Source organism: Phacochoerus africanus, chromosome 10 (assembly GCF_016906955.1).
Source record: "Phacochoerus africanus isolate WHEZ1 chromosome 10, ROS_Pafr_v1, whole genome shotgun sequence".
In the NCBI taxonomy this organism is placed as follows: Eukaryota; Metazoa; Chordata; class Mammalia; order Artiodactyla; family Suidae; genus Phacochoerus; species Phacochoerus africanus.
This window is the reverse complement of record NC_062553.1, coordinates 42,080,536-42,152,624: the sequence shown is the minus strand read 5'-3', so window position 1 is coordinate 42,152,624 and position 72,089 is coordinate 42,080,536. Positions and strand designations below refer to the sequence as shown.

The 72,089-nt window shown below is 41.8% G+C and overlaps 1 protein-coding gene and 1 pseudogene across 1 annotated transcript; both read left to right on the top strand.

Annotated features, from left to right (window-relative positions):
* The window catches only part of LOC125137391 (zinc finger and BTB domain-containing protein 22-like), a 16,091-nt pseudogene extending 8,237 nt beyond the window's left edge, over positions 1–7,854 (top strand).
* Positions 7,855–22,446: 14,592 nt separating this feature from the next.
* On the top strand, positions 22,447–49,248 carry LOC125137662 (zinc finger protein 665-like). The gene is made up of 5 exons (XM_047798579.1): positions 22,447–22,663; positions 26,888–26,947; positions 27,461–27,587; positions 28,104–28,199; positions 46,039–49,248. Exons 2-5 carry the CDS (start codon positions 26,933–26,935, stop codon positions 48,939–48,941), a joined length of 3,141 nt encoding a protein of 1,046 aa, XP_047654535.1. The 5' UTR covers positions 22,447–22,663; positions 26,888–26,932; the 3' UTR covers positions 48,942–49,248.
* The last annotated feature ends 22,841 nt before the right edge of the window (positions 49,249–72,089 follow it).

Here is a 72,089-nt window from a genome sequence, read left to right as displayed (position 1 = left end):
GCAGACATTTTGCATATCAGAAAGGAGGGGCACAATATATTTTAAATGATGAAAGGAGGGGAAATCCTACCACCAAGCGTAAGCTACCCCAAAAGGCCTCATCCTGATTTGATGGGGAAATCAAATTCTTTACGGAGAAACCAAATTTTAAAAAAATCAACAAATAAACCTAGCTTTAGAACTAAAAGAACTCCTCTAAGTGGAAATGCTAAAAGCAATCCCCTACGTGGAAATGGCCACAGGTAGAAACAGAAAATTTGTGAAGGAGACAATTAGAAAATGCTCTCTGTGGCAAGAAGGCAAACAGACAATAAAGGTAGGGAAACTTACACAAATATGATATCAAAGCTGGTATTTATAATTTAAAAATAATCATATCTGTATATAGACTACCATATTGCAACTTCATGATAACCACAAAGCAAAATTCTGTCATAGTTATATACCAAAAAAAAAGTAAAAGAAAAAGGAATCCAAATTAAAGCAAAAGATAGATATCAAATCGAAGGAGATGAGACCAAAAGGGGAAAGGAAGGGAAATCAGTACAAGATGGCAGAGGAGTGGGGTGGATATTACCTTCTTCCAAAAATATATAATAAAAAATCCATGTGTAGACCAATTCTCCCCGTACATCTACTGAACACTGCAAGAAGAAATCAGCCTTCCTTAAGGACAAGAAAATCTCCACATATCTGGAGTAAGAGCAATAGAAATGAAATGAAGAAGGAGAAGCAGCGATCCCAATTAAAAGAACAGGAGACCTCCCCTGAAGGAGCAAACAATGAAACTGTCTAATAGACACTGCCTTCAAAAGGAGGTAATGAACGTACCAAAGCAATTAAGACAGGCTATCAACAGAAATGTGGATTATTGCAAAAAGGACCTAGAAACTGTAAGGAGGAGCCAAGAAAAATTAGAAAACTCCTTTGCCATGATAAAAGCAGAGTTAAAGGCAATGAATAGCAGAATGAACAGTGTGACCTGGAACTCAAATAATGGAAATCACCCAAGCATGACAGCAGACAGACAGCCAAATGAACAGGAAAAAAATAGAAGAAGAAAAGAAAACAACATAAGCGACATATGGGATAATACAAAACATGTTGATCTCTGCATGGCAATGTTCCCAGAAATTGAGGAGAGTCAAAAGGGTGTTGAAAATGTACTTGAAGCCTAAAATCTTCCCAAATCTAAAGAAGGAAAGAGATATGCCAGTACATGGGGCACAGAGGGTCCCCAACAAGACAAACCCAAACAGACCTACACCAAAGCCATACACTTTTTTAAAACAGCAAAAGTGAAAGATAAACAAAGACTTCTAAAGGCAGCAAGAGAAAAGCAAAGCATTAGTTACAAGGGAACCCCCATAAGGCTTTTAGCTTATTTCTCTACAGAAAAGCTACAGGCCAGAAGGGAGTGGCAAAATATACTCAAGATACTAAAAGAAAAAAAAAGGGGGAGTCTGGAGGAGGATGGAGGATGAGTAGGACATGTGGCTCACTGATTCCTGGAAATACATTGAGAATATATCTACATGTGGAATGCTTCACACAGAACAGTTGCCAAACACTTGACAAAAGATCTCAGGATTAGGATAGGGCAAGAAACCCTTCATGAAACCATAAAGGACAAAAGAAAGAAGAAAAAGAGAGAGGGGAGAGAAGGGAGACAGGACAGTCACCCCTAGGAGGGAGTTGGAAAGAGGAAAAGCTCCTGCTCTGGGAGGCTCCAGCACCAGTGAGGAGGAGGCCTGGACAGAGGAGGAACTTTAGAGTACTGGAGGAGAACACAGCAATTGGTGTGAAGCAGTTAAAATGGAAACAATCCACAAACCATGTGCTATAGTGGCAACCAGATGCCAGTGCAAATGTCGGGAATACAACGCTGGCCTTAGAGTTTAGACACAAAGAGAGATGAGGGTTGGCTGCGCAGAAACAGCCTGAAGGAATTAGAGCATAGGGGACCATTTGAGGGTGGAAGCTGAGGCGACCCCCACAGGATTAGAGACTAGGCACCATTGTTTGGGGATGCTGGAGAGAAGGAGTGGCTGCCTAGCAACAGATGGGGAGCAGCAGCATCCTTAGAGCTACAGAGAACTCAGAGCAGGAGGAGTCACAGCAGGAGGTGGGGGAATGGAACAAGCTCTGCTGCTCCTGCCAGTGGCTCCCACTCTAGTGGAGCAAATTTCATACCCAAAGAGCCCCAAGAGGGCCACCTGTGCACCATCCCTGCATACGTGGTGCTGGGAAAACTGGACAGCCACATGGAAAAGCATGAAATTACATCACTTCCTAACACCATACACAAAAATAAACTCCAAATGGATGAAAGACCTAGATATAAGACCACACGCTTTAAAACTCTTAGAGGAAAACATAGGCCAAACACTCCAAAAAATACACCACAGCAACATCCTCTCAGATCCACCTCTTAGAGTCATGACAATAAAAACAAAAATAAACAAATGTGATTTAACTAAACTGAAAAGTTTCTGCACAGCAAAGGAAACCCTAAACAAAATGAAAAGACAACCCACAGAATGGGAGAAAATCTTTGCAAATGAATCAACTGACAAGGGATTGAGCTCCAACATTTATAAACACCTCCTACTGCTCAATACCAAAAAAAACAACACCCCCATCCAAAAATGGGCAGAAGACCTAAACAGACAATTCTCCAAAGAGGACATACAGATGGCCAAAAAAAAACACATGAAAACATGTTCAACATCACTCATTACAAGAGAAATGCAAATCAAAACCACTGTGAGGTACCACCTTACACCAGCCAGAATGGCCATCATCAAAATGTCTACAAACAGTAAGTGCTGGAGAGGGTGTGGAGTAAATGGAGCCCTACACACTGTAAGACACGAAAAGGCACACGTATTCCAATGTTCACTGCAGCACTATTTTCAATAGCCACGACATGGAAACAACCTAAATGTCCATCAACAGAGGGGTGGATCAAGAAGAAGTGGTACATATAACAATGGAAAATTACTCAGCCATTGAAAGGAAAGAAATACTGGCATTTGTAGCAACAGGGATGGGCCTAGAAATTATCATGCTAAGTGAAGTCAGTCAGACAGTGAGACAGCAACATCAAACACTATCACTTACATGTGGAATCTAAAAAAAGGACACATGAACATCTTTGCAGAACAGATACTGACTCACAGACTTTAAAAAATTTATGGCTTCCGGAGTTCCCGTCGTGGCGCAGTGGTTAACGAATCCGACTACGAACCATGAGGTTGCGGGTTCGGTTCCTGCCCTTGGTCAGTGGGTTAACGATCCGGCGTTGCCGTGAGCTGTGGTGTAGGTTGCAGACACGGCTCGGATCCCGCGTTGCTGTGGCTCTGGCGTAGGCCGGTGACTACAGCTCCAATTCAACCCCTAGCCTGGGAACCTCCATATGCCACGGGAGCGGCCCAAGAAATAGCAACAACAACAATAACAACAACAACAACAACAAAAAAAGACCAAAAAAAATTTATGGTTTCCAACTGAGACAGGTTGGGGGGTGGGGGGAGGCACTGAGGTTTTGGGATAGAAATGCTGTGAAATTTGGTTGTGATGAGTGTTGTACACCTATAAATGTAATAAAATTCATGAAGTAATTTTAAAAATTCTGAAAATTATAAAGTATTATCAAAACAAGTTAGATCAGAATACCATTGTCTCTCTCTGTCTCTTTTTTTTTTTTTTTTGGCCTTTTTAGGGTTGCACCCACTGCATATGGAGGTTCCCAGACTAGGGATCCAGTCGGATCTGTAGCCACCAGCCTACACCACAGCCACGGCAATGCCAGATCCTTAACCCACTGAGTGATGCCAGGGATCGAACCTGCATCCTCATGGATGCTAGTCAGGTTGGTTTATGACTGAGCCATGACAGGAACTCTGAGAATATGCTTGACTATGAAATTATGTGGAGATTTGGGACACTGACCTTTCACAGAGTTAAAAATCTGCATATAACTTTATACAGTCAGCCCTCTGTATCTGGGGCTCCACATCCACAGATTTGATCAATAATGGATTATCTAGTACTATGGTACTTATTTAGTGAAAAAAATCCATCTAAGTAGACTCGCCTCGTTCAAACCCATATTGTTCAAGGTCCATGTTTGTGTATTGGAAAACTTATATATCAAGATGGAAATGCTTCACATATTGACCTACAGATTGAACAAAATGCTATTCAAATTACAGCTGGCTCACTGCAGAAACTGAAGGGCTGGTATTAAAATTCATGTGGAAATTCAAAGGAACCCAAATAGCCAAAACAATCTCAAAGAACTATAAAACTGGGGCACTCACAACTCATGCATCCCGATGTAAAAACGTGCTATGAGATGGCAATAATCACTACGATTGTCATAGGACTGGTTCAAGGATTAGTAAATAGATCAATGATATAGAACTGAGAGTCCAGAAATAAATGTAAATGACTGTACCTTTGTGGTCAACAGATTTTTGACAGTACAGCCAAGGCAATTCAATGGGAGGAAGAATAGTGATGTCAACAAATGGTGCTAGAACAACTAGTGAGTTCATCCACATGCAAAATAAGCTGGACCCCTTCCTCCCACATATACAAAACTTCACTCAAAATGGACCATAGACATAAATATAAGTGACAAAACTATAAAATTCTTAGAAGGAAATATTAATATAAATAGTTGTGACCTTGCATTTGTCAATGTTGATTTTGTTTTTGTTTTTGTTTTTGTTTTTTGGTCAATGTTGTTTTAACATGACATCTAAACATAAGTGACCAAAGAAAAAATAGAAAAAGCAGACTTTAACAAAGCTAAAGAAGTTTTGTGATCAAAGAACTATATCAAGAAAGTGAAAGGACCACCAAGAGAATGGAAGAAACCAATTTGCAAATCATATATCTGAGGAGGACTATGCATTCAAAATATAAAGAATTTTTACAACTCAACAATAAAAAGACAAGTAAGTCAATTGGTGAGAAAAATGGCGAAAGGATTTGGATAGACATTTCCCCAACGAAGACACACAAATGGACAGAGTACATGAAAAGATGCTCAACATCATTAGTCATTAAGGAAATGTAAATCAAAATCACAGTGAGATACCACTTCACATTGACTCCAGATGGCTCTCATAACAGGCCCTGCTGAAGACAGACAGAAATTGGAACCCTTATATATTGCGCTTAGGAATGTAAATTGCTGCAAACACTGTGAAAACTAGGTTGGTGGTTCCTCAATAAGTTAAACATGGAATACCCATATAATCCTGAAATTTGGCTCTTGGGTATAAACACAAACACAACTGATAACATACGTTCAAACAGAAACTTGTGCATGAATACACAGAGCAGAATTATTCTTAATGACCAAATAGTGGAAAGAAATAGTGGCCTGGATAAGCAAAATGTAATTTTTCTCTACAATGGACTTTTATTCAGCAATTTAAAAACTCATCCTGGGGAGTCGGCCCAAGATGGTGGTGGGAGGGACCTGGGCTTCATCTATGCCCTCCCAGTGAGGGGCGGGGGGGGGCGGTAGGGGGACCGGTAGCCCAAGACCACCCCCGGTCGTTCTCCTTCCCTAGTTCTGTGGCTGGGGAGGTACCCTTCCCCTCCACGCCTTGGAGCCTTTGCCTCTGTCTCTGGGTGGGGCCACGCGTCCTCCGCCTCTATCACCACCCCCCACCCACCCCTGCCTCTGCCTGCAGCTGTGGTGGTACATGTGCCCTTCCCTGAGGTGACCAGTGCCCTCCTGGAGTGCCTCAATCAGCAGCGGCTGCAGGGACAGCTCTGTGATGTGTCCATCTGAGTGCGGGGAACGGAATTCAGTGCTCATCTTCTCGTCCTGGCTGCGTCTTCCCCTAATTTCCATGACCAGCTCTTACTCAAGGGCATATCTTACTTCAAGACTGTCCTGGCTTCAGCTTACACTGGCCGGCTCTGCATGGCCACTGCTGCCATTGTCCACTTCCTCACAGTGGGGTCTGTGCTCCAGATGTGGCACATCGTGGACAAGTGCACTGAACTCCTCTGAGAGGGTTGGGCCTCAGCCACCACCACCACCATCACCACTGCTGCAGCCACGTCAGTCACTGTCCATGCTGCTGGGGTCTCCCTGGGAGTGGGGGAAGAGTACCCCTGCTGCTATGGGCTCTGTGCGCTCCCATGCCTCCAGCCAGGCCAGCAAGAATCAGTCCCCCAGCAGCAGCAACTACTTCAGCCCCTGGGAGTCGACTGATTGCTCCTCTTCCTCCCAAGAGGCTTTTGCGCTTCTGCAGTGAGGAGTGGGGAGCGTCGGAGGTGGCGGCTACGTGTTCCCAGCCTCTGTGTTTGGCAGTGGAGGGGCTACCTCTGGGAAGCTGATGCTGGAGGCAGATGAGCGGTGTGATGATAGCGGGGATGGGGGATGGGGGCGATGGTCCCTGGGGCTGGGCTCCGGTGGCCCGCCTGTGCACCCCCCAGCATCGTGCCACAGAAACCCTGGGTGTACATGAAGCGGGGTGGAACCTGCCCACACCAGCACCCCTGGCTCCCCAAGACCCAGACCTGGAAGAGAGTGAGGAGAAGACTTGGTGTTGACCTGTGAGGATGATGAAAGTGAAGAGCTGGGGGGTGGCTCCCAGGATCCACCAGGGGGAGAACCTGAGGCACGCTTAGTACTAGTGTTGGCCCGGACCCTGTCTGAGCCGCCAGACAAGGGCGAGAAGCAGGTCAATTTCTGGGAGTCCTCCAATGACTTTGGCCCTTATGAGGATGGGGGTCCTGGGGCAGAGCTTGAGGATTCGGGGAGGCAACCCCTTCTTCTGACACTCCCATCCACCCCCCTAGGCCCCTGGTTCCACTGGACATGCAGGGCAACCAGATCCTAGTCTTCCCATCCTCTTCATTCACTTCCTCCTCCTCCTCCTCACAGGCTTCAGGCCAGCCGCCAGGGAACCAATCTGAACACGGGGCGGTGATGATGGGGGGGTGCGCCGTCAGGAGCCCTGGGCAGGCCAGGTGGCACTGGTGGGACCCCTGGAGGGACACATAGTAGGGATGGATAGAAGATCTTTCTGTGCCACTGCAGGAAGTCCTCTCCCACAAGAGGATGCATGATCAGCAAGTGAGCAGGCACCTCAACCTGCAGCCTTTTGACTGCTCCATGTGTAAGGAGAAGTTCAAGAGGAAGCATCACCTGATAGAGCACAGGAAGACTCACACAGGCCTCAATCCCTACAAGTGTGGCATCTGTGCCAAGAAGTTCATGTGGCAAGGCAGCTTCATGTGCCACCTGGGACACTGTGAGGCAGGGGCAGGGCCGGGGCCGGGACCCAGTTTGGGGGAAGGCTGGGACCTGGGGGCAGCCCTTTGGGCCAGCCTTGCAGCCCAAGAGAGAGTCCCCTGTCTGGGGCAGCAGCAAGGAGGGGAGTGGGGCCATGCCCGCCTCCAGCCTTCGGGTCTGGTCGCCTCCATCTGTCCACAAGGTGGAGATGGGCTTCATGGGGTCAGAGGAGAGAAGTGAAGAGGCAGGTTACTGGAGGTATGCTGGGAGCCGTCGGTGAAGGTCTGCCTGCTGACAAAGTCCAGGAGACTGAGGACCCCAGACTGCACAGCATGTCTGGGAAAGCCACGGTCCTACTTCTTCTTCTCTGCCTGCTTATGCTGTTAATAAAAACTGTGAGAGCTGGGAAATTGCTGTCAAATAAAGTTCCCTGAAAAACGACGCCTGGGAGGCTACACGTCGGGGCTTAGTGTTTACACACAAATTCCTACTACCCCCTTGTTCTATGATCATCATCCACTTCTGAGTTTCCTCCCTTTTTTCTATAGAGACCCTAATAGAATGCTTTCATATTTAGACTGTTACTGTTTAACCTGTGGAAAACCCTGGAGACAAAAGAGAGGCTTGAGGCACAGGTCTCTCCATGCTCCAGAAGGCAGCTCTTTTTTTGCTGGGGACTAGTTGCTGAATAGGATAGATATTGGGCCTTAGTTATAGGAAAACTTGTGCGGTTTGCACCACATAATTGTATACAGGTCAGGAATTTACCTACTTTCGGTCAATTGTATATTGCTATGCCAGGCCTGTTGGCCCAACCTCAAGGAGTGTCAGTGCTGTGGTTTCTAGTTCTTTGAGAATCAAAATAACCTTTGATATATATGATTAACCTTTACTAATAGAATATAGTTTGGCCTTAGGTTTTAGGCACATAATAATACTTTTAATTGTAAAGCTAATAAGTTCATGCTTTTGCTACCTACAAAATTAGATCATTAACATGAGTACATTTAATTCTAAAAAGTCAAGTGGAAAGTACCAAAAAGCATTGTTTGTGTTCACAAATGTACCTAGTCATGTACCAGGTCATAAGGTAACATTTGACGGAGTGGAAACTTAAAAAATATCACCAGATGTATGATGCATGACGTATGCCATAGGAAATAAAAAAATTGTATATAAGCTTGGTTGATTCAAACAATAAGCGAGCAGTTCTGCAGAAGCATCAGGTCTGTGTCCATTCTTTTGCCGATGCCGCTCATCCTTCAGGAAGCCCTGGTCCGCCTGAAGTGGGACTCTGGCAGGGGTAGCCTTCCAAGAAGAGGGAAGAGGGGCAGGGAGCCAGGGGCGCTGTGGCTCTTCAGTGATGTCCCAACACACCTTCTGCCTTCCTATCTCAATAGGCTTCTACATATTCTGGAGGGGGACTGTGTTGCACCATGGATCAACCCCATTCCACCCCGCAGCCCCTCCTCCCCAAAGTATCCCCAAACCCAGCCCTTCCTTCCCCTCAGGTGGGTACACTGAAGCCCCAGCCCCCAATAGAATAGGGTGCACATGGTGGGGGTGGGGAGGGAGGGGGGGCTAGTTGAGCATCCTGGAGTCACTGGGTCAAGGGTCAGGTGTTTGTAGTCTTACCTGAAGTTTTCATTTGTGTTGTTGTGGGGACCAGGACTTTGAACTCCACCCTTGTCCTGGAACATACCCTGTTCCTCAGAGGATGTGCCCCTTATTTCTATCCTAACCCCTCCTCCCCCACCTTGGGGTCCCCCAACTTGATTCTCACTGGGGAGGGGGGCAGTGAAGATAAGAGGGAGTAAGTTGTAGGAATACAAGGTTATTATGTTAAATCTTATTTTTTTAAATGATGATTGAACTATTCATCCTAATATGTGGATGGGTCTAGAAAAGATTAAGCTAAGTGAAAAACCAATCTCAAAAGGAATATTATTGTAAATCTATTCATAAGAAATGTGCAGATGGGCAAAACCATAGAGACAGAAAGTAGATTCATAGTTGTGTAGAACTAAAGAGTTAGGGAGACCTGAGGTTCATGGGTATAGCTCTTTTTCTTATGGAGTGAGGAAATTTTCTGAAATGGCTTATGACGGTGGCTGCACAACTACATGAATCTAGTCAAAGCCATTGAAATGTACCCCTTACATGGGTAAATTATTGGCAATATGAATTTTATCTCCAAAAGTTAAAAATATGCATGTCCTAGTGATTTGACTTCTAGAAATGTTTTGTAAGAAAGTAAGTGTACAAGTGTTCAGATGGAAGCATACATATTCAGCGTGCCACTGTTCAAAACAGCATAAAACTAACTAAATAAATATCCATCAATAGATTCAAATTGAACAAATTAAGATACCCATACAATGAAATACACTAAGTCATGCAAAATGATTACCTCGATATCTATGAATAAATACAACATAGTAGTAGGGAGGCAACTGTGGTGAGGCAGGTAATAAAAGCACTCAACATGAGTTTAAAGAAGATGTATTATGACATGTCTAGATATACATTTTTGTATATGTAAAAACATTGCTGCTAGAGAAGAAGTGGGGAATAAATGTGAAGTTGAAGGCTCTAACAAGACTTCGATAAAAACCAAAATGTGAAACCCAATGAGCTTCAAACTAACCTCTCAAAGTTACTTGGACCAGGGTAATGAGAGATTTCATATGCTGCTAGGACATACACACACAGGCACACACACACACACAGTGACATATGCTCAAAGTCCTAATTGAGTAGGAATTAAAAAAAAAAAAAACTTGGTGGAGGGAAGGAAAGAAAAAAATCCTAGCTCCTGAGCAGAGAAAGTAACTCTGCAGTGTAGGAGAAAACAACAAATGTGACAAACTCACCGATAGCCACAGTGAATTAGACAGGTTTGGAAAGACAGAAGTGCTTTATCCTGCACAGTTTTGTTACACTAAGAACTTCATGTTAATCCTAGGAGCAGGGCAATAGCTAAAAGGCATTAGAGCAGTATGAAGCTATAAAGAGAAGCAAGAGTGGATGGGAGGGAGTTGGTAGACAGCAGTTAGGCATGGCTGGGGCGAATTGAAGATGAAAAGGTCTGGAGCTGGGAAACTCAATTTACAAATGGACCGTGGCCAGGCCATATATTAAAATAGAATTCTGATCCCCCAGCTCTGCCACAACTAGTCTGGGAAGCCAACAACAACCTCTGCAACAATTGGTCTCACATGGTGAAGTTTTGGTCAATAAGTGTCAGCCGCCCTAATTTTGCCTCTCCTTCCCTTGATTCTAGTTCAAGGCCGTCCAGAAAGCCATGCTTGTTGCCAAACCAGTCACACAGGAAGCCTCACTTCCAGGCAACCCACCACCAACTTTCCCAGACCAATGACCCGCCATTACATTATACCTGCAGTTTCTCCCCCGCCACACACACAGAGTTTTCACAACCACAACCACACCCACCTTTGGTCCGCTGTCAAACACAGGTGATGGTGGCCAACTCCCTCGCTTCAGCAAGCTCTGAATAAATAGGCTTTGCTTGTCCTCATTCGGATGGTCTCCACTCCTCCTGCAAAGTATTACTAATCAATGTAAAGGGGTATCTGAGGCCAAAGGAATGGCTAAGCCAGAGCAGGAGCGAGTGGAGAGATATTCCACCATGTGTCTCCTGAGTAAGATAAAACCTGCCTAGGAGCCATGGTTTGAGCTGGAACTTAGAAGAAAATCACACATATGGTACCCTGGAATTTACAGTGGCGACTGAGCGGTCAATTTCAAACTCTCAAGGATTTTAATTATAAATTGGCACTATTCTGCAGAACTGTAGATACACTAACAAGATTTTGAATGGCTCTGGTGATAGTTGCTTATAATTTTGTTAAGATCAGGCATGTTAGAATTCTCACATTCGATATTATTGGTAGTGTGGAGAAAATTGTGGCATTCGGTACCCAACACCACTATTAAAAAAAAAAAAAAAGTATCCTGGAGTTCCCATCATGGCTCAGTGGTTAACGAATCCAACTAGGAACCATGAGGTTGTGGGTTGATCCCTGGTCTTGCTCAGTGGGTTAAGGATCCGGCTTTGCCCTGAGCTGTGGTGTAGTTTGCAGATGCCGCTGGGAACCTGCATAGCTGTGGCTCTGGCATAGACCAGTGGCTACAGCTCCAATTAGACCTCTAGCTTGGAACCTCCAAATGCCATGGGAGGCCCTCAAAGGCAAAAAGACAAAAAGACAAAAAAAAAAAGTATCCAGAGTGAAATGTATTGAAGAAGTGATTATGTTTTTGTGAAGTCACCTAAAAAACAACGAATATTCTCTTGCTATTATCTTTGAATAATATACTTTAAATACATTACAGCTACACAGTAATAAAGTTAGCCTGAAATCACTAGGTAAGTGAACACATAAGTATGTGGATACGTAACTGAGAACAAACAAAAGAATGTATGCTGCAAAGATATTTTAGATTCCAAACAGGATAGACAGAAGCTGCTTTCACTAAATATCCACAAAAAGAATTATTACACACACTGCAAGTAGAACTAAGTTTCCAAAGTGAAGAAAATTCAAATTAGGCTTAAGTCCATCATACACATATTTTTTGTAGGGAGATATACATTTACTATAATATATAAAACATAGCTATATTTTATTTCTTTGTATACTCATGATGTGATATATATTACCATTAAGGCAACATGGTCTTTATTTTTCCTTGCTTTTTTTTTAGGGTCCCATCTGAGGCATCTGGAAGTTCCCAGCCTTGGGGTCCAATTGGAGCTACAGCTGTCAGCCTACAGCACAGCACATGGCCATGCTGCATCCCCGACCCACTGAGAAAGGCCAGGATCTGCATCCTCATGGATCATAGTCAGATTTGGTTCTTTGTTTTAACCTATTCCTGGAGAGTTAGAAGTGGGCTTTACTATATTTAAAACAGAAAAGCAGGCAAAGCTAATCGACACGATGGACATCGCCATAGAGCTTACCCTTGGGAGGCTGGGGAAGGAACAGCACCTGGAAGCGGACACAAGGGGGTGCTGGTTGTGTTCTAGTTCTTAACCTTGGTGCTGGGCTGTATGGGTGGGATGGGCTGGTTTAATTTGTGAAAATTCCTTAGGTGGTATCCTCGTTGTGTCTTTCTGATATGTATTTATGAGAAGAATTCTTAAAGCCATCTACATTCTATGTCATTTGAAAACCCAGCAATTCTCTTGGCTTCTTTTAGGACAGAGGGGTGAAAAGCAGATGAAAGAGAGATCTCAAGGCTCAGTCTCCCCAAACTCTATGATTTTGTTCTTTTTGGAGCTGCACCTGAGGCATATGGAGGTTCCCAGTCTAGGGCTTGAATCAGAGAGCTGCAGCGGCCAGGGTACACCACAGCCACAGCAACTTGGGATCCAAGCCTTGTCTGCAACATCCACCAGAGCTCACGGTAACCATGCATCCTTAACCCATTGAGCCAAGTCCGGATACATGCTCATGGATACTAGTCAGATTTCTTACCATTGAGCCACAATGGGAATTCCAAAAGTAATTTTTTTAATATGTAAAGCAATGCATAATCTTCCTGTCCCTTTCACATCTTCATTTCTGTCCCTTACATGGCTGTGTCTCTTGTCCACCCTGACCACAGGGATACACCCAGGGGGGCTTGCTCCGAGGTAATCCAGGAACTCTTCCTGATGTCTTCATCTGGCTAATGGTGCCAGGGTGGGGGTGGGGTTCTGAGTGCACAGACCCCTTCTTAGTGACGGCCATGTAACCCAAAAGTCTTTCCCATCAAGAAGTAGAGTCAAGAGACCTGGCTTTGTCTCAGCACTGTCACTAGCTCACTGGGTAACCTTGAGGCAAGTTCCTTGACTTTGCTTGGCCCTCTTCCCCATTCCCCACAAAAGGAGGTAGTAGACTGGATGGTGTCTAGGGCCCTTTCCTAACAAGGCCAGGGATAGAACCAGCAAGTCTTCATGGTTACTAGCCAGATTGCTATTGGCTGAGCCACGATGGGAACTCCTGATGGTGTTTTTAATCTGAAATCTGAAATCAATTGCATTGACTATTTGGCTTTGCAGTATAGGGTAAACATACTTGCTTCATTGCTTATTTATATAGAGAGACTACAAAAGAAGCTATTCATTGCTACTGATTTGATATGAGGCTTTAATGTTTATGAAAATATTTGTTACTTTCAATAACACCCAATTAAACTCAAAAAAAGAGTTCTCATCATAACTCAGTGGTTAAAGATTCTGACTAGGAACCATGAGGTTGCAGGTTCGATCCCTGGCCTCGCTCAGTGGGTTAAGGATCCGGTGTTGCCATGAGGTGTGGTGTAGGTCACAGACATGGCTGAGATCCTGCATTGCTGTGGCTCTGGCATAGGCCGGTGGCTACAGCTCCAATTAGACTCCCTACCCTGGAACCTCCATAAGCCTCAGCTGCGGCCCTAAAACAAAAAACAAAAATAAAATAAGTGAAATAAAATAAAAAGTCATACAAGAACATCTACAATACTCATTGGGGAGTAAGATGGCAGAGGAGTAAGAGGTCATGCTCCCTTCCCCCACAAACACAACAAAAAACACATCTACATTTAAAATGACTGGCACAGAACATCAACTGCCTGCTGGCAGAAGGACTTAAAGCTCCAAAGTGGGCAGAAACTATAGGGGTGTGCTAAAGGGAATAAGGAGCTTGGCAAGAGTGAAGCCATCTTGCCGCCACCATCCATCTTGGTGAACTTAAGGTGACTCATGTGCGGGCTCTGAGAAGAACAAAGTCATTAGGACTTGGAAAACTCTGGACCCCAATTGTTCTAAGGAAATTCAGTAATAGCCAGATTGTGCTTGAGGTTAATCATTAAAGTGACAATAGAAGGCATTCTTTAGAGCTATACACCTTCCTGTACCCTGCATGTAACTAGACATTAATGTAGCATGTTAGGCTCATAAGCAAGCACTATAAATGTATCCTCCCCCCTTTTGTCTGGGGTCTATGATTGGGAAGCAATTCCCTGGGGACCCACTGGCATAATAAAGCTGTTCTCCATCTTCCCTGACTGTCCTCTGAGGTGATTTCTGGGAGTTCTACAACAAAACTCTTGACATAACTGGGTAGAACAAAAGAAAAGAGAGAGAGAGAGAGAACTACTAATTATAGTTCTTTTTATACAACAGAAATGTTCATTTCTGAACATATTTCCCAACGTATAGTCCTAAGAAAGGAAAGTTTGATTTCCTTTGAGTTTCTGTTCTATGCCTTTGTTCATTTGTATAAAGAGCTTCTTAGATGGACAACTTAAAATTGACATTTAGAATTTGGGCAGTTTTCAAATATAGGAGTTCTCACCATTGCGAGACCTCACTTTGATGTTATTCCACTTGTGGTGGTGAGACAAGGAAATACAAAAACAGGGGGAATTTGAGGATATGATTATCCCAGAAGGACTTGTACTGATAATTAGTTGTTCCCAGGTTGCTCAATATGCCCTTAATCTGTATTTATGCAAAAAGTGTTAGCTCAGTGCCCAAAAGCTTTGATTATTTTACTGTATGTTAGTTCCAGATCTGAAAGTTATACATTCACAAACTTGAGGCAGAATAGTAACTCAGGGAGTCAGTGAGCATGAGCTTCAATGCATTCTTTGATATGGCCATGATTAACATTATGGCTTACGGGCTCCAGGGAGTAATGTCTCCACAGGCCTTGTTTCATTGTAAGAAATGCCCATTCCCCATAGACTTTGTTTACTATAGAAAACATGAATCTCTAGCCCACTCCTCAACTGATAAGAAAGGAATGAGAGGGGGAGTTCCATTGTATCTCAGTGGGTAACAAATCCAACTAGGAACCATGAGGACACAGGTTCAATCTCTGGCCTTGCTCAGTGGGTTAAGGATCCAGCATTGCCTGAGCTATGGTGTAGGTCACAGATCTGGCATTGCTGGAGCTATGACATAGGCCTGCAGCTACAGCTCTCTTTAGACCCTAGCCTGGGAACCTCCATATGCTACTGGTGTAGCTCTGGAAAAGACAAAAAGACAAAAAAAAAAAAAAGGAATGAGAGGAATGGGGACTTAATCTAAGGAAAGAAAAGGACAAAAAAAGTACAAAACTTTGGGGACATTTCCAAGCCCAAAAGCCCTATTGGGCAAGGACTGATATAGGTAATTGAACAAGGCCAATGAGAGAAAACCACATCTTTCTGACCCCACATTGGTGCCCCTCCCCACGTTTAAGAGATAAAAATCCCTATAGGACAACAAAGAAGGGGGGCTCTTCTCCCCCCTCCCAGCAACTATGGGCGATATCTGCTTTCCTTTAATAAAGACTTTGCTTGCTTGGCTTGCTGCCTGTGTGTTCATGGAGATCATTCTTTGACTGACTTGAACAAGAACCTGGATTCCAGTATCATCTTTCCAGGATCATCCTGACTAGATATTTTACTTTGTAAATATTCTAGAGTGGGAGAAGATAAACACTTAACCTCTATTTTGCCAAAAGAAAGGGTTGGGATTAATACAGAAGGAAGTTGAAAGAGAAGTTCTGAAATCCTGAACCTTTGTCTCCTTTTCACAGCTTATTCACAATGTCTTTTGGATGCAAGGTGGTTGTAAAAAGTACTGTAGTTCAATTTACATGCAAACGAAAGCTATTGTATGAAATGTGCTATTTCATTATTTAAATTGGATATTCCAAGGACACTAAATGATTTTTCTGGATGAATTATAATTCCTTTCCACAAGAGCATTTCAGTAGAGACATGAGCTTAACAATTATATTTGTTGAAAACAGGTATGTACTTTTTTATATAATTTACACCAAAACCGCCCAATATTTTATTGAGTTCAGAATAAACTGTTCAGAATAAACAGTTCAGATGCATCTTATGGAACACAAGCCTACACTTTTACAAGTACAGATTCTCACAGTCACAGAAAAAGTTAAAAACCAGCCATACAATTGTCAGGTAATTACATGGTTATCGATTTCTACTCAAACAACTTTAGCACTTTTTCAATAAAACACCCAGTGTAACTAGAGCGCCTAGTTGTCCTTATTTGCATAAGAAAGGTTCTGACTAGAACACAGCTGGGTACTCCTCTTTATTTCCATTGCTCCTCCTCATTGGGGCATTTAAGACACATAATCTTTGCTGTACACTCTGCCACTGCAGATCATTTACTTGATTCAAGATTGCCAGGGGAAAGGCAAAGATATTCTCAAAAAGTATAAAAACTCAACAAGGAGTGGCATGTATGCTAAAAGTGGCATTCCTGAACAAGTCCATGACAGTGAAGCCCATCTGATTCACTGGCAAGGTCAAGGGTGAGACCAAGTATCAAATTATGAGTCCTTTGAACTTTACCTCCTCTTTGACTTGGTGATGGTTTTATTATTTTCTAATAAAGTTCTTTGCAATTTCTAACATGTTTAGGACACAAGGAAAGGAAATGTTATAGAGTTAATCAAGATGGTGAAGGGCAGGAGTTCCCATCATAGCTCAGCAGTAAGGAATATGACTAGCATCTATGAGGATGTGGGTTCCATCCCTGACCTATCTCAGTGGGTTAAGGATCTGGCATTGCCATGAGCTGTGGTGTAGGTCACAGACACAGCTCAGATCTAGCATTGCTGTGGCTGTGGCCCACAGATGTGGCCCTAACATGACCAAAAAAAGAAAAAGAAAAGATGGTGAAGGGCATCAGAAGTAATGGTGTCACCCCAGTTTGAGGCCATGGAGCAGGCAGAGTGAAGTGGACCAAGGAAAAGTATAAGTGTGATTGGTTCTTTCTGGGCTCAGGCCTTTCCAAACTCTGAAACCAGTGAAGGCTTTGGTTCCTTTGATGCCATATTGAAATGCAGAGACAGAGTTTTGGGTAAAGGAGAAATAGCTTTATTGCTTTGCCAGGCAAAGGAGGGCCACAGCAGGCTAATGCCTTAAAGACTGTGCCTTCTCCCACCCCCTTGGAAAGAACTGCAAAGTGTTTTATAGTAAAAAGGAGAAAAAGAGGTTTTCAGATAGGAATCAGGATTGGGACAGACACGCAGTCTTCTTTCTTTGGGGGAATCCTAGTCATCAAAGAGGCAGTCAGCTGATCTCAGCCTGATCATGACGGTGGTCTTCTGGGTTATTGCCTAGAATAACAGTACTTGTGAAAAGGGCATGTTGAGCAGAGATTAGAACAGACTAGGAAAGTTCCTGAAAAAAATCATATGCTAATCATCTTTAACCCACAGGCAATTATGCTCAGGGTGCCTAATCTTAAGCTTATGGGTGATTGTGCTTAGGGTGTAACTAAGTCCAGGAGAAGGACAAGGAAGGACTCCAGGCTTCCACTTCAATACTGGAAGGCTTCCAGTATTCACTTCAAAAAGAAGGGAAGGAATATAACTTTTCTCTCAGGGGTATGAGGCACCTGCATTGCCATCACCATCTTCACTCTTCTTCCCTGAGTCAGTACTAGAATATGTGGGCACAACATTAAAGACTATGCCCAAAATGTCAGTAACCAAGATAAGTCACAACACTTTCAATGCCTTTTTCTTTGAGGGGAGGCTACACCTGTGGCTTGGGGAAATCCACGGCCAGTGGTTGAACCATCACCATTACAGAGACAATGTTGCACCTTGACCCCCATGCCACATGGGAACTCCTTAATGCTATTTTTGGAAAACAAATGAAAATCAAAATAATGCATGATGAACAAAATAGCAAACTTTTAAATACATAGAGGGTGAGCAGAGCAATGTCAGAGCCTGAGGCCAAAGAAAGAAATTAAGAATTCTGGTTCTGTCAATAACTAGATCCTTGTTTTCACATCATAGCCTGAATTCTGTCTCTCTATCTACCCTTTGTTCTCCCTTCACCACATGCCTTCACTCCCCAAACTCCAGATCAATATCCCATCTTCCATCCTGGGCTTCCATGAGGCCAGAGTGATCCTGGAGAGAACACTGGATTCTAGCCATGGATTCTTTTTTTGTGTGTAGGGCCACACCCACAGCTTATGGAGGTTCCCAGGCTAGGGGTCTAATGGAGCTGTTGCTGCCAGCCTATGCCAGAGCCACAGCAATGCCAGATCCAAGCTGCGTCTGTGGCCTACACGCAGCTCATGGCAACACCGGATCCTTAACCACACACAAGTGAGTAATGCCAGGGATTGAACCCACAACCTCATGGTTCCTAGTGGGATTCATTTCAGCTGGGCCACAACAGGAACTCCATGGATTCTTTACTATATCAATTCTCATCCTATAAATAATATAATTGTATCCTGAGGAGTCTTGGCAAGAGACAGTGGGGTTGAGAATTGGAGGCTCTGGCCCCTGTCAACTGCTCTGCAGAAACGTCCTATCAATGTCCTCCAGAATGATGTCATCTTATGTAACACTAAGAATCCACAAGAACTAACTGACAGCATCTCCTGACTTGACACTTTTAAGATGATTATGACACTGTTTTTTTTTTTTTTGCAAGTTCTCACAATACCATATATCATCTATGTTGTGGCACTTGCTATGCAAGCAGCCATATAATATTCTTCAAAGCTTTCAACTCAGGTATCAAGTAAGAGCAAAGATATTATTTGATCTACAGACATTTCTCATTTTTTTCTACTTTCAATGTAACGTTTCCTGTGAGTTTGTGTTAGTAATGTCAGTTTGCACACCATTTTCTTCTTTCCAGTGCACTCTACAAAGAGTTTTGTTTCACAACTCTGTTATGCTCTGCTAAATAGAACTTGTACAACTGAGCCATGTCATGAAAATATTTCAAATACTTCAAGTAAACCAAAGCAAAAATAATTCCAATTCTTCAGCATTTGGAACAAACGTTTTAATAAGATTCGCTTTGAAAAATAAAAAAGTTCTAAAGTCGCAATCTGATTTTTTAAAAATAGTGTTTTTCTGTTAAGTATTTCTATGTAATGATATTGTGAATGACCGTTATTCATATTGACATTTGTGGAGTTGTTGTTCCTAGAGTGTCCTGAGCCTCATTCGTGTGTTATTCTTTATGTTTAATTTTGTTTTGAAAGTATACCTTTAGGGAATTTCCTGCCATGGCTCAGAGGTAACAACCTCAAGTAGTATCTGAGGATGGTGTGTTTGATCCCTGGTCTCACTCACTGGCTTAATGATCCAGCATGGCCTTGAGCTCTGGTGTAGGCCATAGAGGTAGCTCTGATCCGGCTTGCTGTGGCTGCGGTGTAGGCTGGCAACTACAGCTCAGATTCAACCCCTGGCCTGGGGAACTCTCCTAGGCAGTGGGGTGGGCTCTAAAAAATAAAAAGGCAACAACAACAAAGAAGTACACCTGTTAAAAGGTAGAGAAGGAGGGAGGAAAGAAGAGGTTATGTCTCTGCAAAGTGCTTTCCCAAGAACTTTATGAAATTAGGTATCATTCTGCCCATTTCTAGATGAGGAAACAGGAGTGAAGAAAATGAGAGAAATCTACAATCCCCACAGCTAAGTACATACAGTTGGAATACAAAGCTGTGTGCCTTCCAAAATGTGTTCTTAAGCACTAGGGTGCAATAGGAGATATAACTCCTTATTGAAGCCACATATTTTATAATGGAATAAAAAATATGTTTTGTGACCACAAATGAAAAAAGTGAAGAAAAAGCTTCTGCTCAATGGGTTTTGCTAATCAGGGAAGAGAGGGAATGCCAAAACTCTTGTTTCTTGACTCCTTGCAGTCAAGAAACAATAGTGCAGCCTTGAGAATACTGGGTTCTGGTTCCTGCTCAAGGACTGTACATAACTGAGTGTTTTCCAGCTCTTCAGCAGGAACTAAGGTCCCCACCCATGTAGAGGATGGTAACCTCAAGATGAGCAAAAGACTTCTCTCAAGCTTGTTACCAACCGATGGGAAGAAAGTCATCCACCCTAGAGCCCTCACCCCATCTTTTGCCTGTAAAGAACTTCTCCCCCAAACCATTGAGGAGTTCTGGGGTTCTGAGTACCAGAAACTCATTCTCCTTGCTTAGCCCTGGAATAAATCTTTCACTGCTCCAAACTGCAATGCTTGTTGTTTGTCCTCACTGTGTGTTCTGTTAACATCTCCTCTTGGAGGCAGCATAGAGATCCCCACCTTCAGCTTACTTAACCAAGAACACTTTGTATTTCTCTGTATGTACAACTCCCACTCCATTCAACAAGTTTGCATCCATTCCCTCCCAAGTCTCTCTCATCTCATTTCAAGCACCTTTGGAAAGTACTATTTACTAATTTTTTTAAAGAGAAAAAATACCTGCATACAATAAATTTCCTTCTTTTATTATTATATTTAAGCAGAACATTTTAACTATTCTGAAAATAACCATATCAGAAAAAAACTCGGCTTTTTCCCTTTTATTTTCCAGGTGGCAAAGTAAGTCCGTATGTTTTAGGGTTTTTTTGTTTTTGTTTTTTAAGCTTTACAAATCCACAAAACAAAGTGGGATGTTTAGTCTTGTTCCCTCTAAATCTCATTTCTGTGGGATACAGAAATAGGCATTCTTAGATATAGCAAGTATGCATACCTATATGAGCACAGACACGTCTCTGTGTCCCCACACATACATGTTTCACACTACATGTTAAAGGTTTGTGGGTGTCATTGCAGGTCTTTCCGTGTATGCACAAAGGGGAAGGAGAGGAAGAGCAACGTGCTAAAACAAGGGGAAGCAGCCAGACCTCAAGACCATAAAGCATCTCAGAGAGCAACACACATAAAAAATATTCCATTCCTCAGTAATTAAATCACTGATACATGTAGAACACTTTCAGTTCTTACAGAGGAGGGGTAAGGACAAAAGCAAGATAACTTCTGAAGTCATCTTGTAGGGAAGACAATGGTAATTCTTAAAAGCAATGGGTCCAGAGGAAGAATTCACTGCAAGATAATGACTCAGCAGGTGGGCTGGCTCCATCCTGCTCAATTCAGCTGAAGCCTGCCCAGCAGGGCCAGATCTTCAGGATTCAGGGTCACAGGGATTGGGCTTCTGTCTTAAGGAGTTTGTACATCCAAACTCTGATAGGGACTCCCATTTTGTACCATGGAATATATACAAATTAAAACCACACACTCACCCCACAGTACAAGAACAAACAAGAAGAAGGGAAGCTGCTGCCACCAGCAATTCAGAAGGTTTAGGAACCACAGCTGTAACCTACCTGCTAAGGATTCTCTCACTCACACCTGTATATTCCTGCCAATGAGGCACAACTCCTTGGACCTCTTAAAGGCACCAAATGACTATCTCCTGAACTGGAGGCAGTCATCCTTTTGTTTTGTTTTTAATTTTTAAATTATAGTTGATTTACAATGTTCTGTCAACTTCTGCTGTACCGCAAAGTGACCCAGTCATATATATATATGTACATGTGTTCATTTTCTCATATTATCCTCCATCATGTTCCATCACAAGCGATTGACTATAGTTACGTGTGCTATACGACAGGACCTCATCGCTTGCCTGTCACCCTTTCAAAATTCAAATATTATGTAACATGACAGACTGCATCAAGGGTTAAAAATGCTTCACTGGATGTCCTTTGCAGTGATAGATAAAGCCCACATCCTAACTTCTGCCTTAAGGATCTTGCCACAGCAGCTCCTGGCCAGTCAATTCCGCCTCCACAAGGCCGCCTTCACCTGTTCTGCTTCCTGCACCTGCCTGCTCCCCCAGGGCCACACCAAGGTCCTGGTTCCTTGGGCGCCAAGTTTCTCATTTGCAGGGCCTGCTCACTGGCTTCCTAGACCCCTTTTACCCTCTGTCACTTCCTCAGGCTGAAGCCAGGGGAGTTCTGGGTGGGGCCCAAATCTGTAGGGCGGGGCAGGTCCACCCATTCACGCTCCCAGGAGCCAATAGATCCTCTGCTAAGGGCAAAGAACTGCCCCTCAGGCACTTCTCACCCTGAACCCCGGAAGTGGTGAGAAGCAGGAGGTGATGTTGACGCTTCCCCCACCCCACCACCACCTTAGTTGGATCCTCAATTTTCTCAGGCACTCAAAGCAATAATGAAGGATAATGCTGCTCCGGAATTGCATGCTCTTCAGAAGCCTACTTAGTTCGACCTCTTCAGAAACGCCCCCTCCCCACCCCCCGGCTCCGGGCCCTCTTCCGGCCCCGCCTCTGTCCGAGAGCGAGCACAGGCCGGCCCTGCCCACTTCCGGCTGGAGGGGGAACTGCCAATCACTGCGCGAAGACCTCGCAGTGCATCCCGGGACCTCCGCTGGGTTCTTTGTCCCTCACGCCGTGGTAGTTCTCGCCCCTGGGCCTGCGGGCTGTGCCGCTGCATTTGAGCGGTTGTCGGGAGGAAGGCCCGGGGTTTATTTGACCTGGGCCTCGTGGCATTTCCCTGGGTCTCCCCAGCCTGTGGGGCCCTGAGTGGGGATCGGCACTAGGTGAGTGAGATAGTCCGGTGGCCCACAGTTTGGGAATGCTGTTCCACGTAGGGAAAGGGCGGCGGGGAGGTTGGCCAGCCGATCCTACACTGCCTGCCTTGCCGGGCCTGTTCAGCTTTGTTTTCCGCAGACCAGGGGTCCCCAGGCCTGCAGTGTCGACTGGCAACATGAAAACTGGGCATGTGGCCCTGCAGACTTCCCAAGTATTTAGGATACAAGCCGAGGTTGGAGAGTTACCTTCTGAAGGTAATTAAGGACCAATAGATGGTTTTTAGTTGGAAGATAATCCTACTAGAAAATGCCTTTCATACAGGGAGAGACGTGGGTAACTTGAATTGGGGCAGAAGCAGTGACTGCCAAGCTGGTTCTGTGCACTTCATGGTTGGTTTACCTAATGACCTGGTTCTGACTCGTTGGGCAGAATGGTTTTAGGGTGTGCTTGGGAAAAGGGGGCACAGGAACACCTGGAGTGCTTGAGCGCTTTGTTACTTTCCTTGCATTGTACTAGAATCCTTTTTATTGTGTTTTTTTATTTTTTGTGTTTTGCTTCTTTAGGGCTGCACCTGAAACATTTTTTTTTTCTTTTTTGTGTTTTTGTCCTTTTTAGAATCCCTTTTAAATATATCCGTTCCAGAGATACCATCGTGATGGAGCGGTCCCTGAACCTGTCTAGTATCCATGAGGATGCCGGTTCCATCCCTGGCCTTGAGGTTCCTAAGGTTCTGGGGTAGCTGTCGTGCTGGTTGCAGATGTGTCTTGGATCCAGCATTGTGTGGCTTGGCTGTGGCATAGGTTGGTGGCTACAGCTCCTGTTCCACCCCTGGCTTGGGAACCTCCAGTACCGGAGGTGCGGCCTTAAAAAAAAAAAAATAAAATCCAGTCTTAAAGGTTTTTTGTTTTTTTGTTTTGTTTTTGTTTTTTTTTTTTTTTCCTTTTAATGCTCTGCCATTTATTGGCTGTGTGAAATTGGCGCCAGGACTTTTTTTTTTTTTTTCTTTTTAGGGCTGCTCTGGCGGTATATGAAATTTCCTAGGCTAGGAGTCGAATTGGAGCTCAGCTTCGGGCCTGCATTGCAGCCGCAACAACACAGGATCCAAGCCTCTTCTCCCTGGATCATAGCTCATGGCAATGCTTAATCCTTAATCCTCTGAGGGAGCCCAAGGAGAGCCCACATCCTCATGGATACTAGTTGGGTTGGTTACTGCTGAGCCACAATGTGAGTCCAGGGCAAGATTTTATTTTCTTTCTTCTTTCTCTCTCTCTCTTTCTTCTTTCTTTCGCTTTTTAGGGCCACACCCCTGGCATATAGAGGTTCCCAGGCTCAGGGTCAAATCAGAGCTACAAGTGGTGCCCTTCACCACTGCCACAGCAATGCCAGAACCGAGCAACATGTGGGACCTCCACAACAGCTCTCAGCAATGCCAGATCCTTAAGCCACTGAGCAAAGCCAGGGATTGAATGTGCACTTTTGTTGAACCTGCAACCTCATGGTTGCTAGTTGGATTTGTTTCGCCTGTGCCACCACGGGAACTCCCAGGGCAAGACTCTTAAAACATGCATCAGCTTTCATTCTCTGATCTCTGGCCTCTCACTTCAACCTCCCCCCAAGTCCCATTCATTCCCCATCTTCCCTTAGCCTACTCACAGGTAACCATTTGAAAGTACTGAAGTTTGAAAATCAGTGAAGCCTTAGTCCTTAGCTCTTATGTAACAAGTAGTATTGGTGGGTAAGGGAGATTGGCTTGGAAAGAACTGTGTAAGTAGTGCCTTCTGCTTGCCACTGAGGATTTGGGCAGCTTTTCTGAGACAGCAGCCTTTAGGTTAAATATCAGTGCGTTTTTTTTGGTTGTTTTTTTCCTAAGAGTGTTTGAGGGGTTTTTTTGTTTGTTTGTTTTGTTTAGGCATGTGTAAGCTCTCAGGCCAGGTGTGGAACCTGCACCATAGCAGTGACCTGAGCCGCAGCAGTGACAATGCTAGATCCTAGGCCACCAGGGCACTCCAGCTTTTGAGGTTTTATGAGATAGTCTCAAGTTGTATTGTCAATGTGTTAAATGCCAGGTGCTATGACATGTGCCCTCCATTCTTGAGAACTGAATCCCAGAAGTTAATCTGGCAAGGACATCTAGCTAGTTAAGTGGTCCACTTGGAGGCAGACCTAGTTCTGTCAGGTTTGGCTACCTCTCGATTTGTGTTTTGTCTGTTCTCACTGACAAAACTCATTAATGCTGGAATGAATAAGCTCTTGTATTTCCCTTAAATTTTTTTTTTGCATATGTCATGAAGTGTGAATAAATGTGAACCTATCAAACATGACAAAGAGAAGGCACTTTGAGATGGAAGCAGAGGGAAGGCTAGGATGCAGTGGGCGTATGAAGGGGCAGTAGGCAGTCTAGTTGCATGATAGTTGGCTTTTGGCTTTCTAAATGAAGGTCTTCCAACTGAGTAGAAATCTCTACTTTTATAAAGTCCGCAGTGTTCCTTGTTTGTCTTTCTGGTCTGCCTTTTTGTGCTGTGTGTGAACACTGAAAGCTCAGGGTGATTTTCTTCTGTATAATATACTTTTAATAGGTTGCATTGAAAAGTGTCTGTGAGTACTTGCGTGTTAATTGTGTGTGAGCTGTAAAGTTGTGCCTATGTTCATTTCATGCCCAATGGTCACCAAGGAATCATTCCTTAACTCTTTTTGGAGAAGTGGTGGGATATTGTCTCCATTTCAGTGTGACTATCTGAAATGGAAGGTTTTCATGCATTCCACCAGGAGGGGGCGGTGTGTCCAGTCACACTAGAGGTGGGATTGAGGCCTATACTTTCCACAGAGGGAGGTGAGGTGTGGTCTGGACAGGCTTTTCTTCTGTGAACCCAGGGATGCCTACAGGGGCTTGGCGGTGGCGGGGGGGCTATGCAGGCAGCTGGGAGGGGTTGTGTCTACTCTGGCTCCCCCTGGGTGCCAGGAGGGACCTGTCAGCCCCCCTCTCTTCTATCAATGCTCCATCATCTTTGGATTCATGGGGGTTTTGGCTTCAGGACCTCAGGGGGCTGTGTCTGTGCAGACAGGAGCTGGGTTTCCTGACAACGGAGGTGACCCTGGGAGGACAATGTAAGGAGAACTGAGGAAACATGGGGAGATGCTTCCTAGGTGGCACTGAGTTCTGAGGGTGTCTGTCTTCAGAGGATACAAGAGGGGCTCCATGTGGAAAACTGGGTTTTTGGTTGGATTTGTGTGCAGTAGAGAAATCATGTGGTAGGTGGAGGCCAGGTTTCCTGGCACCGTTTCCAGTGGAGGCTGTCCTTCCCTGTGGTGTGTCCTTGTCCCCTTGTCCAAAGTTAGCTGACCCCACCATGAGGATTTAGTTCTGGCTCACTGGTGTTCCTCTCCTCTGGGCAGCCGTTTTGCTGCCAGCGCCACCCTGTGTTGGTGACTGAAGCTTCACCGTATAGTGTGAAGTGAGGGGGAGAGATGCCTGCAGCCTGTTCTCTCTGAGGATCCCTTTGGCTCTTTTGGGTTCCACACAAAGAACAGAAGGATTTTCTCTTTGATGGAAACAGCTTCATGCGCCTGGTCTCTGAAGATGGAGGCTCCATTACCTGCAAACAGGTGGTCACACAGCAGAAACTTTTATGAATCCTTGTGGCCGTGGGAAGGAAGGGGATGAAAAGGCCTAAGGACTCAGGGTCATTTTGGAAGAATTCTTAGAACAAAACTTCATACAACCTTGATGCAATTCCATGACCAGTATTAAGAAATAGCATCAGATGTGTGCTCCCAGAGACGCTGTCTGTTGTTCCTCAGGGAGCATCAGTGTTGTTTCATTAAGAGCTCCAGAGGATTGTAAGGTGAGGCCAAGGAGGTGAGCATGTGAGCTCCTGCATGTGTTTGTGGGAGTTCTGAGCAAGCTTTAGCCCAAAGAGAGGCAAGAGAGTCTGCCCCATAGGGCTTTAGAAGGGAAAAGTCAGTGCGGCCCCCATACCTTAGGTGAGCCGAATGTTGGGATATCTGTATGGGGATGAACACATGTATCCAAGCAGGAACAATCTCACTTTGTTCTCCATGTAGGAAGGGACTGTTCCTGAATCTTTTCTGAGACAAAGTCTGGAGAGTTTGGCCTTTTCAACATTTCAAAGTTGGCCTTGGAAATATAGCTTGTGGGTGTGGTGGGCACAGGGGAGAGATCTTTTACCTATGATGGTGGATTCTCAAGATGCTGATGTGATTCCTCCACACAGTACCGATGAGAAAGTGACCCAGAGCTGGAGGAAGAAGAGGAGGAAATGGCAGCTTCTCAGGTAACCGTCCTGACCTAGGTTGGAGTCTGTGTCTGCTTTTCCTCCTGAAATGCCATGAATTGAGAATGTGAGAATCATGAATTCTCTCCTTCTGATATTCTTGCCTGGTGAGGATGTTCTCAAGTACCTTTTCCTTGTGCACTTAGGGTAGTCAGGATCAGCTCTTAAAAAGGCTGTCACTCTGCCCCAGAGCCTTTTCAGCATTGTCTGTGCACAGGATCCCTGTGGAGCATGAATTGTCACGATGAATCATTACCTGTCAAGGGTTGAAACTATTCCGTTGGTGAGACATCACCATGGGAAGGCATGTCTATGACAGTTTTATGGCTCCCATGTCATCCCCTTTAAGGGAGGTAGAAATATGGTAGAGAATACTACTGTTTCAAATATATAGTATTGAATGTTTGAAGACATTAAAAACATTAAAACCATTTCTTTTGACTTGCTGCTTTCATCTTGAGTCACATAATGACCTCAGCTTTGGCCACATGGCATGTGCCCTTTCCATTTCAGGGACTTCTGACAGTCAAGGATGTGGCCATCGATTTCTCTCCAGAGGAGTGGGAATGTCTGGACCTCGGTCAACGGGACCTGTACAGAGATGTGATGATAGAGATCTGTAGGCACCTGGTCTCCTTGGGTGAGGACCCCCTTCCTTCCAGAATTCCTTTTCTCCCACTGGGTGTGGGATCCTGCATTTGCAGAATGTCTCCTGCCATTTTCTTGCCCATACAAGAGATTTTCTGACCCTACCATTTTAGGAGTAATTGAGAGTTGGTGGGTGCAGGTAGGTAGAAAGGCTTCATAATGAGGCATCCTCATTGTAACCGAAGTCCTCCTTGAGGAAAGCTGCCTCCTTCACTTTAGATTATTTGCAGTTCTGGAAGTTCATATGTATGAAGAGCTCTGCCGGCCTCTTAAAATCAGATTTGGACCCTTTAGTTTTGACTCAGTAGTACTTAGATGGGGAAGAGAGGAACTGCTTTTTACCTGTCAGTCAGGGTCTGAAATGTGCTTTCAAAAGGCAGTATCTGGGGAAATTACTGCCTAGGATGTTTTACCATTCCACAGTGCCATCTCTTGCACCTGAGTCCAATCCTAGATTGGATATTGGTGAATCTCTAGGAAAACGTTTGTTTTTCTTTCCAATGAACAGAGTATGTTATCTCTAAGCCAGACCTGGTTCGCTTGTTGGAGCAAAAGACAGATCCCTGGGATGTGAAGGGAATGGAGACAGTAGCCATACAGCCAGGTATGTGTGCATGGGTGAAGCAGATGACCCAGGAATCTTAAAATTGGCTTTGGGAAGATGTGCTTCAATGGCACTGATTTTTGAGAAACACGGGTTTATTCTGCCTCTGTCTCAGAGCGACATCTGCTGCCTAAATCTTGTGTTCCTTAGCCCTCCATGTGTTCTCCTTCACCAGGAGGATTCTCTCTCACATCCACATGGAGAGCCAGAATCCTGGTCTTGACCTGTGAGGACCTGTATGTCCTTGGCTATTCTTTTATTTTGGTTTTTGTTTTTTTTTGCCTTTTTGCCATTTCTAGTGCTGACTCCTGGGGCATATGGAGCTTCTCAGGCTAAGGGTCAAGTCAGAGCTGTAGCTACAGGCCTACACCAGAACCACAGCAATGTGGGCTCTGAGTCACATCCTGCTACCTACACCACAGCTCATGGCAACTTGGGATCCTTAACCCACTGAACAAGGCCAGGGATCGAACCCACAACCTCATGGTTCCTAGTCAGATCATTAACCACTGTTCCACAATGGGAACTCGCCCAGATGATATGTTTTTTTTTATGTTTTTTTAATTTTTTTTTTTCTTTTCTGAGTCTTTTACAGCCACACCTGGGGCACATGGAGTTTCCCAGCTAAGGGTCGAATCAGAGCTGTAGCTGCCAGCTTTACATCATGGCACCACATCCATGGCAATTTTGGGATCCTAGCAGCATTCCCAACCTACACCACAGCTCATGGCAACACTGGATCCTTAGCCCACTGAGTGTGGCTAGGAATTGAATCCATGCCCTCATGGATACTATTCGGATATGTTCCTCTGAGCCATGATGGGAACTTCCCACCTGGCTTTTTTTCCATTGCTTTTGGGTCCTAGGGAAGGCTGTGCACATTTCTAAGTAACTCTCTGTTAAGGTCTTTTTCACGCTCTTTTCTTCACCTAATCAGAAGTGAGTGAGGAGAGTCGTGGAAACACTGGAATTTGGTGCCAACATTCTAAGATCAATGGGGACAGATAGTGTATGTTTTCATGCTTTTAAATGTCCAATCCCATGGAACCTTGGAACATGACCCTAGAAGTTCAGACTAAGTAACTGTATCAAAGCATAATGCACCTTCCTAAATGTTACCCTCAAATTTATTTCATTGTATCCTTATTTTGGGAGGAACTAACATGCTACATGTTAAGTGTATTTTCCCCTTATCAGTGGTATAAGACTATGTTTAATTACTCATAGAATTTTTCACTAAATTAATGCACTAGTGGAATACAGATTATACCCCACAATCATTAAAAGTCTTCATTCTTCTTTGATTCCTGAAGAACCATCCTTTTCTAAATGTGTCCTTTTTAACCTGAAGCTTCTCAGAAGTGTGTTCTGTGTTTTCACTTTTGGATGAGATTTATATCAAAATCATCCCATAATAGTAGAGTTGAAGTATCAACTATAACACATTCCAGATAGCACATATTTGGTTAGAGGTCAGTCAGATAATTAGTCATCACACTGTATCTATGAAAATGTTTGGTTCATAAATGTAAGAGTGCTTGAAGCAGAAAATTCTCTTTTTTTTTTTTTTTTAAATCTATTTCTGGAGTATCTATTGTGGCTCAGTGCATTAAGAACCCAATGTACAGAGTTCCCCTTGTGGCACAGGGGAAACGAATCTGACTAGTATCCATGAACTTGTGGGTTGATCCCAGGCCTCACTCTGATTTGACCCCTAACCTGGGAACTTCCATATGCCATGGGTGAGGTCCTAAAAAAAAGAAAAAGAACCCTATGGAGTGTCCCTGAGGATGCGGGTTTGTTCCCTGGTCTCAGCCAGTGGGTGAAAGTTCTGGCACTGACACAAGCTGTTGTTTAGGTTGCACATGGGCTTAAATCTATATTGCTGTGTCTTAAGCCAGCAGCTGAAGCTCTGATTCAATCCCCTAGCCCAGAAGCTTCCTTACATTGCAGTGTGTCCCAAAAAAGAAAAAAAAAATTCTATTTCCCTCAAGGTGTCATGAATCATGGTATATTTAATTTCAAACTATTAGTATATGATTCTTTGCATATGTTACAACTTTCATGTTCTTCCTACATTTATAAAGAATGTTCTATTTGTATTTTAAAGGAGGCATGACAACCTTTATATTTTTATATCTGTTACAGTGATGTATCTGTAAAAACTTTCTAAATTTTTTTTGTCATTTAACTCCTTATTCATTCAAATTTTTAGTTCAGTTTTAGATGACCAACTATAATCCATATTTTATGAAATCCTCCTGCCTGTTACACATGCCACTGACTCAGAATATTTTCTTTTTTTTCTTTTTAAAAAGTTTATTAGAATATAGTTGTTCTACAAGGTTGTAATACTTTCTGGTGTACAGCAGAGTGATTCAGTTATAAAAAAAGAACCCACATTCATTTTTTTTAAGATTATTTTGCTTTACCCAGTACCACAGAATATTGGGTAGAGTTCCCTGTGCTATATAGCAGGTTCCCACTGGTCAGTTTTTCCATATACCCCAGAGTGTATATGCCAGTCCTAACCCCCCGATCTAGTCCTCCCCCGATGTGTCCCCTTTGGTAACCATAAGTGTGTTTTCGAAGTCTGTGTATCTATTGCTGTTCTGCAAATAAGTTCATTTGTCTACTTAAAGATTCCACATGTAAGTGATATCCTATGATATTTGTCTATCACTTTCTAACTTCATTTAGTGTGATAATCTGTAGGTCCATCCATGTTGCTTCACATGGCATTGTTTCAATCTTTGTTATGGGTGAGTAATATTCCATTGTATATATTCATCACACTCCTTTGTCAGTGGACATTTAGGTGCTTCCATATCTTGGCCATTGTAAATAGTGCCTGCAAAGAATATGGGGTGCATGTATCTTTTTGAGTTAAGGCTTTGTCTGGATAGAGGTCCACAAGGTGGATTGCTAGATCCTATAGTAGTTTCTGTTTTTTCATTTTTGGGCAAGCCTGCATACTGTTTTCCGTAGTGGTTGTAGCAATTGAAATTCCCACCAAACAGTGCTGGAGGGTTTCTTTCCTTGCACCCTCTTCCACATTTAAACTTTGTAGTCTTTTTGATTGATGGTCCTTCTGGCTGGTGTAATGTGGTACTCATAGTATTTTTGATTTGTATATATCTAGTAAATAGCAGTGTGAACAGCTTTTCTTGAATTTTTTGGCCATCTGTATATCTTATTGGAGAAATGTCTATTTAGATCCTCTCACGTTAGGGATGTTTCCAGCTTTTGCCTCTTCAGATATTTTCCTCTGGTCCTTTCTCTCCCCCCTTCAACTTCTATCACCCCCTGTAATGGAAGTATTGGTGCCTTGCCTGTTGTCCCACAGTTCTCTTAGACTATCCTCATTTCTTTCCTTCTGCTTCCTTTATTCCGTTGCACATCGTGATTTGCAGCGGTCTGTCTTCCACCCTTCCTCTATTCGTTCTGCTGCCTGCTGTATTGTGCTCTTGGTTCCTTCTCGTGAATTTTCATTTTTGGTTATCATGTAGTTCATGTCTGTTTGTTTATTCTCTTAAATCTTCTATGTATTTGTGTGATTTCTTGTAATTTATCGATCTTTGCCCCCAGTTTTTTTGGTTTCTGAGATCACGGTCATCTTTACTATATGCTCTGTTGTTTTTTTTTTTATGGCCATACCGATGGCATATGGAAGTCCCAGGCTGAGGGTCCATTTGGAGCTATAGCTGGCTACCTACACCACAGCTCCTGGCAACATAGATCCTTACCCACTGAGCAATGCCAGGGATTGAACCCATGTCCTAATGGATACCGTCCGATTCCTTCCTGCTGAGCCACAATGGAAATCCCTTCATTAAAGTGTTTTTTAATGTAGCTTGTTTGCCTCCACTTCACTTAGCTGTTTTCTGGGTTTTTGTCTTTTCCTTGATCTGGCACGTATTTCTCTGTTACTTCATTTTGTCTAGCTTTTATTTTGTCGAGCTTTCTATGTGGTGTCTTTTTGGCAGGCGACATGGTTGTGCCTTCTCTTGCTTCTGGAGTGGGAAACGTTGTGAGTGAAGTTGATACAGGGGCTTGTGGCAGGCTTCCTGGTGGAAGGGACTGATTCTTGCCCACAGGTAGGTGGACCTGAGTCTCATTCCTCTGGGTGTGAGTAGAAAGGTGGCTGTGTCCCTGAGAGGACTTCAGGCAGCCTATTTTCTACTGGGTTCCACTCTGTTGTTGGGCCTGGGGCTTCTCAGTCTTGATGGATGGGGCCAGAGTTTTCCAAAGTGGTGGCCTCCAGGGGAGCTCACACCTGTGCTTATTCCCTGGGCCCTCCAGCTCCAATGTCCTGGCCTTAAGTGAGCCACAGCTGAGCCATTCTTTGCTAGGAGACCCTGCAAAAGCCGCAGGTAGTTCTGAAGCAGATTCTAATGGAGTCCCTGCTTTGTCCAGGACCCAGTGCACATGAAAACTGTGTGCCCTGCAAAAGTAGAGTCTTTGTTTTCCCTAGACCTGTGGTGCTCCTGTGCTTTCAGTGCCAAATGGTCTGGGGACTTTTATTCCAAATACAAGTTCCCTGGGCTGGGATAGGTTTGGGAACTCCTGTTGGAGAGCCTCTGCAATATAGTTATTTTCCAGTCTATGAGATGCCTCCCTTGTGGGCTCATATGGATAAACTCCCCTACTGCCATCTTGATGTTGCTTCTTCTTGTCTTTGTGGGAGGATGTGTTTTTGTTTTTTGTAGCTCCCAGTCTGTGTTGTTGATGATTGTTCAGCAGTGATTTGTTAATTTTGGTATTTCTGTGAAAAGAGGTGAGTTCGAGGCTTTCTACTCCACCTTCTTATATCTGAATCTGTGAAACATTTCCTTTTCATAGATGCGGACTCCCTGTTCAACATGAGAATTATTTAGATGACTTACTTTTTAAGGGCATGCATATGCTGTGTTCAGCCTCCTTGACAACTAATTATCTCATTGTGGCTTCACAGTTCTTAAACAATTGCTTTCTTTTCTAGGACAGGTTTACCAAAATCAGTTCATTTTCATTTTTCTTCCTGGTATATTCAGAATGGAAATTACAATTTTCAACTCAGTAGGCTGAAGACAATATGATGTTGCGTTCAAATTGGAAAGCCCGATCTGTGTATTGCCAGTAAAACTGTGTTCTTGAATGATTACCCCTCCATTGTTCATTCTTTCTGTAATTTCTTTGTCTTTCTTGGTTAATGGTCAGGGTTGTCATTTGTCTTTATGAGCGCTTATGGAAAGAGTCTAAATCGTGCCTCCATGTGTTGAGGAATTTATATTTCTTGTGTGAGAAGAACTTTTGAATTGGACGTAATTATTGAAATATTTGATTTTGTCAATGTTAGGTATTGATGCATTTTTGATTTTTGGAAAAAGAAACAGAAAAATACCATGTTAACTATTTGAATTATACAGTTACATTTATTATTTACATTTGCATGTTTGTGCTACTGAACTGCTGAAATTTTCGTCTTGAGAAACAGAGTCAGTACTTGTGGAACAACCACCTTCTCGTTTCCCTCAATTCCATTCTCAAGGTTGCCTTTAACCCAATGGATTATTTCCTCAGATGTACCCATGTTTTACCATGTGATCTCATTTCATTTGACTCTTCTGCTTTTGGAAGTTAAGCCCGTGTCCATTGCATCACTGGCAAATATTTGCTGCCATTCCATAGGTTGTCTTCTCTTGTTTTTGAGAATACATTTTATTGAAGTATATAGGAAATTTAAAAATTCTGGTAGTTTCAGGTATATAGCAAAATGTGTCATTTATACGTATGCATGCACCTTTTCCTTTTTGGGCTCTTTGTCCATCTAAGTTATCACACAGGATTGAGTAGATTACCCTGTACTATAGAGTAGGCCATTGTTACCTATCTCTTTCATACATAGCAGTGTTTGTATGGCATACCCAGTGGCCTGATTCATCTGCATCCTGCCCATTTCCCATTTGGTCATGATAGATTTGGTTTCAGAATCATTGGGTAATTTCTTTTTTCTACATTCTAGTGTATCATTTCTATACATCTCCATATATCAGCGATCTCATGTGATATTTGTCCTCTTCTGTCCGACTTCATCTAGTATGATAATTTTTATGTCCATCCATGTTGCTTCAAATGGCCTTGTATTTTATGGGTGAGTAATAATAGTCCTCTGTATGTTTGTATCACATTTTCTTTATCCATTCTTCTGTTGATGAGCATTTAATTTGCTTCCATGTCTTTCCTATTGTAAACAGTGCTGCCCTGAATATTGGAGTGCATGTATGCTTTCAAATTACAGTTTTCTCCAGATAGATGGCCAGAACGGGAATTGCTGGATCATACGGTAATTCTATATTTAGTTTTCGAAGGCACCTCCATACTATTCTCCATAGTGGTTGCACTAGCTTACATTCCCTGCAAGAGTGGAGGAGGTCTCCCTTTGTTCCACACCTATTCCAGCACTTAGTGTTTGTAGACATTTTGATGATGGCCATTCTGACTGGTATGAGGCAATAAGTCCTTGGATTTTTAAAATTTTATTTTTTAAAATTTAACTGCCATGCTTGCAACATATGGAAGTGTCTGGGCTAGATGCAGAGTGGAGCTTCAGCTGTGGCCTACACCACAGCTGCAGCACTAGTGCAGCACTGGATCTCAACCACATCTGGGACCTCTGGTGCAGCTTACATATCACTGGATCCCAAACGAACTTCCTGAAGCCAGGAATCAAACCAGCATCTTCAGGGAGACAACTGTTTGATTCCTTGACCCACGGAGCCACCACAGGATCTTCTCTTTTAATTTCGATTTGCATTTCTCTCATCATTAGTGGTGTTGGCCATCTTTTCATTTGCTTTTTGCCCTTCTGTGTGTCTGTCTTTGGAGAACTGTTGTTTAGAATTGAGGTCCATTTTCTATTTAGGCTGTTTGGTTTTTGGTATAACCCTGTATGAGACATTTGAATATTTTGGGAAGTTCTTTGTTGTTTGTTGCATCATTGGCAAGGATTTTCTCACAGTCTGTGGGTTGTCTTCTCATTTCGTGTATGTTTTCCTTTTCTGTCCAAAGGCTTTGTAGCTGACTTAGGTCCCATTTCTGTATTTTTGTGTTTCCTTTCATTCCTCTAAGAGGTGGGTCACAAAGCTTATTGCTGCAATTTATGGCAAAGGTTTTTCTGCCTGCATTTTCCTCTAAGAGTTTTATAGAATGTGGTCTTATGTTTAGGTGTTTAATGCATTTGGAGTGTTTTTGTGGATGGTGTTAGCAAGTGTACTAATATCATTGTTTGTACATGTAGTTGTCCGGTGTTCCCAGCATCACTTATTGAAGGTACCATATTTTATCCATTGTATACTGTTGTCTGTCATGCCATAGATTAGTTGTGCCTAGGTGCATGGGTTTCTGATCCACTGACCTATACTTCTGTTTTGGTGCCAATACCATCCTGTTTTAATGAGTGTAGCTTTGTAGTAAAGACTGAAGCCAGGGATCCTGATTCCTCCAGCGGAATTTTCCTTTCTCTAGATGGCTTTGACTATTCATGTTTGTGTTGTCACTTACATTTTGAAACATGTTCTTCTACTTCTGAGAAAAATGCCATTGTTAATGTAATAGGGATGGGTACTGACTCTGTAGGTGGCCTTGGGTAGTATAGTCCTTTGGAAAATGTTGATTCTTCCAATCCAAAGTGTGGTAGAGCTTACAGTCAGTTTGTGTTATCCTTGTTGCCCTTCATCAGTATCTTGTAGTTTTGAGAGTAGAGATATTTTTCCTCTTTAGGTAGATATATTTCCATATATATTTTTCTGTTTGATGGGATGGCAAATGCAATTGTTTCCTTACTAGATCTCTTATCTTGCATATTAATTGCATAGGAATGGAAGCTATTTCTGGGTGTTATTTTTGTATTCTACATCTTTACCACATTTATTGATCAGCTCGTAACAGTTTTCTGGTATGTTTTGGATTTTCTATGTATCACGTCATCTGCACAGAGTGACGTTTTCCTTATTCTTTCTAATTCAGATTCCCTTTATTTCTTTTTTCTTTCTCTGCACAGCATGACTAGGACATCCAAAACCATGTTGAGTCACAGGGGTGAGACTGGACCTCCTTGTCATGTTCCCAATCTTAGTGGAAATGTTTTCATCTTTTCTTGTTTTTTAATTTTTAATTTTTATTCCCCCCCACACACTTCTTTTTTCCTACTGTACAGCATGGGGACCTAGTTATACATACATGTAGTCATAATTTTTTTCCCATTATCATGCTGTGTTTTAAGTATCTAGACATAGTTCTCAGTGTTCATCAATTCACCATTGAGAATTATGTTAGCGTTGTGGTCGACATGTATGGCTTTTCTGATGTGGATGTAACTTCCCTGTATGCCCACGTCCTGGAGAGATTTTATCTGAACTTGGTATTGAATGTTGTCAAAAGCTTTTTCAGCATCTACTGACTTGATCACAGTTTTCATTCTTCACTTGGTTTATGTGGTTTGTATCATTCATTTATTTGCACAGACCGAAGAATCCTTGCATACCATAGATGAACCCCACTTGATCATGTTGTTTTATCTTTTAACTGTACCATTGGATTCCATCTGCCGATATTTTGTTGAGGAGTTTTACATCTCTGTTGATCTGAGATACTGGCCTGTCATTTTCTTTATTGTGGTATCTTTGTCTGGTTTTGGTATCAAGGTGATGTTGGCCTCATAGAATGAGCTTGGGAGTGTTCCTTCCTCTGCAAATTTTTGGGAAGAGTTTCAGGAGGATATGTGTTACCTCCTCTCTGAGTATTTGGCCTCTGATAGATTTGGCCTGTGAGGCCATCTGGTCCTAGCCTTTTTGTTGTTGTTGTTGTTACAATTTTTGTAATCACAGTACTTGTCATTTCAGTGTCAGAACTCATGATTGGTCAGTACATCTTTTCTGTTTTCTTCCTGGTTCAGTCTTAGATGCCTGTGGCTTTCTAAGTAAGTGGCTGTCCATTTTCTTCTAGGTTGTCCATTTTATTGGCATATAGTGACCTGTAGTAATCTCTTAGGGTTATTTGTATTTCTGTGATGGCCTTCATAAATTCTTCCTTTTTATTTCTGATTTTACTGATTTGAACCCTCTCCCTTTTTTTCTTGAAGAATGTGGCTAAAAGTTTATCAAATTTTTTTTATCTTTTCAAAAAATCACCTTTTAGTTTCATTTATTGCTTTGGTTTTCTTTCTCTTCCTTGATTTCTGCTCTGATCTTCCTGATTGCTTTCCTTCACTAACTTTGGGGTTTGGGGGTTCTTCTTTCCCTAGTAGCCTGAAGTGTATGATGAGGTTGTAAAATTGGGGTTTTTCTTCTTTCTTGAGGTAGGGGTTGTGTTGCTTTAATCTTCACTCCCAGAACCTGCTTTTGCTATGTCCCATAGCTGTTGGATGGTGGTGGTCTTCATTGCCATTTGTGTCCAGGTATTTTTTGTTCTTCTTCAGTGATCCATTGTTCAGCCTCCACATGTTTCAGTTGTGTTACATTTTGTTTGTTTGTTTGCTTGTTGCAGTCTTTCTCTTGTAGTTGATTTCTAGTCTCATCACGTAGTGGTGAAATAAAATGCTTGATATGATTTCCATTTTCTGGAATTTCCTGAGGCTTTACTTGTAGCCCAAGGTATGAATTCTCCTGGACATTTTTTTCTGGGCACCTGAGAAGAAAGTGTATTCATGTGCTTTCAGATGAAACGTTCTGTATGTGTAAAGTAAGACCATATTGTGTATGGTATCATGTAATGCATGTGTTTCTTGACTTTTCTGTCTGGATGATATCTGTCCATTGCTGAAAGAGGGGCACTGAAGGTCCCCCACGATTGTGTTATTTTTGATTTCTCATTTATGAATGTGAACATTTACCTTATATATTGCAGTGCCTCTGTGTTGGTTGCATATATAGATTTGTCCCTTGATCATTGGGGTAGTGTCCTTCTAGTCCCCCGTATATTCTTAATTTTTAAGTCACTTTGCTCCTCCCCTGCTTTCTTTTGGTTTTCCTTTGCATAGAATGTCTTCTTTCATTCCCTCATTTTTCAGTCAGCATGTATCCCTAATTCGGAAGTTGGTCTCTTGTGATAGCACATAGATGGGACTGGTTTTGTATCCATTCAGCCAGTCTATATCTTTTGGTTGGAACATTTCATCCATTTGCATTCAGGAGAATATTGATGTGTATATACTTACTGCCATTTTATAGACTATTTTGGATTTTTTTTTATTGGTCCCTTTTTCTTCTTCTATCTTTCTCTTGTGATTTGCTGACTTTTTAGTATTGTATTTGAATTGCTTTTTCTTATGAGTGTGTCTATTGTATGTTTTTGTTCTTCCAGTTTTTTTTTTCTTTTTTTTTTTTTTTCCATTTTAGGGCCGCACTGGCAGCATGTGGAGGTTCCCAGGCCAGGGGTCCAATCCATCAAATGTGCCAGGCCTCGCTGGTGGGCCCAGGCTTTTTCCTGATCACTCAATTATGGTGCATTCTACCCTAGCTGTCTCAGTTTGTCTCCTCACAACCAACCCCAGTCCTTTCTCTGGATTTGACCTTGGCAGCCTGAGTCTCAGCACCCTTCTCTGGCTCACCTCAGAAGCTCAGCATATCTGGCTGTGGTGTGCTGGGCAGGAGTACCAAGAGTCCCATGCACATCTTTCTCCAGTTTGCCCTCTGTAAACAGTTGCTACAATCTCCTGAGACTTCCAAATTCCTTCTCTGTCCCAGGTGGTTCTCTTCCAGTGAGGGGCCTTGCCTGTGTGCAAAAACCTTTCATCTTTCACAGCTCCTCTCCCCAGTGGGGGTGCTACCCCCATCCTGAGTCTTTTCTGTGTCTCTCTCTTTCTTTTTTCATAGCCAGGTCTGTGGAGATTTTCTTTCCTATTTGGAAATTGGAGATCTTCTGACAGCATTCCATAGATGTTCTCTGATCACTGTGGAGATCATTGTGGATGTATTTTTGATCCATTTGCCAGAGAAAGTGTGTTCCATGTCCTGCTTCTCCACCATCTTGTCCCAACCTCCAGCTTTCCGGTTTGAATCAGGCAGCCTCATTTTAATTTTTCCTCATATGTAGGCAGTCACTTCCTATGTATCACAACCTCCTTTATCAAGATGGAATTTCTTAGCACCTCTGCTGTGTGCCATCCACTTTCTCCTCTTCAGAAGTAGAACAGCCCTGCATTCTCCTTCCACCAGAAATGGTGATTTGTTGTCACTATGCAACCTAGTCTTATTTTGTTTGTTTTTTTGTTTTGTCTTTTTGCCATTTATTGGGCCACTCCAGTGGTATATGGAGGTTCCCAGGCTAGGGGTCAAATCGGAGCTGTAGCTGCCAGCCTAAGCCAGAGCCACAGCAACTCAGGATCCAAGCCACGTCTGCAACCTACACCAGAGCTCATGGCAATTCTTGATCCAAACCCACTGAGCACAGCCAGGGATGGAACGTTCAACCTCATGGTTCCCAGTTGGATTCATTAACCACTGAGCCATGATGGGAACTCCGCAACCAAGTCCTTTATACTGTTTTCAAATCATTGTTTAAAATGTCATGTTGAGCTTGTACATTTCCCTACTGACCTCAATGATGATGTGTAATGTTATAAGATATGGCAAAAATTCAATGTTATCAACATTTATCAAAGAGATACCCTTCCCCTCCTCTGCTTCCCCAAGAGAAGACTAGCAATGTTTATCCTTTTTGAAATGGTTTGCTTTGTTCTGCAAAGGCTTGTAAGTTTGATTAGGTCTCATTTTTGCTGTTGCTGTTTTTATTTCTCTTTCCTTGGAAGTATGACATAAGAAAACATTGTATGTTGCAACGTTGCCAAATTCATTGGTGAGTTCTGACAGTTTTCTGGTCGTGTCTTTAGGATTTTCTAGGTATAGTTTGTCATCTGGAAGCCATGATAGTTTCACTTCTTTTTCAATTTGGATTCCTTGTATATCTTTTTCTTCTCTGATTGCTGTTGTAGGACATCCCAAAACGATGTTGAACAGTAGTAGTGAAAGTGGACAACCTTGTCTTCTTCCTGATCTTAGTGGAAAGGCTTTCAGTATTCCACCATTGAGAGTGATGTTCGCCTTGGCTTTGTCATATGCGTCTTTTATTATGGTGCGTTAGGATCCATATATGCCCACTTCCTGGAGCCTTTTTATCAGAAATGAGTGTTGGATTTTGTCAAGCTTTTTTCTGCATGTATTGAGAGGCTCGTACAGTGTTCATTTTTCAGTTTGTTGATGTGTGTCATACTGATTTGTGGCTATTGAAGACTCCTTGATATATCACACTCAGTCATGCTGTATAATCCTTGAAATGTATGTGGATGTAGTGTGCCATTATTTTGTTGAGGATTTTTGCATCTGTGGTTATCAGTGATAGTGAATTGTAATTGTCTTTTGTGTGGTACATTGTTCTGGTTTGGGTATCAGGGTGATGGTGGCCTTATAGAATGACCTTGGGATTGTTCCTACCTCCGCTCTTTTTTGGGAAGAGTTTCAGAAGAGTAGGTATTATCATTTCTCTGAATAGTTGAGAGAATTTGCCTGTGTAGCCATCAAGTTCTGAGTTTTGTTTTTTCAATGTTTTTGATCACATCTTCAATTTTAGGGCTTGATCACATCTTCAATTTTCGAAAAGATGAAGGTCTGTTCATCTTTTCTATTTCTTCCTGGTTCAGTCTTGGTCAGTTGATCTTTGTAAGAATTTCTTACAAACTTGTCCCTTTGTTCATTTTGTGTGCATGTCCTTGCTCATAGGAGTCACTTATCATTCTATTTATTCCTGTTGTGTGAGTAGAAACTTCTTTTACATTACTAATTTTATTGCTTTGAAACCCTCTCCTCATTTTCTTGATGAACTGGCTAAAGGTTTATCAATTTTGTTGATCCTCTCAAAGAACCACCTTTTGGTTTCATCGATCTCTGTTGTTTTCTTTGTCTCAGTTTCCTTGATTCCTGCTCTAATCTTTTTTTTTTTAATCTTCTTTAGGGCCACATCCCTGGTATATGGAGGATCCCATGTTAGGGGTCGAATCAGAGCTGTTGCTGCCGCCCTTCACCACAGCCAGAACAACCCCAGATCCGAGCTGCATATGTGACTTGCACCACTGCTCATGGCAACATTGGATCTTTAACCCACTGATCGAGGCCAGGGATCCAACCTGCAACCTCATGGTTCTTACTTGGATTTGTTTCTGCTTCACCACACTGGGAACACCTCTGTTCTGATCTTTTATGATTTTATTCCTTCTGCTAATTTTGGCCTTTGTTGTCCCCTCTCTAGTTGTTTTAGATGTAAATTTAGGTTGTTTATGTGCTTTTTCTTGATTCCTGAGATAATACTGTATTGCTGTAAACTTCCCTTTAAGTGCTGCTTTTGCTGTTGCCCAATAGGTTTTGGATTGTTGTATCTTCATTATCATTTGTCCCTAAGTATCTGTTGATTTTCCTTAGTGCTTCATTGGGTTTTCAGTCATAGAAATTGACTGCATTTTTATGTACTAACAATGAAATATGAGAAGGAGAAAGTAGGGAAACCATCCCATGTACCATTGCACCAAAAAGCATAAAATACCTAGGAAGAAGCTTAACTAAAGAGACAAAAGACCTATACTCTGAAAACTGTAAGATACTAATGAAAGAACTCCGAGATGACACAAACAGATGGGAAGATGACACAAACAGATGGGAAGATGACACCATGCTCTTGGATTGGAAGCATCAATAGGATCAAAATGATGATACTACCCAAGGCAGTCTGCAGATTCAGTGCAATCCTTATGAAATTACCAGGGACATTCTTCAGAGAATTAGAACAAAATATTTAAAAACGTGTGTGAAAATGCAGATGACCTCAAATTGCCAGAAGCACTGTTGAAAAAGAAAAAGACAAATGGATGAATCAAGTGCCCAGACTTCTGAGTATACTACGAGGCTACAGTTATCAAAGCTGTATTGTATTGGCACCAAACCAGAGAGAGAGATCAATGGAATGGGATAGAGAGCCTAGAAATAAACCCAAGCACCTATGGTCAACTAATCTATGACAAAGGAGGCTAGAACAGAAAGTGGAATAAAGATTGTCCATTCAATAAGTGGTGCTGTGACAACTGGATACCTACATGGAAGAGATTAAAATTAGATAACTGTAATTTTCTTTTTCTGTGGTATCCTACTCTGGTTTTGGTATCAAGGTGATGGTGAGTTTATCAACTGTCTTGGGAGGTGTTCCCTCCTCATCAGTTTTTTGGCAGCGTATGAGAAAAAGTAATGCAAATTCTTCTCTACATGTTTGGTAGAATTCTCCTGTGAAGGCATCTGGTTCTGGACTTTTGTTTGTCAGGGGGGTTTTGTTTTTGATTGTTTTGTTTTTTCCAGATAGTTTTTCACATCAGGTGATGATCTGTTCACACTATCCATTTCTTTTTGACTCCGTTTTGGTGATCTCTGTGCCACTAGAAAGTTGTCCATTTCTTGTAGGTTGTTGAATTTATTGGTGTATAATTGTTCATGGTGTTTTCTTATGGTTATTAAATGTACATGATTATCAGTTGCTATTTCTCCCTTTCACTCTTATTTTGTGTGAATTCTGTCTTGGTGAGCATGGCCAAAAGTTTGTCTATTTTGTTTACCAACAGATTGTATCCTGGTTTTATTAATCTCTTAAGATTGTATTTTATTTAATAAAAAATTTACAGCTCCACTTGTAGCATGGGGATGTTCCTGGGATAGGGGTCAAATTGTTGCTGCAGCTGCCAGCCAGTACCACAGCCACACCCACGCCTGATCCAAACTGCATATGTCTCCTAAACAATGGTTTCTGGTATTGCCAGAACCTTATCCCATTGACCAAGGCCAGTCATGAAATCCACATCCTCGTGGACACTCTATCAGGTTCTTAACCCACTGATCCACCATGGGAACTCCTATTTTGTACTTCTGTTCTAGTTACATCCTTTCAGATCTTTATTATGTGCTTCAATGACTTTTGGTTTTGTTTGTTTTTCTGATTCATGGAGGTGGTAGATTAGCTTGCTTATTTCATAGTTGCATTGTTTTTTGAGCAAGGCCTCTATTGCTCTGAACTTCCCTTTAAGATGAATCTATTGCTTTAGTTGACTGAGCTTTCACTTTCATATCCAAGAAATTATTGCCCAAATTCCATAAACTTTTATGTTTTCTTCTGTGATATTTATAATGATCTCTCTCTATACAGCTTCAGTCGTATTTGAGTTACAGTTGTGGGTTGTGCTAGGCAGGGGTCTGCCTTCCTTGTTTCACTTGTGAACATCCATCTTTCCCAACACCATTTGTTTTGAGACAGTCCATTTCCCATTGTGCGGTATATGTCCCTTTGTGGAAGATTTGCCCATAAATATAAGAGCTCTTGTGGCTGCTCTCCATGCTGTTGTATTCTTCTCTTTCCATCTGCATGTCATACTCTATTGATAACTCTGATCACTGTGCCTTTGCAGTAGATGTTAAAATCAGGCAGTATCATGCCTCCAATGCTCCACTTTCCTTACCCAGATATTCAGGATTTTTAGTGTTTTTTGATGTTGCAGATACATTTTAGAAGGAGCTTTTGTATTTTCATCGAAATTGTTGTTTGGATTTTGAAAGTTTCCTTTGACTGTGTTGATCAACTTGGGTAGTGTTGACAGTTAACGATGTTAAGCATTCCCATTCAGGAGAATGGAATATGTGGTGTTCATTTTAAAAAGTCTTCTGTAGTGTTTTTCAGCAATATTTTATGACTTTATCATAAAAATATTACACTACCTTTATTAAGTAAACACTATTTTATACTCTTGGATACAAATACAGAAGAAAATAATTTTAATAATGCTTTTTTTTTGTCTTTTTTTGTCTTTTTCTTTTGTTGTTGTTGTTGTTGTTGTTGTTGTTGTTGTTGCCATTTCTTGGGCCGCTCCCGCGGCATATGGAGGTTCCCAGGCTAGGGGTCTAATCGGAGCTGTAGCCACCGGCCTACGCCAGAGCCACAGCAACATGGGATCTGAGCCGCGTCTGCAACCTACACCACAGCTCACGGCCACGCCAGATCGTTAACCCACTGAGCAAGGGCAGGGACCTGACCCCCAACCTAGTCGGATTCGTTAACCACTGCGCCACGACGGGAACTCCTAATAATGCTTTTTGATTACTTCCTGTTAGTAGTATATACAGATTTTTCTTTTATTTTTCATTTTCTACTAGTTTTCTTTTTCTTTTTTTGCCATTTCTTGGGCTGGTCCCATGGCACATGGAGATTCCCAGGCTAGGGGTCGAATTGGAGTTGTAGCTGCCAGCCTACACCAGAACCACAGCAACGCGGGGTACGAGCTTCATCTGCGACCTACACCACAGCTTTCAGCATCACAGGATCCTCAACCCACTGAGCAAGGCCAGGCATTGAACCCGCAACCTCATGGTTCCTAGTTGGATTTATTAACTCCTGTGCCATGATGGGAAGTCCAACTTGTTTTCTTATAATCTGTTTACTTTTTTTTTTTTGCCTTTTCTATGGCTGCTCCTGTGGCATATTGGAGGTTCCCAGGATAGGGGTCTAATCAGAGCTGTAGCTGCCAGCCTACACCACAGCCACAGCAATGCAGGATCCAAGCTGCATCTGCAAACTACACCACAGCTCACAGCAAGGCCAGATCCCTAACCCATTGATTGAGGCCAGGGATCAAACCCACAATCTCATGATTCCTAGTCAGATTCATTACCCACTGAGCCACGATGTGAATTCCATATTTTTTTTAATGTGAATATTCTTATCATATGTGAATAGAGATCATTACTCCACATTTCCTGGTTTAGATGGCTTGTTATTTCTTTGCCTGGTCATCTTGGTTTGAAAAAATCAAGTACTAATTTTAATCAAAACTATGAGTGTGTTCATTCTTAAAATTTTCATATATAGAGAGACTTTATGTCTCCCACTATTGATCATGATGATATCTCTGTGTTTTTCTTACCTAGTCTTTATTACATTTCTATATTACTGTCAATCCCTGATTTCAGTACAGCAATCATGAAAGGGTACTTAATATTTCTGTGTGTCTGTTTCATTAGATATAAATCTGTAGTGTGATCCTAACTCTGTGTATGTGCACTTAATTTCTTAAATTACTAATCAACCCCCTGGATTTCATAAGTAATTCTGAATTATTTTTGCTGTATAATTCTTGTAATGAGGTTTAGAGTTCACATTTCTAGTATTTTGTTCAGGACTATTGAGTCAGTATTTATTAAAATATTGGCTTCTAATTTCATGGGTTTTTTTTTTTCTTTGGTTAAATTTTCATTTCTAGTGTCTTTGCTTACTTTTCATATTGCTGAATATTGGCCTTATAAACAGTCTTTGGATAATTTTACTCCTACTCAAACTTTGGATATATTTGTGGAGAATTCATAGTTGTCATTTTCGTTTTTTCCTGAGTTCGAATTATCCTATTGAGGTATCGAATCCAGACTTATATTCTCTTTTGGGGATTCTTTGCAATTAATATTTTAGTCTACTTAATAGTTTTAGGTTTGTTGTGATGATTTATTCCTTCTTGGTGAAATCTAAATAGGTTGTATCTCCCTGGAAAGTCATACCTTTTGTGAAGTGTCCAATTTGTTGGTATACACTTATTCATAGTAGCTTACTACATATGCCTTTATTTCTGTGGTGTCAATTATAGGATCTCTGCTTTCACTTCTGATTTTAGTTGATGCTTCTCTGTTTTATTTTTTAATCTAGCTAAGCGATTGTCTGCTGTACATGAAATTGTTAAGTGTGTTCACTAAAAACATTAATTTTGGATAATTTGTTATTTGTTATCTTTCAGCTCTGTCTTCTCATGACATCCAGGGTTTGATGCCACAAAACCCAGGCATGGAGCTTTTCTTACCAACAATGCTGCTGGGAAAATATGAAAGCTCTCCTGTTGGCGCTTTTGATTTAATTAGAGGCAGTGAAGGTAAGGGGGCGTGTGAAAGGCGGGAAGGTTGTTATGATGCACATGCTCCTCACGGGACTTTTATCCATACGGAAAACATTGCTGCTAAAAGAGATCAAGGATCTAAATCAAACTGTGAGAAACTCCACTTTAAGTCAGTACCATTGGCAGAAAAATATATTTTTGTAAGCAAAGACCCATGTTATGTATTGAAACATAGATCTTCTCTGAAAGGAAATTTGGAAAATCAGGATGATCCTATAGACTGTACTACAAATGATGATGCAAAACATGAAGGTATGCTTGGACGAAACATTCATTCAAACATTTATGAACACCAGAGGTTTAAAAATGGAGGGCAACCCCCCCAAAGTGATCAAATTGGGAGATCTAATAGCAAGGGTTCATCAATCTTCAACGAACAAATATTTCCTCATTGTTCTGACAACCCTAATGTTGACACTAATGGGGAGGTCTTATTCCAACCATCATCAATCAATGGGTGTGATAATATAGTTAATATTGACCAACATGCCATGTGTACTAAAGTGAGCAAGGCCTTCAGCAAGAGCTGTGTATTCAGTGATTATAAGAGTATACACACTGGAAGAAGAAGTGATGCCTGTGTTGATTCTCAGACTAACTTTGACCCGGACTCATATTTCATGAAACATCAGGGAACTGAATTTTCAGAGAAGCAGTCAATAAGAAATCAACATAGGAATGTCATTTCTCAAAGCTCAGATCTCACAGCATTTCAGAGAATTTGTATTCGAGTGAAAGCTTGCCATTTTCGTGAGTGCAGCCAAGTTTTTAGCCAGGCTTCAAGACTTACTCAACATCAGCATCATCCTACGAGGAAGAAAGGATGCAGGTGTGAAGAATGTGCAAAAGTCTGTAATCAGTCATTAAATCTGGGAAGAGAAAGGAAAAAACATACTGGAGGGAAACCTGACAAATGTGAAGACTCTACATTGTATTCAGCCTTTACTGGACAACATCTAATTCATACTACAAAGAAGCCTCACAAATGCACAGAATGTGGCAAATCCTTTAGACGGCGTGCATGTCTTTCTGAGCATCAGAGAATTCATACTGGAGAGAGGCCTTACAAATGTACAGAATGTGGGAAAGCCTTTAGATGCCGTTCATATCTTTCTGAGCATCAGAGAATTCATACTGCAGAGAAGACTTACAAATGTACAGAATGTGGCAAAGCCTTTCGTTGGCATTCATCACTTGCTCAGCATAAGAGCTCTCATAATCGAGAGAAGCCTTACAAATGTACAGAATGTGGCAAAGGCTTTAATCGGCATTCATCTCTTACTGAGCATCTGAATTCTCATACTGGAGAGAAGCCTTACAAATGTACAGAATGTGGCAAAGGCTTTAATCGGCATTCATCTCTTACTGAGCATCTGAGATCTCATACTGGAGAGAAGCCTTACAAATGTACAGAATGTGGCAACGCCTTTCATTGTCGTTCTCATCTTACTCAGCATCTAGTTTCTCATACTGGAGGGAAGCCTTACAAATGTACAGAATGTGGCAGAGCCTTTCATTGGCGTTCTCATCTTACTGAGCATCTGAGATCTCATACTGGAGAGAAGCCTTACAAATGTACAGAATGTGGCAAGGCCTTTAATAGGCAATCTCATGTTACTGAGCATCTAAGATCTCATACTGGAGAGAAGCCTCACAAATGTACAGAATGTGGCAAAGCCTTTCGTTGTCATTCTCATGTTACTGAGCATCTGAGATCTCATACTGGAGAGAAGCCTTACAAATGTACAGAATGTGGCAAAGCCTTTCATCGGCAATCTAATCTTACTGAGCATCTGAGATCTCATACTGGAGAGAAGCCATACAAATGTAAAGAATGTGGTAAAGCCTTTCATTGTCGTTCTCATCTTACTGATCATCAGAGCTCTCATACTGGAGAGAAGCGTCACAAATGTAGAGAATGTGGCAAAGCCTTTAATTGGCATTCATCTCTTACTCAGCATCTGAGTTCTCATACTGGAGAGAAGCCTCACAAATGTAAAGACTGTGGCAAAGCCTTTACTTGGTATTCATCTCTTACTCGGCATCTGAGTTCCCATGCTGAAGAGAAGCCTTACAAATGTACAGAATGTAGCAAAGCCTTTCATCGGCAATATCATCTTACTGAGCATTTGAGATCTCATACTGGAGAGAAGCCATACAAATGTACAGAATGTGGCAAAACCTTTCATTGGTGTTCTCAACTTACTGAGCATCTGAGATCTCATACTGGAGAGAAGCCATACACATGTACAGAATGTGGCAAAACCTTTCATTGGCATTCATCTCTTACTCAACATCTGAGATCTCATACTGGAGAGAGGCTGTACAAATGTACAGAATGTGGCAAAGCCTTTCATTGGCATTCATCTCTTACTCAACATCAGAGATCTCATACTGGAGGGAAGCCTCACAAATGTTCAGAATGTGGCAAAGCCTTCCACTGTCATTCACATCTTACTCAGCATCTGCGTTCTCATACTGGAGAGAAGCCGTACAAATGTACAAAATGTGGCAAAGGCTTTAATCAGCATTCATCACTTACACGGCATCAGAGAATTCATACTGGAGAGAAGCCTTACAAATGTACAGAATGTGGCAAAGCCTTTCGTTGGCATTCATCTCTTACTCAGCATCTGAGATCTCATACTGGAGCGAAGCCTTTCAAATGTACAGAATGTGGCAAAGCCTTTCGTTGGCATTCATCTCTTATTCGGCATCAGAGATCTCATTCTGGAGAGAAGTCTTAAAAATGTACAGAATGTGACAAAGTCTTTAGTCAGCTGTCAGGTTTTTATCAGCATTGGTGACCTCACACTGGAGAGAAACCTTACAAAATGTACAGACTGTGACAAATTTTAAGTGGCATGCAGGCTTGACTCAACATCAGGGAATCCATACTGGGTAAAAACCATACAGATGTAATAAATGTGGCCAAGCCTTTACACTTTTGCCTTTTTTTAGGGCCACACCTGACATATGGGGGTTCCCAGGCTAGTGGTCTAATCAGAGCTGTAGCGACCAGCCTACACCACAGGGACAGCAACGCAGGATCCTAGCCAAGTCTGCAACCTACAACACAGCTCACAGCAACACTGGATCCTTAACCCACTGAGCGAGGTCAGGGATCAAATGTGTAACCTCATGCTTCCTTGTCAGTTTTGTTGACCACTGAGCCATGATGGGAACTCCTGGCCAAGCCTTTACCTATCACTCATGTCTCATTCAGCATCAGAGAGTTCATAGTACAAGGAAGCTTTTCAAGTATAAAAAATGTGACAGATCCTATAAAGAGCATTGAGCACTTTCTAGACATCAGGAAATACATACTGGGGAAAAACTTCACAGATTTGGAGAATGTGACAAAGCCCTTCATCAGAGTTTTCACTTGTCTTAACATCAGAAAATGTGCAATGGAGTGAAATCTTGCCAGTGTAATATGTGATGAAGGATGTTTCTACTAAATACACACTTGAGAGAACACCAGAGTGTTCTTACAGGAAAGAAACATTAATGATGTGAAAATTATAAGGGAGTGTTTGTTGCAAACCAACTCTAAATCCCTATAGGGAATGCATAGCAGAATGAATTCAGTCAATAACTCTGTGGAAATTCCTCTAACTCAGAACTTAAACAAATAAGCCACATGGAGTTCCCATCGTGGCTCAGTGGTTAATGAATCTGATTAGGAACCATGAGGTTGCGGGTTCAATCCCTGGCCTTGCTCAGTGAGTTAATGTTCCAGTGTGGCTGTGAGCTGTGGTGTAGGTTGCAGGCGCAGCTCGGATCCTTTGTTGCTGTGGCTCTGGTGTAGGCCAGTGGCTACAGCTCCGATTGGACCCCTAGCCTGGGAATCTCCATATGCCATGGGAGTGGCCCAAGAAATGGCAAAAAGACAAAAAAAAATAAATAATAAATAAATAGCCCAGTGGAAACACTAAAAACATCAGTATGGACAAGAGGATTCAGGGGAGGAATGTTTGGGCTGGTATCATTCTCATCAGTGTATCTCTGTCGACATTTTCTGGGTTTATTAGACAAAAAAAAATGCTTGTAATTCAACTCTCAAATTACTAAATGCTATGCGTTTTATTCCTAGTATATATGTGAATTTTGTTTCTCATGGTTGTGGCTTCAAAGACAAGAGGAGCCCTTCCACATTAAGGTGGGGAATATTTCTATCTAATACTCCATGGAAGTTTAAGGATCCTGTCATATAAATGTGCAAGAAAACCTAAATGGAGATGGTATGTAGGATTGATTTAAAATCACCATTTTTTAGTGTTTTGGAAATCATTCTTTGGAATTATGTAACAAGATCACTCCACAATTGAATATCTGTCCCCAACTGCTTTTTCATGTTAAAAAGATGTCCAGTTCGTACAAAATCTGATGTATCTTCATCAAGCAGTAGTACTCAATGATCTCTGTTGATATGGTTGAAATAAAGACGTTGTCACAGTTATGCAAGAAAATAGAGTTACCTCTTTGCTTACGAGTTTATAAACTAATGTCCCATCCGTGTTCACTACAGAATTCGCCTCTGTTGTGTAAACCCTAGAAATCAAAAGCCTTAGAGCAATGTATTTGAAGAATAAGAATGCTTTTGATTTCTATTATTTTGTATTTTGATCTAGGATCATACAGTGCATTGTGAAAAGTTTCATGTGCTTATTTTGTAAAATCAGTATATTTTATTTAATAAAATGGAATGGTTTTTTTAACATGGTAAATTGATGAGTAATATATGAAGTGTTATCACACCACTGGGATGAAACCATCCCACATTATTTAAGGTTTTAGGTGACAGATGGTAACAATACCTATTTGATTAAAAACTAGGATGACATCTGTAATTATTCCTTTTCCTACTGGCCTCAAAACTCAAATATTTTTTTTGTGTGTTTCATAAGTTGTATATTTTTTTTTTTTTTAAGGACTGGCATGTCATGATGGTTATAATAAGGATTATCAGGAGAATTGTGGAAAACTTACCTAAACTGTGTCCTGATATTGCTTCATCAGCAGTCATTTGGTGTACCTGGGCAGCCTGCGGGTAATGTGAACTGACACACCAGCCATTCCTGTGAGCATATGCACTAGAAAAAAGGCTGCAAACTCAGAAGCAAATGCAAGTTCTTGCTCTGTCTCCCTAGCAGCCCTTGTGATCCACAGTCTTCCAGACAAATTCTGGTTCCTCTTTTCATGGGTGCCTTCAGTAAGACTCCTCAGAGTATGAAAATCCTACTCATCTGGGTTTTCATTCAACAATATGCACTTGTACCAGGAAGCCCCCCACATTTCAATCATTGTCCCTGATAAATGTATGCACCAAATTACTGCCACTACCTCTCCCTGCATCTTGCTTTGGGCTTCAGACATGGGCCAGCTATTGATTATTTTAGGAAATGTGAGTCCTAAACTCATCTACTTTGATTTCTTTTCTGTTGTTGAACCTGTACTCCCCACGCATTTGTGGGTGTTCATCATAAATATGTTAATTTGGCAAAGTCATGAGAACAATGAACATCCAGACTTTGGTATTCTGAGACAATATTTCTATTTGACCCATCTTATTTTCATGGTTTTGTATACAGGGAATTACATGTGGAGATATATGGAGATAGAAGTAAGAAGACTACAAAGGAAGAGGGTGTGTGTACACACTTTTAGAAAGAATGTAGACATATTGGATCACAACTGGTAATTTCAAAATTCAGCATGAAGTACTTCCAAACTACCTAACCCTACATATTGGTAATAAAAATCTATTTTGTCTACATTAAATTGAATAGATTATTTTCCTATCTCTTGAGACCTGCTGGGAGATGCTCCCCATGCAGATCCTGTCTTTTTTGCTTGCCTGTTCATCATGGAAATGATGAGATTGTTTTATTTGTTAAAATTCATGAACCATTTCTTTTAGGATATGCTCAGGCATTTGAAGAATGGTTTTCATTAAATGTAATGGTATACAGAAGTTACTTTGAAGATGAGAGTAACCCCTTTGTGAGTGTATTATGTAGATTTTCAATGAATTATACCTTGTATTACTGCCTTCTTGATTTGAGAGGAAGAGTAGGAAAACTTTGCTTCACTTATTGTTTCTTCCTTTTCTTTTTTTAAAACTTGATGTTTTATAGAAGTAGACATACAATGTGGTGATAATTCTTGTACAACAGGGACTCATTTATACATATACATATGTCCACTCTTTTTCAGACTCTTTCCCAGATCAGTTATCACAGAATATTGAGAAGAGTTCCTGTGCTATACAGCAGGTCCTACAAACCATCCATTCCATGGACAATAGTGTGCCTATCAGTCACAAAACCCATCCATCCTCTCTCTTCCACCTTTCTCATTGGTAACCCTAAGTTTCTTTAGATTATTGCATTTTCCAGCTTAAATCAGTGGCAGTTTGATGGAGGGAGAATTTGCCTGAAACCAACATTGTGAAGACATCTTTAAAATGTCACTTGGTGGAGTCAATTTGGGAGAAGAAGCTGCCTTCTGGGCATTGTTTAGACTGGTCAGCAAGGCATGTGCTTTAAGTTTCACAGAAAACTACTGCCATGTTATGTAACTGCAACATTGATTATATCTCCTTTAAATGAATAACCTTCCAGGGAAGCTGACCTACCAGTGGCAGGATCCCTTCTCATTTTCTCTTAACAGAGTGATGGTCTTGTCATGAATTCTGTGTTCTGGACCAGGGGATCCCCTAGATGGATGAGCAGTTCATCCACCAGTCAGAGGCAGTGAACTTTTCATTTGCAAACAGTTTCTTGTCTAGATGGTCCCCAATTTTTCACAGCCTGTTTTGTCTTTTTACATATCTTGACTGGATTAGCAGGAAAGTGCCTTCAACGGTGCTCATTGCTCTGATGAAATTTGGTTGAAGATTGTGCTGCCATTTAGCATTGATGTAAAGATATATGATAATGTGTCCTTTTCTATAGTTAATGTTTTATGTTCACTTATACCACGAAGTAGCTGATGCATATTTATAGAAAAGAATGTCTATTTGGTATTATGTACACAGGGAATAGGTTGATGTTCACAGTTGATAAAAGGACTGAGAAAACATAAGATACCTTCTCTTTTTTCACTTCTCTGGAATTGTCTTGATGTGCAGGTTTCTGTTCTCTCATAATGCCCACATGGTTGCCACACCGCCAAGCATCAAACCATGTTGCATGCAGCAAAAGGAGGGTGTGTGAATCTGATAGAATATGGGGGTTATCATTGTTTTAATTTTTCAGTTATAATTGATATGCAATGTTCTCTCAATTTCTGCTGTACAGCCATGTGACCAAGTCCTACACATACACACACACACATTCTTTTTTGTAATACTGTCTTCCATCATGTTCTAACCCAAGTGACTGTACACAGTTTCCTGTGCTGTACAGTAGGATCCTCTTACCCAACTGTTTGAAATGTAATAGTTGGCATCTACCAACTCCAAGCTCTCCATTCATCCCCTTCTCTTCCTCCTTCCCCCTGGCAAACACAAGTCTGCTCTCCATGCCCATGATATTTTTCTGTTTTGTAGATAGGATCATGTGTGCCATATTTTAGATTGCACATATAAGTGATATCATGTTGTGTTTGTCTTTCTCTTTCTGATTTACTTCACTTAGTATGAATCTGTGGTTCCATCCACAATGCTTCAAATGGTAGTATAGTGTGTATTTGCTCAGCATTAGTATTCAGATTGTGTGTGTGTGGGTGGTACACAATTTCTTAATCCAAATTCATATGCTCATTGGACGTTTGGGTTTTTTCCCTATGTCCTTGGGCTTTTAAGACTAGTGCTGTGATGAAAATAAAGGTGTGTGTATCTTTTTAAATGAATGTTTTCTCTGCATTTATGCCCAGGAGTGGGAGTGTTGGAACATTGGGTAGTTCTATATTTAATTTTCAGAGGAACCTCCATATATTTCCCAATCTGGTTGCACCAATTTACATTCCCACCAACAGTGTAGGAAGACTCCCTTTTCTTCACATCCTTTGTTTTTTGTTGACGTGTTAATGGCCATTCTAACTACTATGAAGTATCAAACCATTGTGGTTTGATGATTTTCATTTCTCTAATAATTAGTGATGCTGAACACTTTTTCCTGTGCCTGCTGGTGATCTGTATGTCCTATTTAGAAAAATGTCATATAGGTCTTTGTCCATTTTTTGATTGGGTTGTTTGTTGTTGTTGTTGAGTGTTATGAGTTGCTTGTATATTTTGGAGATAAAACATTTGTCACCAGAATCTCTTGCAAAGGTTTTCTCCTGCTCTGTGTGTTGTATTTTCATTTTTTCAGTTTTTTCCTTTGGTGTGCAAAAGCTTTTGAGTTTAATTAGTACTCATTGGTTTATTTTTGTTTTTATTGTCATTATTCTAAGAGGTGAATCAAACAAGATGTTGTGACAGATTCAATGCAATCCCTATCAAATTCCAAAAGACACTTTTCACAGAACTCGAACAAAATACCTTAAAGTTTGTTTGGAAGCACAAAAGACCCAGAATAGCAAAAGCCATCCTCAAAAAGAAAAATAGAGAAGGAAGTATCAGGCTCCCGGACTTCAAACTATGCTAAAAAGCAACAGTCATCAAAACTGTATAGTACTGGCACAAAGACAGAAATATAGACCAGTGGAGCAGGATATAAAGCTCACAATTGAACCCACGCACAAATACCAAATGAATCTATGACAAAGGAGGCAAGAATATCCATTGGAGAAAGAACAGCTTGTTCAAAAATGGGTGCTGGGAAAACTGGACAGCCACATGTAAAAGAATGAAATTAGAACACTCCATAACACTGTACACAAAAATAACTCCGAATGGATTAAAGACCTAGATAGAAGACCAGACACTATAAAACTCCTAGAGGAAAACATAGGTGAAACTCTCATGAGGTAAACAACAGCAACATCTTCTCAGATCCACCTCTTAGAATATTGACAATAAAACCAAAAATTAACAAATGAGACCTAATCAAACTTCAAAGTTTCTGCATAGCAAAAGAAACCCTAAACAACACAAAAAGACAACCCACAGAATGTGAGAAAATCTTTGCAAGTGATTCAACTGACAAGGGATTCATCTCCAAAATTTATAAACACCTTCTTCAGCTGCATACCAAAAAAACAAACAACCCCATGCAAAATGGGCAGAAGATCTAAACAGACAGTCTCCAAAGAAGACATACAGATGGCCAAAAAACATGAAAAGATGTTCAACATCACTCATTACAAGAGAAATGCAAATCAAAACCACGATGAGGTACCAGCTTACACCAGCCAGAATGGCCATCATCAAAAAGGCCACAAACAATGTGCTGGAGACTGGTGTGGAACAAATGGAACCCTAGTACACAGTAGGGGGGATTGTAAATTTGTGTGACCACTGTGGGAAGCAGTATGGAGATTCCTCAGAAAACTAAATATAGGACTATCATTTGATCCAGCAGTCCCACTCTTGGGCATCTATCCAGAGAAAGCCATGACTTGGAAAAACACATGTACTCTGATGTTCATTGCAGTACTATTTCCAATAGCCAAGACATGGAAACAACCTAAACGTCCATTGACAGAGGAGTGGATCGAGAAGATGTGGTACATATACACAATGGAATATGACCCAGCCATTAAAATGAATGAAATACCAGCATTTGTAGCAACATGGATGGACCTAGAAATTATCATGCTAAGCAAAATCAGCCAATGAAACAGCAACATCCAATGCTTTCACTGACATGTGGAACTTGAAAAAAGGACAAACTGAACTTCTTTGCAGAACAGATGCTGGCTCACAGACATTGAAAAAACTTACTGTCTCCAGAGGAGACAGTTTGGGGAGTGAAGGGATGTTCTTGTGTTATGGGATGGCAATCTTATAAAATTGGATTGTTATGATCGTTATATAACTACAGATGTCATAAATTCATTTGTGTAATAAAAAAAGAGTAAATATTGTCAAGAAAACAACAAAAAACCAAGATGTTTTGATTTATTCAAAGAGAATTCCACCTATGTTTTCCTCTAGGCGTTTTATAGTATCTTGCCTCAAATGTATGTGTTTAATACCTTTTGAGTTTATTTCTGTATATGGTGATATAGAATGCTGTAATTGCTCCCTAATGTTGAACTGCAGAGCATGCACTTCTGGCAATCTCTCCCCTGACCTGGCTATAGGCAGGAAGGGTCTCTATAGATCAGAAAGTGTACCAATGGGCCTCCCATAGCTCCCTTGGCATGGAAGGAGTGCCACTGGCATGGGCCCTGCAGGGTCACTGGCAGGATCCTTGATGCTTGTGCTTTTCTCCAGCCAGGGAGCCTACAGCTCCCACAGGAAAAGGTGCTCTGGTGGCCCCTTTGAGACTCCCCTGGCATGGCATGGAATGGGTGCCACTAGTGCAGGCCCCCACAGGACCACTGAGCAGAACCATGGAGCTTGTGCTTTTCCCAGTTGGGCACTTTGCAGCTCCTGCAGGGATCATGCACTGATGGCCCTCTTGGGACTCTTTGGGCATGGAATTTGCTCCACCAGAGTGGGAGCCACTGGCAGGAGCAGCATAGCTTGTGTCATCCCCCCTCCACCACCAGGTTAGTACTCTTCCTGCTCTTGAGTTCTCTGTAGCCCTAGGGATGAGGCTGCTCCCCATCTGTTGCTAGGTAGCCACTCCTCTCCAGCACCCCAAATGATGGCACCTAGTCTAATCCTCACGGGGTTGCCTCAGCTTACACCCTCCAAAGTGGTCCCCCTATACTCAAGTTCCTTCAGGCTGTTTCTGCATGGCCAACCCCAGCTCTCTTTGTGTCTAACCTCTAAGGCCAGAATTTTAGTTCCTAACACTTGCCACTGTAGCACTAATGGTTTGTGGGTTGTTTATCTGCTTCACACCAATTGCTGTGTTCTCCTCCAGTACTCTAAAGTTCCTCCTTGGTCCAGGCCAACCTCCTTGCTGGTGCTGGAGCTTTCCAGGGTGCAGGGTCTTTTCCTCTTTCCAACTTCCTCCTAGGGGTGACTGTCCTGTCTCCCTTCTCTCCTCTTTCTCTTTTTCTTCTTTCTTTTGTCCTTTATGGTTTCATGAAGGTTTTCTTGCCCTATCATAATCCTGAGATCTTTGTCAAGTGTTTGGCAAATTTTCTGTGTGAAGAGTTCCACATGTAGATATATTCTTGTATTTCTGGGAAGAGGTGAGCCACATGTCCTACTCATCCTCCATCCTCCTCCAGACTCTCCTTTTTTTCTTTTAGAACCTTGACTATATTTTGCCACTCCCTTCTGGCCTGCAGCTTTTCTATAGAGAAATAAGCTGAAAGCCTTATGGGGGTTCCCTTGTAATTCATGCTTTGCTTTTCTCTTGCTGCCTTTAGAAGCCTTTGTTTATCTTTCACTTTTGCTATTTTAAAAAAGAATGTCTTGATGTAGTTCTGTTTGGGTTCGTCTTCTTAGGGATACTCTGTGCCTCTCATGTGCCTGAATATCTGTTTCCTTTCTTATGTTTGGGAAGTTTTTAGGCTTCAAGTACATTTTCAACACCCTTTTGACTCTCTCAACTTCTGCCATCCTTGCTTTGTATGGTTTGACACATTATATATAACCAGCAAGATCACCTGTATTGTTTTCTTTTCTTCCTCCTCTTTTTTTTTCCCCCCTGTTCATTTGGCTCTCTGTCTGTTGTCATGGTTGGGTGATTCCATTATTCTGTCTTCCAAGTTACATATTTGTTCCTTCACGTTATTCATTCTGGCTTTCATTGCCTTTAACTCTGCTTTTATCATGGCAAAGGAGTTTTCTAATTTTTCTTGGTTCTCCTTACAGTTTCTAGGTCCTTTTTGCAATAATCCACATTTCTGTTGATAGCCTGTCTTAATTGCTTTGGTACTTTCATTACCTCCTTTTGAAGGCAGTGTCTATTAGATAGTTTCATTGTTTGCTCCTTCAGGGGAGGTCTCCTGTTCTCTTAATTGGGATCGCTGCTTCTCCTTCTTCATTTCATTTCTATTGCTCTTACTCCAGATATGTGGAGATTTTCCTGTCCTTAAAGAAAGCTGATTTCTTCTTTCAGTGTTCAGTAGATGTATGGGGAGAATTGGTCTACACATGGATTTTTTATTATATATTTTTGGAAGAAGGTAATATCCACCTCTCACTCCTCTGCCATCTTGTACTGATTTCCCTTCCTTTCCCCTTTTGTTCTCATCTCCTTCGATTTGATATCTAGCTTTCACTTTATATTTGGATTCCTTTTTCTGTTACCTTTTTTTTTTGGTATATAGCTATGATAGGATTTTGCTTTGTGGTTATCATGAAGTTGGAAAATAGTAGTCTATATACAGATATGATTGTTTTTAAATTAGAAATACCAGCTTTGATATCACATTTGTGGAAGTTTCCCTACCTTTATTGTCTGTTTGCCTTCTTGCCACAGAGAGCATTTCCTAATTGTCTCCTTCATAAATATCCTGTTTCTACCTGTGGCCTTTTCTATGTAGAGTATTTCTTTTAGCATTTCCACTTAGAGTTCTTTTAGTTCTAAAGCTAGATTTGTCTGTTGAATTTTTTTTTAATTTGGTTTCTCTGTAAAGAATTTGATTTCCCCATCAAATCTGGATGAGACCTCTTGGGGTAGCATATGCATGGTGGTTGGATTCCCCCCCCTTCATCATTTTAAATGTATTGCACTGCTTCCTTCTGATATGCAAAATGTTTGCTGAGAAATAATGATACCCTTATAGTGATTTCCTTCTATATCATCTTGATACTGCTGTCTGTATTTTGGTGAGTGATGCTGGTCTGGAGGCTTGTGCAGGCTTCCAGGTTTTAGAAGCTCTTGCCTGCCCACTCGTGGATGAAGCAGATCTTGGCTCTATGTTGTGTAGGGCTGTTTCAAGGGACATGTCTAGAGATGTCTCTGGGCTCACAAAGTTTTTAGATAGCCTGACTGCTGATGGATAGGGTGGTATTCCCACATTGTCAGTTGTCTGGCCTACAGCTTCTCAGCATTGTAGTTTACAGGGTGTTGGGTGGGGCCAGGTCTTGTTGACAAGGACCCAAATTTTCTGCGTCCGGCCAAAGTTCACATAGGTCCCTGTTATACCTGCTACCAGTCTTTATGACCCCAAAGAGAGCCCTGCTACCCCCTGTCTGCCCAAGAGTCCTGATAAGACCAGCATATAGAACTGTCCAAGTCTCCCATCGTGTCACTGGTTTTGCCCTTGTTCCTGGTGTATGTGAGATCTTCTGTGCATCTTCCCAGATTGTAATCTCTGATCCTTCCAGTGCCCTGGGAGCACCTGCCTTTAAGTCCCACTGGCCTACAAAGCCAAATGCTGTGGAGGCTCTACCTCCTAATGCTAGACCACTAGTCTGGAGAGTGTGGCATGTGGCTAAGAGCTCTCACTCCTTTGGATAACTTCTCCAATATAATTATTCTACAGTTTGTGGTTTTCCCACCTGGGTGGTATGGTAGTTGACTATATTGCAAGTGCAAACACCCATTTTGTCTTGAGGGTTCCTCTGTGTGTCATTCAAGGTAGAATGTATTTTCTCTTTCCAATAGACTCCATTCTTTTCTACAGAGGATTCTTCAGAATTGGCAGTTTTGAATTTTCTGTTTGTTTGGATTTTTAGGGCCACACACACAGCATAGGGAAGTTCTCAGGATAGGGTTCCAATCGGAGCTGTAGCAGACACACTATGCCACAGCCACAGCAACATCAGATCTGGGCCACATCTGCAACACACACCAAAGCTCACCACAACTCTGGGCCCTTACTCACTCTGTGAAGACAAAGATCAAACTCAAATCTTCATGGATGCTAGTCAGGTTTGCTAACCTCTGAACTACGACTGGAACTCCCTTTTTCTGAAATTGGTAAAAAATTTTATTTATTTATTTATTTAATGTATTTATGACAGTTGTGATTTTTGTGTGCTTGTGAGAAGAGGTGAGCTCAAGGTCTGGTTACTATGCAGTCTATTCTTCATTGCAATACATTTAATAAATGAGACTTAAATGTATGTTAGCTTTCCACAAAAGTTCAATTCACTGTATCAAAATGTGAATGCTGTTAAACCTTTCTAAGACATTATATTGATTCAGAAAATATTGTATCTGGTTTCCCTTAAATTTGCTCCTACCTCTCACTGATTCAACACAGGTGGTGGTAAACATCACTTTATCCATGAATCTGATTTTTTAAATCTTATCATCATTCTCACCAACTCTTCATGCCTCTCCACATCTTTAGCACACCCATAGAACCACAGATGCAAAACCCTTTCTTGGGCCTTTTTCCTCAGAGGGTTGAGTGCTCCCACACTGTAACTGGGAGATTGCAATGTGTTAGGAGAAAATCCCACAAGGGTCTTTCATTTCTTTCCTATCTTGTATCAGCTTCTGCTTGCACCTCTGTTCAGTGACTTTTGTACAACACCCTGATGAAGATGCCGGCTGTTTCTGGTTGGGGCAAAATGCAGATTAATTACCTGATGAATAAAATACAGACAGTGTCTTGCTCTGCTCAGATGTTCGGACAGCATGCTTTCATCCTAATTGAAGAGTTAGATTCCTGATCTTTAATCCCTATATACTGATTACACAGCAGCCAAAACTGGACCACTTTACATCATTCCACGGGACATGTGTACCAAAGTTACAGATAAAAAACATCAGTACTATTGCTGTCCGTTTGTGTCATGAAAATATTTTTTGGCACATACTAAGGCATCTAAAATATTTTTTCCTAACATTGTCAAAACTGCAAGGCTAAAACATTGGAATTTCAATATGGTAAAATCTAAGACCCTTCTAATTTACTTCCATATTTTGGTGTGAGGACAGGATGCCATGAGAGATTTGACTTTCTGGAATCGAATAAGTAAGGCTCCTTCAGAGGCCTGATTGGAGAATATGAAAATATCCCCTGGAAAAGTTAAGGATTCTCCAATTCGACTAATTAGTAAGATGGTAGTCAGGAGGCTCTCCATTATCCTACATCCTAATACAGATGATGTGAGAGGTGGGGGATACAACCAGCAGCCTAAATAGCCTTTATTTTGTATCTTGTACTACTAGTAGGAAGAGGAAGGATTAAAGATTTGCCAGCTTGATATAGCCAATCAGTTGCCCGAAACTGAAGACAAATGTGCTTGCTTGGATTTTCGGTGCCGTACACTACTTTTAGTATCAGTACTCATGGAACCTCCCTCAGCTCTAGCAGCATTGAGCAGAATCCAATAAAAACTGTGTGATCCTCTCACTAGATGCTGAAAAAGCCTTTGACAAACTCCAATACCCATTTCTGAGAAAAACCCTTCAGCAAGTGGGAAAGAGAGGGAACCTACCTCAACCTAATGAAGGGCACAGATGACAAACCCACAGCGAACATCATTCTCAATGGTGAAAAGCTGAAAGAATTCCTGCTCAGATCAGGAACAAGGACAAGGATGTCTACTCTCTCCACTACACTTCAACATAGTTTCGAAGTCCTAGTCACAGCAGTCAGAGAAGCAAGAAGAAAGAAATAAAAGGAATCCAAAGTGGAAAGGAGAAGAGAAAAAAGAAGAAAACTAGCACTATTGCAAATGACGTGATCCTATAAATAGAGTATCTTAAAGACTGTACCAGAAAAATATTCAAGTTCATCCACGAAATGGCAATGTCACAGGATACAAAATTAATACACAGAAATCAACTGCATTTGTATATACTAACAAACATCAGAAAGAGAAATTAGGGAAGCAATCCCATTTACCATCACATCCAAAAAAAATACCTAGCAGTAAACCTACCTAAAGAGACAAAAGTCCTGTACTCTGAAAACTATACAACACTGATGAAAGAAGTCAAAGATGACACAAACAGATGGAAAGACATACCATGCTCTTGGATTGGAAGAGTCAATAGTTTCAAAATGACTATACTGCCCAAGGCAATCTACAGAGTCAATGCAATCCCTATGAAATTACCAAGGACAGTTTTCACAGAACTCGAACAAAATATTTTAAAGTGTGTTGGAAGCACAAAAGACCCAGAATAGCCAAAGCCATCCTGAAAAATAAAAATGGAGCTGAAGGAATCAGGCTCCCGGACTTCAGACTATCCTACAGAGCTACAGTCATCAAAACTGTATGGTACCGGCACAAAGATAGATTCATAGATCCCTGGAACAGGATAGAAAGCCCTGAATTAAATGAACACACCCTCAATCCACCAACCTATGACAAAGGAGGGAAGAATATACACTGGTGAAAAGACAGCCCTTTCAGTAAGTGAAGCTGGGATAACTGGACAGCCATATGTAAAAGAATGAAATTAGATCACTACACAAAAAAAGTATGTGTGGTAACACAAAAGACACCCCCCAAAAAAAAACAAAGCCATACTGAGAAAGTAAAATGGAGATGGTGGAATCATGCTTCATGACCTCAAGTTATACTTCAAAGCTACAGCAATCCAAATAGTATGGCATGGCACAAAAACAGTAATATAGATTAGGGGAATAGGATAATATGCAGAATTAATCTCACATACCTATGTTCAATGAACTTATAACAAAGGAGGCAAGAACACACAGAGGTGGAAATCACAGCAATATCTTTTTTCTTTTGATCTACCTCCTAGAATAATGGCACATTTACATAATGGAGTATTACTCAGCCAGAAGAAGAACAAAATAATGTCATTTGCAGCAATATGAAAGACCAATATCATATGGTATCACTTCTATCTACAATCTAATATATGGCACAAATGAAGCTATCTATAGAAAAAAACAAACTCATGGACATGGAAAACAGACTTGTGGTTCCCAAAGGGATGGGGGGAAGCAGTGGGATGGACTGGGAGTTCAGGGTTTTTTGATGCAAACTATTGCATTTGGAGTGTGAATAAGCAATGAAGTCCTGCTGTATAGGATCTCACTAGTCACCTGTGACAGAACATTTTGGAGGATCATGTGAGAACAAGAATGTTTATATATGTATAACTGTCACTTTGCTGTACAGCAGAAATGGACAGAATACTGTAAATCAACTATAATTAATATTTTAAAATAAAATGCTAATTAAGAAAGATTACTGATAGAAACACAAGTCAGTGTAACAAGGCACTGGAAACTAGAAAGATGAATGAGTCAAAAACAGACAAACTGGGAAAGTTCTCATCATGCCACAGTGGTTAACAAATCCAATTAGGAACCATGAGGTTGCAGATTCTATCCCTGCCCTTTCTCAGCGGGTTATGAATCCAGCATTGCTGTGAACTCTGGTGTGGGTTGCAGATGCGGCTTGGATCCTGTGTTGCTGTGGCTCTGGTGTAGGCTCTTAGCCTGGGAAACTCCATATTCCATGAGAGCAGCCCAAGAAATAGCAAAAAGACAAAAACAAGCAAACAAAAAAACTGCTAGGGCAAAAAGCAATCTAGAAGCAATGAATAGCAGACCAAATGACACAGAACCAATAAGGGATCTGAAAGAGAATAATGGAAATCACCAGTCAAGACATCTGGCAGATAAACCAGGGGGAAAAAATGAAGCCAATATACTCGATCTATGGATATATAAAAAAAGTGCCAACCAATACATAATAGTGGTTCCAGAAAATATCTGCTGATGACACAAGCAACAAGGTGCTCATATCCAAAATATACAAACAACTCATAAAATTCAGTGCTGAAAAAACAAACAACCCAATGGAAAAATGGGCAGAAGACCCAAACCAACATTTTTTCAAAGAAGATGTACAGATGGCCAACAGCACACAAAAAGATACTCAACATCACTATCAGAGAAATGCACATCAAAGGCACCATGGAAGTATCACTTCCCATGTGTCAGAATGGCTCTCTTCAAAATGTCCACAAACAATAATAGAGGAGAAGGGGTGGAAAGAGAGAACACTCATACACTGTTGGTAGGCATATAAATTAGTGCAGCATAGGAATCTCCATATGCCATGGGAGAAGCCCCAGAAAAGGCAAAAAGACAAACAAACAAAAAAACAAAAACCCAAAAACGTGCTCTTACCCAGACCATAAATACATTTTCATCTAATGTTAACAGGATGAAAGCTCTTAACTTAAATTTTTGATCATGACTCTACTAATACTGCTATCTATATTAACTGTTTTCACAAAATTGCTATTTCTTGCATTGCTGCATTTGTAGCTGAGCCTCTGATACAATGATGATATGCAGTTCCATGTGAGCTCAGTGATCTCTAGATATGGGAAAATGCAGCAAGAAGGAATATGTTCCTGGACCAAAACAGACAGGGAAGATAGGTGGCCCAGAGGCTTTTGACTACTGTTAATAAGGCCTAATCCAGTAACACACTGAGTTGCCTGTCAGCAAAATCTTTGCCAGATCTAGGAATATTCATTCTTAGTGCTGTGGGACAACAAAATGGTCATGATATACCTCCCCAAAGTATGGTCAAATGTATGACCATGGGCAAGCACTGTGAACTGAAGACTGACACTTGCCATCAGCCTCTCCATGGAGTAAAACATGAGCCATTGCAGCTGCCAACTCACAGCACCCCCTTGCAGAGCTCAGCGTGGAACCCGGAGTGAGACACTCTGTGCTCTGGGAACACTGACAGAAACAGACCTTCAGATAGTTAGAGTTTAGATAAGGATTTTCATGGGCCCCAATTCGTGCTCGTCTCATATCTGAGAAAAACTGAAACCCTCATCTTCATTGGCATTAGAAAGGCAAAATGGAGCAGCTTGTGGGTCAGATACCCAAGGTAATGCAAGGACATATTATGGGAGTAATTTTACATAAGTCTACGCTGCTAAAAACTTAAGGTTTATGTGCCCTGTCAGACTTGATGCCACGAGCTGTTCTCAGAGCGACATCAGCTGGCAGCTGCAACCTTACCTTTTCAAGGGCTCCTCTTATAATAACAGAAGGGAGACAACATGTATAAGGACCAAGAGCCCCCGTTATTTAAAACTACACTTCTCCTTCAACAGTACCAGTAGGAACCTAAATTCCAAACCTCTGTTCAATCTCATTTTCCTTTTCTTCCCATCCTCCATAGTAGGAACCTACCATGTCCAGCCAGCAGTACTCCCCCCGGCCTCAACCACCAGGAAGTAGCTGCAGAAGAAAAGGCCATTGCCCCTACCCCATATTTAAAAAAGGGCTGGAATAATAGGTTCCCAGGATGATGGGGACAGACCCCACCCCCTGAATGTGACTGTTCACCTTGGAGACCTGCTGCAGACATGGTCTGCAGAACCATGGGTTGATCCATAGAAACTGAGTGAACAGCCTCCAATCAAAATTAACAATGACCGTCCTTATGCAACAAAAAGGGGGGAGATGTTAGAGACCACGGAACAGCAGAACTCTGCAGAAGGCAACTATCTATGGACTCAGAGTTCTAAAGTACAGAGTCTCCTTCAAAGACAAGATGAAGGACTTTTGCATTAACCATGTTATTCTATAAACAGCTGCACTATGCCCTAAGGATACCCCCTTTGATATTACTAAGATGATATCTCATTATTGCCCCTGCCTGTCCCTGCCCACCAATCTTGTCACCTTCCTTAATCCCATTAATGATAACCCCATCACCTTCCTTTATAAAAATCTGGTGGGCTAAAGCCTAGGGCCCTTGTTCTGTGGGCCTGCTGGTCCCCACTTTTGAAATGTAAGTTGTCCTATGTGTTCTGTTATACTGCACCATCCCTCTTCCAGGACTCACCATTTAACTGCAGGGCTCAACGTGGCAGTTAGTCATGTGGCTTTCTGGGGGAAGAGCAGCCTACACAGAGGAAACAGCCAGTGCAGAGGCTCTAAGATAGGGCCATGACTCATATGCCCAGGGAACAAAAAGGCACATATTCATTTTATAGTTGTATGCAAAACATTATCTTACATCCTTTTTTTAAAAGTAACTTTCAACACTAGTAATGAGGGCAGACAATATGTATGGGCAGATGTTTAGGTGAGTATAGGTAGTGGTGGTATTCTGTGGAAGTTTTTTTCCAAAGTCTTTTTTTTTCTTGAGGATGGAGATGTGACAGTCAGAGAATGGCAGAGTGGATGGACTAGGGATGTTTAGTATGATGGTAGCACTAAAAACCATTTGAGGGGAGCGACCACCAATATGAAGGGGGAAGTTCATGGACTATTTCTCCAGGCACAGTTCAGCAGCTCTGATTGTAGGTTTAAAAACTCAGTGTGCCCAAGTGTACCTGAAGGTTCTACACCACAGTAACATAACTGCCAAAACCTGGGAAGATGCCAACATGAGCAGAAGGGCCTTCACCAAAGAGAAAAAAGTGCAGAGCCACCAGGAGGCCTGGTGTGAGGATGAAGATGTGGGGTTTCCCTCAATGGGACCAAAGTCTCTGGACTCCTGTGGAGTCCATCTGAAAGGAAAGAGCCAGTAGGGTCAGGAGTGGAGCAGGAAACCAGTGACACACCCAAGTATAGGAGACAAGGTCTACAATGCAGGTGCCCTCACCAAAGCCTCATCCTGGGTGTGGGAGAGGGTTGCAAGAGGGGAGGGCACATTATCCTGTAGGGTGAAACCCTGGAACACCAGAGAAGGAAAGGGGGCCTGAGCTCGTGCTGAATAGTTGTGATTTGAAGAGGATGGAGGGAGCCATTTTGTTACCATTTAGTTCTGTGATTGTTTCTGTTACAACAAAGCCTTGTTTGGAGTTCCCATTGTGGCACAGTGGCTAACAAGTCTGACTAGGAACTGTGAGGTTGTGATCCCTGGCCTTGCTCAGTGGGTTAAGGATCCAGCGTTGCCGTGACCTGTGGCATAGGTCAAATGTGGCTCGGATCCCGTATTGCTGTGGCTCTGGCATTGGTGGGCAGCTACAGCTCCGATTTGACCCCTAGCCTGGGAACCTGCATATACCAAGGGAAGCGGCCCTAAAAATGACAAAACAACAAAGTCTTTCTTGTAGTGAGGCAGACTTAGGGGAGAGCACAGAAGAGCACTGGGGTCAATCAGAATTCCATCTTAACACTTCTCCCCTCTCACTAGCCAGGAAGAGGGAAGCAAAATCCTGGCCTGTGCTTCTGAGGAGGAAATGAAATGTGACTTGGAGGTGAGGGGGAAAGAGGATTGGATAACTAACATATGTGACCATGTATTTTGTAAGAAAGAAAGAAAGGGAAGTTCTCATCGTGGCGCAGTGGTTGACGAATCCGACTAGGAACCGTGAGGTTGCGGGTTCGGTCCCTGCCCTTGCTCAGTGGGTTAATGATCCGGCGTTGCCGTGAGCTGTGGTGTAGGTTGCAGACGAGGCTCGGATCCCGAGTTGCTGTGGCTCTGGCGTAGGCCAGTGGCTACAGCTCCGATTAGACCCCTAGCCTGGGAATCTCCATATGCCGCGGAAGCGGCCCAAGAAATAGCAAAAAGACAAAATAAATAAATATCCTGTGAACAGTAAAGCGGCCCAGAGAAATAGCAAAAAAAAAAAAGGAAGGAGAGAGAGAGAGAAAGAAAGAAAGAAAAAGAAAGAGCGAGCAAAGGAATTTTGGGAGATTGAAATAAGATTTTAGTGCTGCGTTCACTTCATCTGCTCAGACACTATAGGCTAGATTGCTGGTGACTGTTTTCTTTGAGTCCAGCCCTCCCTGTTTGCTAAAGCTTGATCTTCCATGAAATGAGATCATTATGTCAAAAGACTACTGTGGCCCTGTTTGGCTCCGAATTCTATGCTTCTGTTTTCTGCCTACATTTGGGGTCTATGTGGCATATATGTGTCTAACCAGAATGAATACTACTGGTATTTCTGTGCTTAGTATCATTCCAGCCAAAGGTAAAAAGACGTTTTAGTAAGCTTGTGCTGTCTTATCACAGGTACAGTTTTTATTACGAACTTTGAAATATTAAAAGTGGAACAGTACATTTCTGCATGGATCAAGTGTGTATTTTGTGCCTGCCCTGTCCCAAGTGCTTTATGTGTACTTCATAGTAGTGGCCTGAAGCAGGCACAGTCTTATCCTCGTTTGACAAGGAAGGAACCTGAGGTACAAGAGGTTCATTAAGCAACTTATCTAAAGTTATACAGCCTATATGTGATACAGCTACCTCACAGTACAGCAGAAATTGATGGAATATTATAAACTATATTAAAATTTTTTTTAAAGTGATAGAGCCAGTATGTGAACTTGTGAAGTTTGATTCTGGAGTTTGAGCTCTTAATGACTAGCTTGGAGGATTGTGGAGAAACAGGCTTTCTTTGTAGTTATTGACAGTTGTTAGTATAATTTAAGCATGTGACTTTTTTACATGGAGTAGATTGACAGTGGGATAGTAATGGATAATGGCATGGTGGTTTGCACAGGTCTGCTCCCGGCCTGCACTAAAGACACAGCAACGTGGAATCCAAGCACACAGTCACCTCCAGAAATGTCCCAAGAAAGTGTGCTGCACAATGTAGAGCCAAGATCTGCTTCATCCACCAGTGGGCAGGCAACAGCCCCTTAAACAAGGAAACTTGCACAAGCCTCCAGACCAGCCTCACCCACAAATACACAGACATCAGAAGTGAGATAATATACTGCATTCTACAGGACTGGGTCCATAAGCACAGGCAGAACCTATCATGGGACTGGATGGTCCCTGACCATTTGGTGATGAGAGGGGAGTGTACTACTGGCACACAGACAACATCCCATACAGAGGACCACTTTTCCAAGGTCAGAAACATAAAAAGTCTACTGCATACATAAAATACAAATAGAAGTTTGTTTTTTTTTTTGTCTTTTTGCTATTTCTTTGGGCTGCTCCTGCGGCATATGGAGGTTTCCAGGCTAGGGGTCTAATCGGAGCTGTAGCCACTGGCCTACGCCAGAGCCACAGCAACGCGGGATCCGAGCCTCGTCTGCAACCTACACCACAGCTCACGGCAATGCCGGATCATTAACCCACTGAGCAAGGGCAGGGAACGAACCTGCAACCTCATGGTTCCTAGTCGGATTCGTTAACCACTGTGCCATGACGGGAACTCCCACAAATAGAAGTTTAAACAAAAGAAGATGGCAAAGGAATATACTCCAGGTGAAGGAACAAGATAAAACCTCAGAGGAACTAAGTGAGGTGGACACACGCGATCTACACAAGAGTCAGAGTAAAGATCTAAAGGTGATCCAGGAACTCAGGAAAAGGACATATGGACAGAGCATGAAGGTACAAGAACCTTTTCACAAAAAGTTAGAAAAACTAAAGAAAAAAACAGATCTGAAGAGTATAATAACTGAAACAAAAAAAAAAATACTAGAAAGGAATCAATAGCAGAATAAATTAAACAGAAGAACCCATCAGTGATCTGGAAGACAGAATGGTAGAAATCAGTGCCATGAAACACACACACACACAAAAAAAAGAGTGAAAGGAAATGAGGAAAGCCCCAGAGATATCTAGGACAATGTCAAACATAAGAGCATCTGCATTATAGGGGTTTCTGAAGGAGAAGATGGAAAGGGCCTGAGAAGTTATTTAAAGAGATAGTAGCTCAACTTGCCTAACATGGGATAGGAAATGGTCACTGAAATCCAGACAGTGCAGAGTCCCATAGAGGATTAACCAAAGGAGGAACATGCTGAGACACATAGTAATTGAATAGAGGAAAAATTAAAGACAGAGAAGATATTAAAAATAACTAAGGAAAATCAATAAATAACATAGGAAGGAATTCCCATGAGGCTATCCTCTGATTTCTCAGAAGACATTTTGCACATCAGAAGGGAGTGCCACAAGATATGAAAATTGATGAAAGGGGGAAAAAACCTACAACCAAAACACACTAACCAGCCAGGCACTCATCCATATTTGATGGAGAATTCAAATACTTTACAGATAAACAAAATTAAAAGAAATATCTACACACCACCCTACCTTTAAAACAAATGTTAAAAGAACTCCTCCAATTGGAAAAGGCCACAGGTAGAAACAGGAAAATTATGAAACAGAAAATTAAGAAATTTTCTCAGTGGTAAAGGCAAACAAACAAACATCCACAAATATGATATCAAAACCAGGAATCACGAGAGAAGAGTATAAATGCAGGGCATTTCAATTTTAAGTGATTAGCAATGTAAAAACATTCATATATGTATGTAGACTACTATATTGCAACCTTGTGGTAATCACAAAGCAAAAATGTATAATAGATAGAAAGCACAAAAAAAAGAGAGAAAGAAAAATGATTCCAAACATTAAACAAAAGGTAGTCATCAAATCAAAAGAGATGAGACCAAAAGAGGAAAGGGAGGGAGATGAGCAGAAGATGGCAGAGGTATAGAAGGTGGACAACACCTTCTCCCAAAAATATATTTTAAAAAGTCCATGTGTAGAACAATTCTCACAGTACATTTCTTGAACACTGAGAGAAGAAATCAGCCTTGCTAAATGACAAGAAAATCTCCACATACCTGGAATAAGAGAAATCTAAGTAAAATGAAGAAGCAGAAGCAGCAATCCCAATTAAAAGAACAGGAGAATGCCCCTGAAGGAGCAAACAATGAAACTGTCTAACACTCATTTGGTTCAAAAAAGGAGGTAAAGAAAATACTGAAGCAATTAAGAAAGACCAGCAACAGAAATATGGGTTAGTGTAAAAAGGAACTAGAAACCATAAGGAGGAGCCAAGAAAAATTAGAAAACTCCTTTGCCATGATAAAAGCAGAGTTAAAGGAAATGAATAGCAGAATGAATAATGTGAAGGAACAAATAAGTAACTTGGAAGATGGAATACTGGAAATCACCCAATCATGACAGCAGCCAGCCAGCCAAATGAACAGGGAAAAAAAAAAAAAGAAGAGGTAAAAAGAAAACAATGCAAGTGATCTTGGGGATTATATATAACATTTTGAACCATGCATAGCAAGGATCCCAGAAGTTGAGAGAGTCAAAAGGGTGTTGCAAATGTACTTGAAGCCTAAAAACTTCCCAAGTCTAAAGAAGGAAACAGATATCCAGACACATGAGGCACACAGGGTCCCTAACAGGACGAACACAACAAACCTACACCAAGACATATTCTTTTTTAAAATAGCAAAAGTGAAAGATAAACAAAGGCTTCTAAAGGCAGCAAGAGAAAAGCAAAGCATTAGTTACAAGGGAACCCCCATAAAGCTTTCAGCTTATTTCTCTACAGAAAAGCTACAGGCCAGAAGGGAGTGGCAAAATACAGTCAAGTTTCGAAAAGAAAAAAAAGGGAGTCTGGAGGAGGATGGTGGATGAGTAGGACATGTGGCTCACCTATTCCCAGAAATACATCAAGAATATATCTACATGTGGAATGCTTCACACAGAACAGTTGCCAAACACTTGACAAAAGATCTCAGGATTAGGATAGGGCAAGAAAACCTTCATGAAACCATAAAGGACAAAAGAAAGAAGAAAAAGAGAGAGGGGAGAGGAGGGAGACAGGACAGTCACCCCTAGGAGGGAGTTGGAAAGAGGAAAAGCTCCTGCGCTCTGGGAGGCTCCAGCACCAGTGAGGAGGACGGCCTGGACAGAGGAGGAACTTTAGAGTACTGGAGGAGAACACAGCAATTGGTGTGAAGCAGTTAAAATGGAAAAAATCCACAAACCATCAGTGCTATAGTGGCAACCATATAGTGGTGCAAGTGTTAGGAACTAAAATTCTGGCCTTAGAGGTTAGACACAAAGAGAGGTGAGGGTTAGCCATGCAGAAACAGCCCAAAGGAACATGAGTATAGGGGGACCACATTGGAGGGTGTAAGCTGAGGCAACCCTGTCAGGATTAGAGACTGGGTGCCATTGTTTGGGGGTGCTGGAGAGGAGTGGCTGCCTAGCAACACATGGGGAGCAGCCTCATCCCTAGGGCTACAGAGAAGTCAGAGCAGGAGGAGTACCACCCTGGTGGCAGAGGGGGGAT

Excerpts from the sequence above, each read along its gene's own strand:
- LOC125137662 (XM_047798579.1), top strand. Across the intron at positions 27,588-28,103 it reads TAGGCACCTGGTCTCCTTGG|AGTATGTTATCTCTAAGCCA; the intron begins GTGAGGACCCCC and ends TCCAATGAACAG. Across the intron at positions 28,200-46,038 it reads GACAGTAGCCATACAGCCAG|CTCTGTCTTCTCATGACATC; the intron begins GTATGTGTGCAT and ends GTTATCTTTCAG.